The sequence below is a fragment of the Miscanthus floridulus genome, chromosome 16 (assembly GCF_019320115.1).
Source record: "Miscanthus floridulus cultivar M001 chromosome 16, ASM1932011v1, whole genome shotgun sequence".
NCBI lineage: Eukaryota > Viridiplantae > Streptophyta > Magnoliopsida > Poales > Poaceae > Miscanthus > Miscanthus floridulus.
The window spans coordinates 29,733,721-29,802,245 of record NC_089595.1 but is presented as its reverse complement, the minus strand read 5'-3'; the positions used below and the strand labels follow the sequence as shown (position 1 = coordinate 29,802,245).

The 68,525-nt window shown below is 46.3% G+C and overlaps 1 protein-coding gene and 1 pseudogene across 1 annotated transcript; both read left to right on the top strand.

Annotated features, from left to right (window-relative positions):
- Positions 1-16,093: 16,093 nt before the first annotated feature.
- Positions 16,094-16,408, top strand: LOC136510499 (H/ACA ribonucleoprotein complex subunit GAR1-like). Its single transcript, XM_066504920.1, has one exon. It carries the CDS (start codon positions 16,094-16,096, stop codon positions 16,406-16,408), a length of 315 nt encoding a protein of 104 aa, XP_066361017.1.
- Positions 16,409-39,062: 22,654 nt separating this feature from the next.
- On the top strand, positions 39,063-47,811 carry LOC136511972 (putative disease resistance RPP13-like protein 3; annotated as a pseudogene).
- Positions 47,812-68,525: the final 20,714 nt, after the last annotated feature.

Sequence of the window (68,525 nt, the reverse complement as noted above, 5' to 3'; positions counted from 1 at the left end):
ATGGCCCACCTGTGCATGAAGATACCAGCACTCCATGGTATTATCACAGTTCGAGGCAGCCAGAAAGAAGCAAGAAACATAGAGAAAGCTATCTACATAGCCCAAAGAAATATTAATGCAGTCGAGTCAGCGAACAAAGAACTAGAGCCTCCGGACATGCCTAAAGGAGAAATAGATATGGCAGGTCAAGAAGAGACAAAACTGACCCCTCTAGAAAAAGAGTTACCGGATAGAAAAGTAACAATCAGCTCAAAATTGTGCAAGGCAGAAGAGGAAGAGCTCATGGCAACCCTAGTAAAAAACAAGGACATCTTCGCCTGGTCAGCCTCTGACCTCCAGGGAGTCAGCAGGGACATCATACAGCATGAACTGGATATCAACGAAAACATGAGACCAAGAAAGCAAAAACAGAGAAAAATGTCGGAGGATAGAATCCTGGCAGCAAAGGCGGAGGTGCAAAGATTGCTAGATGCAAAAGTGATCAGGGAAGTCAAGTACTCAGAATGGCTCGCAAACATAGTCTTGGTACCAAAGAAAAATGGCAAAATGAGAATGTGCATAGATTTCACAGATCTGAACAAAGCGTGCAAGAAAGACCCCTTCCCATTGCCAAGAATAGATGCCTCCGTCGACAAGGCAGCCAGATGCCAGAGGTTCTCCCTCCTCGACTGTTTCTCGGGGTATCACCAAATCTGGATGAAAAAAGAAGACGAAGACAAGACAAGTTTCACCACCCCATTCGGGACATACTGCTACACCAGAATGCCGGAGGGACTAAAGAACGCCGGAGCAACCTTCGCCAGAATGACAAAGGAGGTTCTGGGATCACAGCTAGATAGAAACATCATAGCCTATGTCGATGATATAGTCGTCATGAGCAAGAACAAGGATGATCATGTCTCCAACTTACAGGAAACCTTCGCCAACCTCAGGACAGCAGGCCTCCGCCTCAACCCAGAGAAATGTATATTCGGAGTTACAAAAGGGAAAATGCTCGGTTATATCATAAGCAGCGAAGGCATCAAAGCAAACCCGGACAAAACCAGAGCAATAATAGCAATGGCAGAGCCCAAAAACAAGAAGGAAGTACAAAAGCTAACGGGAAGAATAGCAGCGCTCAACAGATTCATCTCAAAATCAGCAGAACGCAGCCTACCCTTCTTCCAAGCACTGAAGGGCGGAGACAACTTTGAATGGGGGCCCAAGCAGTCGGAGGCATTTCATGACTTCAAAGAGTATCTGGCAAACTCACTGATGGTCTCCATCCCAGAATCGGACAGCCACCTATTGCTGTATGTGGCGGCCTCAGACCATGCAGTTAGTGCAGTTTTAGTCCACGAGATGGAAAAAGAATCAGGCAAAACTCAAAAAACAGTTTATTTCATCTCAGAAGCACTGTCTGGAGCCAAGCTAAACTATACAGAGGTAGAAAAAATCGCCTACGCAGTGCTGATGGCATCAAGAAAACTAAAGCATTACTTTCAAGCCCATGAAATCTCAGTTCCAACATCTCTGCCACTACAAGACTTGCTCAGAAACAAAGAAGCCTCCGACAGAATAGGCAAATGGGCTACAGAACTATCACAGTTTGGAGTCTCATATGTCCCCAGAACAGCAATCAAATCACAAGCATTAGCTGATTTTGTAGCAGATTGGACACCTCCGACAGAGCTCAAGATGCAACCTACAGCTCAAGGCTAGATAGCATTCATGGATGGAGCCTGGGGCCAGGCTGGAGCAGGAGCCTCCGCTGTCCTAACGGGACCTTCCGGCGTCAGACTAAAATACGCAATAAGGCTAGAATTCAAATCAACAAACAACATAGCAGAATACGAAGGCCTGATATTAGCGCTAAGCAAAGCAAAAGCCCTAGGGGCAAAAACATTGACAGTCAAAACAGATTCGCATGTAGTCACTGGCCAAGTAGAGAAAGAATACACAGCAAGAGAGCCAGAACTCATCAAATACCTATTCGTTGTTAGAAACATGGAGCGGAGATTCGAGGGTTTCACCCTAAAGCACATCCCAAGATCAGAAAATGCAGAGGCAGATGAATTGGCAAAGGCTGCGGCAAACAACCTGCCACTACCTCCAAACACCTTTTACCAGATCTTGAAGGCTCCGGCAACTGCGGAGACATCGAAACCACCAAAACCCATACTACACCTGCAAAATGAAGATTGGAGAAAGGTGATAACAGAATTCTTAGAAGGCAAGACAACCGAAGAAGATGAAGCAAAAGCAGCAAGAATACAGGCCAGGGCAAGAAATTACACAATTGTAGATGGCGCACTGTACAAGAAAGGAGTAGTCCAGCCTCTCCTCAAATGCATATCGCAGAGCGAAGGCATAGAACTGCTTCAAGAAATACACTCAGGAATCTACGGGTCGCACATTGGCTCCAGAGCTTTATCAGCAAAGGCAATAAGGCAAGGCTTTTATTGGCCAACACACATACAAGACGTAGAGCAAACAGTCAGAACATGCAAAGCATGCCAAACTTTCTCTCCAGGACAGTCAAAACCATCGGCGGAGACCCAGCTTATACCTCCGATATGGCCGCTGCAAAGATGGGGGATGGACCTGGTCGGCCCATTACCTCCATCCCAAGGAGGAAACAGATTCGCAGTAGTGGCAGTGGAATATTTCACAAGATGGATAGAGGCAAAGCCGCTGGTGAAGATAACCTCAGAAACTATCAGAAAATTCTTCTGGCAGAACATCGTTTGCAGATTCGGTGTACCAAGGATCTTGACAGTAGACAATGGAAAACAATTCGATTCAGAGAACTTCAAAGAATTATGCAAAAGCATAGGGACTAAATTAGCCTTCACCTCTGTATACCACCCAGAGTCCAATGGAGCAGTTGAAAGAGCAAACAGAATAGTCTTTTCAGCAATATCAAAGACACTGTTGGGCCTACGCAAAGGAAGATGGATAGATGAACTACCTAGAGTTATTTGGTCACACAACACATCCGTCTCAAGAACAACAAGATTCACACCATTCAAACTGCTCTACGGAGAAGAAGCCATGATGCTAGAAGAAATAAAGCACGAAAGCCTCCGCACAACAAGCCAGCTGATGTTGCAAGATGAAGAGTATGCAAAAGAAACAATAGAAGCCACCAGACTGGAAGCAGTCGACAACATTGCAAAATATCAGTCACAAACCAAGAAGTGGAGAGACTCTCAGGTGCTAAGGAAAAACATAAAACACGGAGACCTCGTACTCAGGAGAAAACCAAATGCACAACTTGTCGATAAGTTGCAACCGAAATGGGAAGGCCCATACACAGCAATGGCAGCAGGCCGACCTGGTTCTTTCCACTTGACCGACAGCGATGGTGTCACAATAACCCACACATGGAATATCGACAGCCTTCGGAGATACTACATCTAGGCAATGTACCAAAGGGCAACCTCCGCAAAATATAAGCGGAGGCCCCTATATGCAACTACCTTAGTTTTTTTACAGGGAAACAAAATGTAAAAGAGCCTGCACTCTTTTCCTCACAGGGGAACTCCAAACGGAGGTGAGGTTTTTAACAAGGCAAGCTCAATGTAAAAATCCTCTAAAAGTATAAAGAGGTAATTCCCCAAAAGAACACCACGCAGAACCCAAAACCAAAAGCGGCTAGCTCTGGCGCCGCAATATTCGGTAAACAAAAAATAGGTCCTTTCAAAACGCCAGCCATAGGCAAGGGCAATTTGAAACGACCTCTATGGCTAAAAAAGGCCTCTGACCCTTGACAAAGACCTGACCAAAGTCAGGCATCAAGGAAAAAATCCTCGGCCCTAGAAGGCCTCCGACCCTTGACAAAGACCTGATCAAAGTCAGGCATCAAGGAAAAAATCCTCGGCCCCAGAAGGCCTCCAACCCTTGACAAAGACCTGACCAAAGTCAGGCATCAAGGAAAAAATCCTCGGCCCAAGAAGGCCTCCGACCCTTGACAAAGACCTGACCAAAGTCAGGCATCAAGGAAAAAATCCTCGGCCCAAGAAGGCCTCCGACCCTTAACAAAGACCTAACCAAAGTCAGGCATCAAGGAAAAAATCCTCGGGCCAAGAAGACCTCCGATCCTTGATAAAGACCTGACCAAAGTCAGGCTTCAAGGCAAAAATCTTCGGCCAAAAAGACCTCCGGCCATTGACAAAGACCTGACCGAACTCAGGCATCAGGGCAACAACCTCGGTGGAACAGGCCTCCGACCTTTCAAAAAAAACCCTAGCGTTAGGGAAAACAAAATTGTGACGCAAGAACTAGGAAAAAGGTCTCCGCTATCCTAATAGGAAAACATAAAGTGCCTAGCAAAACATTGCCACCACTGCGGCGCCAGGCCTCTTTACTTCAAAGATCTCAAGAAGAACGATTAATTTAGGCAACATACAGGCCATTAAAGCCAAGATGCGTTCCACCTAACAATGTACAAAAATGTTAACGCCCGAAAGCCACCATCCCACTATAAAAATGGATCCCCCCCGCGCCCTTAAGAAACTCAGTCAGCATAAGGCGCAAGGGCGCAAGGGGGGAGCAAGGCATAGTGCAGGCAAAAGCCATAGCAATAGCCATGGAGGCAGGGGTCTCCTTAGATATTCAAGTCGGCCGTAGATATTGTACGAAAACTTGTAAAATCGGAGGCAACGGTAGACAGTCGGAGACAGTGGGAAAAGAGAGAGGGCCTACGGCACGGTGATGAACAGCAAAGGGCTACGGGAGCAGGGGGATATCGCACAAAAACTCGTAACATCCCCCTGACGCCGGAGACCTAACCTGCCATCTCCAAAGATCAACCATGTCCCACGGGTACGCGGCGTCGGAGCCCCACACCTCCAGACAACTAAAACACCCAGCTAAAGAAATATCTAGAGTCTCCGCCGTCTGCACAAGCTGCGCCATACCCCCAGCCGGATCAAACGACGAATCGGCGAGCCTCGCCAGGCGAACTTCGGGTACGCCTCCACCGGTCGAAAAGCTGCGGAGACTTCTACCCCGGCCATCAAGCAAACACAGAGAATGAGAAAAAATGGGCTGAAGGTCCTGGCCACCACCTCTGTATCGCGCTCGATCGCCCGAGCAAAGGACAACGGCGCGCGAGCTCGGGACTAGACGAGATATGTAAACTACCACGACGGGCTCAAAATACCGCACAAACAATCAAGAAAGTGAACCTATCTTGTATTCCATAAGGTGTCGACAAACATTCTTACAGAACACCAACTTAAAATAAAATCCTAACTATTGTGGCGGAGGTCCACGCCAAGCGAGCGCGTGAGTAAACCCCGCACGCTCGTCGTCTATGTCAAACCTAACCGACTCAAATACGTCGTGCACGATGCTGCGGGGGAAGGCCGAACGCCAATACTCCCAAAGCTCTCCGCTCACGTAAATACCATCGTTGTAGAGAGCCAAAGGAGCAACGTCTTGCGCAGGCTCCCGATTCGGAACCTACGCAAGGTTAAAATTTTGCACAAAACCATTCAGAACAAAATAAACTTTCTTCACAAAAGCACAGTTGGACTACGAGGTACACGCTAGAACAGCTAAATGCTACAAAGAGCCTAGACCTCCGGCGCATCAGCAGCGGCAGAAGTCCTTGGAGCGGAGCTCGCATCAGCGGTGGGCGGAGACAGAGCCTGCGGCATCCGACCACCGACCCCGCCGATGGTAGATCCCCCCGGAGCGCCACCAGCGGCGGAGGCACCAACCGCAGACACCGAGCGCGGAACCGACGGAGGCCTACCCGCAAGACCCTTCTGCGCATCCTGCAGCGTAGGCTGGAATGTCAGGACAAAAAGCAAAAAAAAAAGAGGACAAAAAGGGCGACTACAAAAACTGTAAGTACCTTCGCCCTCTTGTCCTCTGCTAGTTTCCGGGCAGCAAATCTCCCAAATGGAGCCCAAAAGTGCCCAATGAAATTTCTCAAGGTTTTTCGCAAGCCAAGAGAGGTCTCACCGAGCTCCTCCAGACTAGGCAGCGCCCCCTCTGGAATACTTTCGGTGTGCGTACACCCGCCGCGTGCCAAGAGTTTGGCATAGTTCGCCACTCCCGCTAGTGCCCCATAGTCCGTGCAACCGTTGATCAGACCAGGGAGCTTCGCAAGATGACGCTTTAGCCAGGAAGCGAGGGCGTACACGCTGTCTTTGTCCGGAGGAGCGGAGGTCTCACCTCCAAGCTCGGCGACGGTGGCCCGGTAGTGACCAACAGTCATAGCGAGGACCCCTTTGACCGAGTCCAAATGCCTCGTCGTCAGAGAAAGTTGCTCCCTCACCGCTGTTGCGGACTCCTTCTCGGAGGCAAGCTCTCGCCGGAGACCCTTGGCCAGCTCACTCGCCCTACGAGTCTGCCCGGCGGACAAAACCTCTACCTCCCGGGCCTTGGCAAGATCGACCCTCAAGCCATCCCTTTCTCGCTCTTTCTCCGCCAGAGACAGGCAGAGAGCTGTGAGAGAGTCCGACAGACTCCCTTTTTCACCTTCCAGGCGCTCGATTTCCACCTTGAGCGCTTCGATCGCGGCGTCACGATCGGAGACCTCCCGGGTGCAACGCTCTTCCATTACAACACCCGTGTGATACCCCTGCGACAAAAAAAACCCAAAGCGATCAACAGCGAGATCAAGAACAAGACTAGAAACGAGCATACGCAAAAAAACAATAAAACAACAAAAGGAGTAAAACCGCCGGAGGCGTACCAGGCTCTGGTGTTCCAGGTGAACGCGAAGAAGCTGGAAGAAATCCATATCCCTCAGACGCTGTTTGAAGCGATCTGTTCAAAGAGGAACAAACAAACAAGAAACAATGAGGTGAGAAAAGCAAATTTCACGTTAAACGCACTAACAGCCAAAGGCCACCTCCGACGTCTCCAAGAACGGCAAGATAACACTCCTCCCAACCTGAGATAGAAGTGTCGGAAGAGCCTACATAAAAAAGACACAACAGCAGCTTAGGTCAGAGGGCAGATCACAAACAAACCGGATGACGATCAAAATGAAAATATTTTTACTTACTCGGACCCGGCGCCGTCAGCCCCGGTTGCCCTGGACCGAACCTAGCACCAGCGGCAGCTGCTCGCTCCTCTGGGGTGAGCAGTCCAGCCATAACATCACCTGCAAAACAGCAGGTGCATAGTATTGGCACTTGGCGCAACACGCTAAGGGATGAACCGGGCGAAGACAATAAACATAAAGATGTCCACCAAACGAGCTTACTCATAAAGAGCCCGAGCAGAGCAGCTTGCCACGCCCTCTGAGCAGAAGTCTCCGCCGTATCGTGTGACGAAGGCCCAAGGGGACGGACTCCCCTAGCCAGCGGCCCGGTGGGTGGAGGGCTCGAAGGAGACCGAGCTACCGGAGCCTCCTCAGCAAGAGCGGCCTCCGGCCACCCTACGTCGGCTGCAGGTGTGGCCGAAAGCGCGACAGTGGCACACACCGCGGGACGGCCTCTGTGTCCTCTTCAGAGCTTGAGCACAGCCCCCCAAGAACGTCGGGCATAGGCTCGGCGGCGCTATCTTCTGGCCGATCGCCGACGCTCGTAGCACCATGCGAGGGGCGCGCCGGGATAACGCCGCTCTCCGGCCGCCCGGCGCCGCTCACCGCCACGCTCGTCGGGCACGTCGGAGCTACGGGAGAGCCGCGTTCCCCTCCGCTTGCAACTCGAGCATCCGCTGATGGGGCAGAGGAGCTCTCAACGTCTTTGCAGCCGGTGGAGGCAGCGCCCGCACTGCCAGCGGAAGACAAAGCCGGCGCGATCAGCGGGGCTCCATTTTTCTTTTTCTTTTTCATAGACGCCCGAGATACGGCGGCGCCCTTCCTCTTTTTGGATCCGGCCTCCGCTGTAACATTCTTTGCGTAGGCTTTCTTCTTCTTCTTTTCAATCGAGGCCAGGACCTCAGCAGGAACTTCGCGCTCCCGGTATATGATACCGACCTCCTCGAAAACTCTATTAAGCCATGGCATGGTGCCTGCCACGGCCATCTGAGACGTGTACTCACGCTCGGAAATCTTGCCAACCAGTCCTATGGCGGCTTCCTCGACCTCGGAGACAAAACCGTCCTTTGTCAACCCCTACCCCAAAGACTGACCAAAGCGGGGGAACGGAATCCTAGCCTCCGCCCTGAAGACGGGGACCTTGACCTGTTCCAGCTGAAAAGCTGGGTTGTTTTTGCCCAAGGGCTAGTAGTTGGAGGCCATGATCTCCTCCACCAGATCACGACCACCAGAGTAGCGGCACGTGGCCGCAAAAGCCCGATCACAGGCCTCCCGCATCGGAGACACCTCCTCCGGCGGATCCACGTGCATGTGTGGCGCCATCTCCTCCATCCAAGAAGTCAGTGGGTACTCCGAGACTTCCTCGCCATCCTCAGTTGTGCCACGGACCCCATAAGTCTTCACGTAGAACCATTGCTCGAGCCAGCCGCGGTCCCACTTGCCCTTCTGGCAAAAAGATATCTCCAGACGATCCATGCCTTGGTTCCTCTTGGACATGAAAGTGCAACTACCGTACTGATAGGTCACTTCCACCTCCTTGCCATCTCGCACCTCCTTCCTCTTCGGCTGCTTCTGCAGTTCATAGTACGTGCAAAAGGTGTCCACATCCAGCTCGGCACCATAAGAGACGCACGTCCAGCAAAACTTGCTAAGAGTCAAGAAAGCAGTGGGAGTCAAATGATGGAGCTAAACGTTGAAGGTCTCCAACACCCGGCGGAGGAAGGGAATGTAAGGAAATCGGAGGCCGCAGGTGAAGAAGTCCCGGAAGACCACCGCGTATCCTTCCTTCGGCTCCGGAACAGTCTGACCCGGCGGAGGGATCTTCACCCGGGAAGAAGGAAAACATGACTCCTTCAGCATCTCCGTGATTGCCTCCTCAGTAATAGAGGACGGGCCGAAGTCCCAAGATTTTATCGCCATGTCTCCGGAGTCCGCGGTGACTAGGTCTCCGATGGACGCAGAGACGCTCCCCAAATCCTCCTCCACTAGCTTCTCCAACTCCAACGCAGAGGTAGAGGCAAGCATGCACTCCTCAAAGCGTGCACCCCAGCCGACGGCCCTAACGCCAAGAAGGTGGCGGTAGGGTCCGGAGAAGGCGGGCCGGCGAGTTTGGGCGGAGGCGGAAAGGAGAGCCACCGCGACAGCAACCTAAGCGCAAGACGCGAACAGAAATACGGAGCGAGCAAGGGCAGCGAGAGGCGAAAGCGAAGAGGGCAGAGAACGTTTTCTCGGACGCAATGAAAGCGAGTGAGCGGTGTGTGGGGGGACCCCGCCACCAAGAGCACCCTTATATAGGCAGCGGGCACAACGGTCATCTCCGGAAGTTTCGCCCGCTGCACAACGGTCACCTCCGAAAAAATCGCGGGAAACAAAACGGACACTGACACAGCGGAAACGGCCGCGACGTGGGGCAACGGCTACATTTGCCACCCAACGGCTATTCTCGATGAGACCAACGGCTACGCTAGAGCGGGCCAGGGGGAAGTAGCGGGGCCTCGCTCAAAGACGCCGAAAGTGGCCTCCGCCCCCGCGGACGCCTTCGGCTAAGGCGTTTTGAGCTCACGGCACGCTCTGGTGAGCCATGGTCTCAAAAGGGGGGAACTGTTGTAGCATGGCTCTTGGCGGGTGGCGAAGGCCCCTGGCAGCGAGGTGTCGCCAAGGCGTCTTCGAGCGGGCGGAGACCGGGCGCTGACTAGGAGGTTCCTCGACCATACTCGAGGGGTCATCACAGACTCCGCCGAGGCTAGGCACGCACCCCGCCGACCGCTCAGGCGGGCGTCTCCGGTATTACGGGCGGAGGCAGCCATATCTCTAAACTAACCAAACGAACGATTTTGCCCAAGTGTGCGTAGGTACTCAAGCGTGGGCGCTCGCGGTGGGCGCACGCGGGCCAGCATGGCTCCTGCGCGGCCGGGCGGAGACCTACAGATGATGTCTCCGCCCGGACGGGCGGAGACCCACCGAGGCGACGGCGCGCCATTGATGGCGGAGGCTCCGAGGCCAGTGGCCGGGCGGAAACCAGCTGGTGATGTCTCCGCCCGGACCGGCGGGGACTCTCCGAGGCAACAGCGCGCCCCTGAACGCGAAGGCCAGTGGCGCGTGGAGAACGTCTCCGACCGTCCGGCGAAGGCCCGCCAAGGGAGCGGCGCGCCGTGGGGGATGGAGGCCGGCGCCGGGGAGCCAGGCCTTTGGGCCGAAGACCAGCTACAGTGGGCCGACCGCTCGTGGAGGCCCATTGCTTACAAACGGTGTGGCAGGACTGCCCCGCGAATAAAAGGCTAGCAGCAGAATATTCCAAGAATGTACTGTAGTAGTTGAGGGGCATTGTAATAAATTCTGTTATGTGGTAGTTGAGTCCTATAAATAGGGGACACTTGTAACCATGGAGGTGGGTTGGTGGATGAATTAATGAAACCTTAAACTTTTCGTGCCATTCCCTTACTCTCCACTATTCCCCCTATCGCTTGTACTCCGAGCCTCCGCCCGTGGCCGGCCGTCCGACGGGCGGAGGCCTTGGTCTTCGCCACGCAGGTTGAAACCCTTAGTTTCAACAGAAATTTTTTGGCTTTTTCTGAAATCTTTTTCCATTTTTCTGTAAGCATAATCTAATTTTTAGATGCTCCAAAATATCTTTTCATGAGCTTCAAATACCTTATTTGAGTTCATCATGTTTCAAAGTGTCTTTGGGAAATTTTCCTAAATTTTTGGAGGTTTCGGAGTATTTTTCGTGGCTTAAATATCAATTCTGGACTTTTCTAGAATTATTTTATTCGTGAAATTAATTAATTACGAAAATAAATAATATTTCTCATTTTCCAAGCAACCCTCAAAGCCCATGTGCAATAATCCTAATAAATCTTAAAGGCCCATGCATTTATTTACTAATAGGCTTTAATGATTATATAGGCACATTAGTAAATGTGGCGGGTGCAACATCAATTAGTATCATATTGCTAGTTGATGTAGATGTGGGGAGTTTTTCTCCCTTTATATATGCACCAACTCCTTTGGCAAAAGCACACCAGAACTAACGTAAGGGGAGCCAGTTTGGGAATTCCTAAGGTAGTAAATTATATTTGTTTTCCTCCTTTTTCTACTACATCATCTTCAACGTCTCGCCCGCTGCCCTAGCCCTAGCCGTCGAAGTTCCTATTCTCGGCGCCATCGATCTTTCATTCCAACGATGTTGAAGAGTCGGCACCAAGCAAAGCATGGAGAAAATGATCGAGTGCCACGAGCCCAGCCCCTAACCGAGCCGCTGCCGTTTGTTGCTGGCGAGGTGAGGCTAGTCCTGCTCAAAGTGATCCTATATTGCTGTTCGGCCCTGTAGTCATGTTTGCCTCCGTGTTCTCTTGTTGCTGACCGTGAACCTTGCTGCAGCAACGCCGAAACCCAAGCCTGAGAAAACCATGTCGAGAAGAAGCACCGTCAAGTTGTCGTTCTCATCTCCTGGCACCCGATCGAGTTCGTTGCCGACGTGGAGTCCGGCCGGCCTCCAATCAGAACGGTCACCATTGTTTCGTCTGCCGCACGTACATCTGCCTCCGGTGAGGACGCCTCTTCTTGACCCCCTCTTCTTTCTCTCAGGTCTTTGTGTGTTCTCTACAGTGCACTCATTTATTTCATCACGGTGTATCTGTCTGCTTGCAAGGAAATCAGCTTCTGCATGTCGCCGTTGCTTGCTATGCTGCACGCCGGCCATCCACCTCAAGGAACCAGCGTCCTTGCCAGCTACTGCCCCTCTTCCCAAGCAAGCTAGGCTCATGCCCCTATCCTCGCCATAGCAAGCAGCTCCTGCACGTTTCTTCACTGCCCGGGAGGTAATCAAGACACGCCTTCTGTACAACGTGCAAGGTTTGTGCAGTAAATGCACCAAGTGCATATGCATGCATCTGTACGTATCTCCTGCCCACTTGTACTTTTTGCACATTAATCGTCTAGAGAACACCGCTCGCCATGCAATGCAGAAGTGCAAAGCAAGGCAACCCTACGTGCACTTGTCCTTCACATCTTATCTGTTTTAGATCAGTTTCAGTTCCTTTGCCGCGTTAGTTTCAAATCAATGTGATCTACGACCTATCGGCAACGCTTATCATATCACATGTCTATATGTTCATAATTAGATATTAATTTTATTAATGTTCAATTAAACTAGTTTTATAATTAAAATTAATATAGGTTTTATTTTTGGAATTTTATACATAAATATTAATGTGACTAGTTACTAACATTAATATGCTTTGAAATTATAATTTACTTTGTTTAAACACGCTACATATAATAGACTCGTATAGATGCTCTCATATGTTACTTTGCTTTTGCAAGTTAAAGTTTAATTGGCATAAATGATATCAGGATATATGTAAATAAAATATGACTAGCTTAAACTCCGTTTCTAAACTAAATTATGATTTGTCTAATCTGAACTAATAACTTCTCTACGACTTTGTTTAATTAAAATAAATCAAGCTCGTAGTTGTCTCTTTTATAATATAGTAAAACTCCCGCTAGTCGTTTCTTTTTAACGAAAGTTTCGTTATCGGCGTTTCTTGCGTTCTCTCGACCGTAGTAACGAGCTCTCTTTAGTATGTTGTTTTGTCTCATGTGGTGTAATGTTCTTAGTTGCTTTTTATTTGTTTGCTTGTATGTTTGTCTATCTATGGTGTGTGCTACGAGTAGACGTGAAACGTTTGTGGGCGTTGATGATGAGAAGGTGATGACCGAAAGCTGATGGTGTGAGAGTTGAGCAAGTGTTGAAGACAAGTATAGCATGGGGTTATCCTTGTTACCTATTCACTTTTTAATCACTATTAATTCATGATGCATGTGTCTACCTTGTTACCTGTAAGGATATCCTAGCTATTTGATATCTTGTACCTTGACACCAGGGGTGATTTGCATTGGGTAGTATTATGCTAGTGCTCAAGATAAATAACCATGATCTTATACCGTGACTAATGGTATATGCAATAAACGTTAAAATATGCTTTTTAGCAACATGGAATCAGGGGTCTAGAGCATTGGGCTATTGTTATGGTGCTCTAGATTCCTCTCCCTAAGGACTTATCTGTAAGAGATCATCCGGGACTTATAGTGCAACCATGAGCGCTACATGGCTCTAGCTTTAGCCAAGTATGAGGACCTTTTCTAGCTTGTTAGAGGTTACCTTTATGGCGCAAATGGGGTGTGTTCCGGGTTGGGTATAGTGCGGCCTCTGTCCGTCAGTGTATAGGCTGCGCATTATTGTGCCTTTCGGAAGGGGTGTCCTACATCTGCAGGCCATAGAAACCTAGCAGCCCTAACTTGTTAGACGAACCTTTGAAAGACTTCATAGTGAACCCTGCCGACCTTCCTTGGAAGTGGGTCAAGAGGCTGATCACCTCGGGCGAAAGGGTAAATCAGGGCTCATGGGTAAAAATGTACAACATCTGCAGAGTGTTAAAAACTGTTATAACAACCATGCTCACGGACAAGAGCGGCCTGGACACCTTACTAAATAGATGATGAACACTAATGATACTGATGATAAATATGCTCACTAATGATTACTGTTTATGCTATACATTATTTATGTTTACATGATCATGCGGTTATTTGGGGCTTATGCTAAAATTGTTGCTACTCAATTGCTAAAACTTGTATCACTAAAATCTAGTTGCAGTAAACCCAGGAAAAACCTTTTGAGCCTCATGAACCCCTTGTTATATTTGCTAAGTACGACATGTGCTCACCCTTGCTATTTCCCCACACCCCTAGATTATAGTAAAGTTGCTCAGAAGACTGATGAGGACGCACATGAGTTCCTAGAAGGCTGATAGAAGCGCTTGTCATACGGAGCCCCTAGTTAGCCCTCCCTGAGAAGAATGGAGCCTGAATATTAGTTACCGTTCTATGATACTTTGATGTAAGTGTTAATATAGCTATATATAACATTGTTTCTGATTTTTTCTATTCTGTTGTTGTATGTGTGGACTTCCTAGACACACATATGGCGAGCTTGGTTTTCTTTGGAAAACTGGGAATGACACTTTCTGTCATTCAGTAAGCGGATGACACTATTATCTTTATGGACAATGATCTAGAGAGGGCCAAAAACATGAAGCTCTTACTTTGTGCTTTTGAACAGTTATCATGACTCAAGATCAATTTCCGTAAGAGTGAAATGTTTTGCTACAGAGCAGCCAAAGCCAATCAAAACGAGTATGCACAAATTTTTGGGTGTAATGTGGGGTCGTTCCGTTTAGATACCTAGGAATTCCTATGCACCATAGAAAACTCATGAATAAGGACCGGAAACATGTTGAAGAACGATTTCCAAAGAGACTGAACCATTGGAGTAAGATGTTGTCGGTAGGAGGGAGGCTTGTTCTAATTAAGTCTGTTTTGAGTAGTCCTTCCAAGTTTATGATGTCCTTTTTTGAAATACCTAGAGAGGTTTTGAAGAAGTTGGATTATTTTAGATTACGGTTTTTTGGCAGAGTGATGAACAAAAGAAAAAATATAGATTGACTAAGTGGGAGGTAGTATGTACACCGAAAGACCAAGGAGGGTTGGGAGTCCTAAATTTAGATGTTCACAATAAATGTCTCTTAAGCAAATGGCTTTTTAAATTGATGAATAGAGACGGAGTTCAGAAACAATTGCTTAGGAATAAATATCTTAGGGACAAAACTTTGACATAGGTTCAATATAGGCTCGGGGACTCAGTTTTGGGCATGTTTGATCTAGGTAATGGGTCTCAAGTGCAATTTTGGGAGGATTCGTGGATAAGACCGTGCCCACTAAAATTGCTCTTTCCTGCACTATATAATACTGTGAGGAGAAAAAGTGCGTCCGTAAAATCAGTGTTGTCTATGACACCATTAAATAATGTAGCTTTCAGGAGATCTCTGATGTATGTTAACTTGCAAGCGTGGCACGATGTGGTGTCTATGGTTGCAGATGTATAACTAACAAACTACAGAGACCGCTTTGTGTGGGGGCTACATTAGAATGGGCTGTTTTCAGTCAAATCCATATACAAAGCCTTATTAGGAGCAGAAGCTATACCATATAACACATTAATTTGGAAACTTAAACTCCCTCTCAAAATCAAAGTCTTTATGTGGTATTTGTACAAGGGAGTAATCTTAACAAAGGATAATTTAGTACGACGGCAATGGCAAGGAGATAGGAAGTGTTGTTTTTGTTCTTCAAACGAGTCTATACAACATTTACTCCTTGACTGTCATTTTGCTAAATTTATGTGGAGAACTATTCATGTTTCCTTTAATCTAATACCTCCAACTACACTACTGGATACAGGATCTTTGCCAAGTGGCCACAAAAACACTCGGCAAAGCGTTTGCCGAGTGTTACACTCGGCAAACGACACTCGGCGTAGGTTTTAACGGCAAAGAGCTGTTTGCCAAGTGTCAATCGTCGGGCACTCGGCAAAGACTATGCCGAGTCCCAAAAAAAACAATTGGCAAACATTTTTCGGGAAAAACTAAAACAAAACAAGTTGCCGGCGGCACCACCACCACAGCCGTCGGCCACCACCGCCACCACCACACCCGCTGGCCACCACCACCACAACCACACCCGCCGCCGCCACCACCCCCCCCCCCCCCCCCCCGACGCCGGCCACCAACACCACCACCACCAAAGCACCACCACCACCACCAAAGCCGCCGCCGCCACCACCACACCACACCGCCCGCCGCCAGATCCGGCCGCCACCGATCGGATCCGGGAGAGGGAGGGCCGGATTCGACCGGGAGAAGAAGAAAGGGAGGGGAGGGGCTGTCGCCATGGAGCCCGCCGCTGCTGCGTTGCTCGCCGTGGAGCCTGCCACCGGAGGGCTCCTAACCGTTAGATCCACGGATCCACCGCCACCGGGATCCAACCCACCAGATCCGCCGTCGGAGGACACCTCTCCGCCGGATCCACGCCGTGGTGTCTCCATCCCACCGGATCCGCGATGCCACGCGTTGGTGGAGCCATGGAGGGAGGGGAGGAGGGCGGATCTGCACCGCCACCTACTGCTGCTGCTGCTCCGCATCGTCGGGAGGGGCCGAGCCGCCCTGCGCCATAGACAGGAGGGGCTAGGCTGCCTCGCGCGCGGCCATGAAGGCCCCTCCGGAGGGAGGGGAGCGGCGCGGCGGCGCCAGAGAGAGGGCGCGGGCGGGCGGATCTGAGGAGGAGGGGAGGGAGGGGAGGGGGCGCGCCAGAGTGGGAGGGGAGGGGCGCGTCGGCGCCAGAAATGGAGGAGGGGAGGAAGGGTGGGGGCGGCCGCGGGGGAAGAAGAAGGGGGAGGGGAGGGACGCCCACGGGAAGAAGAAGGGGGAGGGGAGGGGCACCGTCGGGGGAAGAAGAATGGGGAGGGGAGGGGCGCCCGCGGGAAGAAGAAGTGGGAGGGGTGGGGAGCCGGCGGGGAATTAAGTAGGATTTCGTCATTTGCCTAGTGTCCTAGATCTGGGCACTCGGCAAAGTTTTTTTTCCTTCTCCTTCTTGTCCAGAAAAAATATTATTTATTTCTTTGCCGAGTGTTGCAGATCTGAGCACTCGGCAAAGTTTTTTTTATTTTTTTCCTCCTTCTTTTTTTAAAAAAAAGATTTAATTTCTTTGCCGAGTGTTCTAGATCTGAGCACTCGGCAAAGTTTTTTTTATTTTTTTTCTTCTCCTTCTTTTCCAAAAAATGATTTTATTTCTTTGCCGAGTGTTTTTTTTACACTCGGCAAACCACATCTTTGCTGAGTGTTTTTTTACACTCGGCAAACCCCTCTTTGCTAAGTGTTTTTTTTACCGAATGTTTTTAGCTTAGCACTTGGCAAAGAGCTTGTGTGTCGAGTGCCCGAGGAAATACACTCGGCAAACATAAAAACACTCGGCAAATTTGAGAATTCCGGTAGTGCTAGTGTAAACAATTTGTTTACAGGCTGGTTGAAAGGGATAAATAGGAAACTGAAATCTCATATTCTTGTGGGTGTAAGTGTAATTTGTTGGGCGATATGACTAACTCGGAATGACATCGTGTTTGACAAGGTCCTAGCACCATCTTATTTGCAGGTTATCTTTAGGGGGCTTACTGGACCACGTCCTAGTCCCTGCTACAGAAGGAGGAGGATCGCCATATGATGAAGATGGGATGTAGGGCTATTGAGATAATCGCGATGGAGGTGTTTGCAAAACACGGCTGCCGATTTAGCAATAGACTTGCTTTTTAGTTGTGGTTTTTGGAAACGTTATTTGTTTTCACTATGCTTCAAAACTTTATTTTTGAGATTTCCTGGACCGTTTACTCTTGTTTGTAATAAGGAACAATCATATGCATTGGTCGATGCAGAAGCTGGGATATTAATATATTCCCTTTTCTAAAAGGGCTGCCGTCAGTTTCTACTGTTCCATTGTCTGCGTCGGTTCAGATTGCCGGGGGTGGTATCCTTCAGTGCTCCCAATTGCTTCGTCAGGTCAGTTGGTCTGTAGGACCGTGCTCTTTTCAGTCGGATTTCAAGGTGCTGCCACTCGAAGTATTTGATGTGGTGGCATGGACTGGTTCGAGCCTTCCAGCTCCATGCATGTACACTGGGGACAGAAGTGGTTGTCCATTCCGTTTGAAGGCCAGACTCAAGTACTGCAGGGTCTTACTGAAGACGCTCCTGAACATATTTTGCTTCATGTTGACACGGCTGCATCATCGGACGCATCACCTGCTGACAGTCTGCCCTTGCCACCTGAAATTCAGGGTCTGCTCCATGAGTTCGAGGACGTGTTCAAACTACCTACAGCCCTGCCTCCGTCCCGGGCATGTAACCATGAGATTCCCCTCATTCCAGGAGCACAACCCGTGTTCATCAGGCCGTATCGTTATACCCGCCTAAGTTGAAGGACGAAATCGAAAGGCAAGTACAAGAGATGCTGTCCCAGGGTCTGATTCGTCCCAGTTCCAGCTCCTTTTCTTCCCCTGTGTTGTTCATTCAGAAGAAAGACGGCACATACCGTTTCTGCGTCGACTTCCGTCACCTCAATGCATTGACAAGGAAGTCCAAGTTCCCTGTACCTGTCTTCGATCAGCTTATGGATGAACCCACCAATGCCAAGTGGTTCTCCACTCTTGATCTGCGGGCTGGATGTCATCAAATTCTGTTGAAGCCGGGCGAAGAGCAGAAAACGGCATTCCAGACTCACCTGGGCTAGTACGAGTTCACAATGATGGCGTTTGGCCTCACCGGCACGCCAGGCACATTTCAGGGGGCCATGAACATCGCGCTTGCACCCGGTCTGCGGAAATTCGTCATTGTGTTCTTTGACGACATTCTAGTGTACAGCGCTACCTTCGAGGAGCATATCGCTCACCTCAGTCAGGTTCTTCAGTGGTTGCCCAAAGAACCGTGGCTGCTGAAATTGTCGCGACAGTCCATTCACTACTTGGGGCATGTGATTAGTGGCAAGGGCCTGTCTACCGACCCAACAAAGATTCAAGCCGTCCGTGACTGGCCATTCCCTCCTCTGTCAAAGCACTTCGTGGTTTCTTGGGGGCTTGCTGGGTACTACAGGAAGTTCGTGCAGCACTTCGGCATTATTGCTAAGCCCTTAACTGACTTGCTCAAGAAGGACCAATGCTTCGTCTGGACCACTGAACACCAACATGCCTTCGATCTGCTCAAACAGGCGCTCTGCTCTGCACATGTGCTGGCTCTGCCTGACTTCTCATTGCCGTTCCATATTGAAACTGATGCCTCCCGAACCGACGTGGGAGCTGTCCTCCAACAGAATGGGCACCCTATCGTGTTTCTGAGTAAAGCTCTGAGCCCTCGGTACCAAGGCCTTTCAGTACATGAGAAAGAGTATTCGGCGATTCTCATGGCAGTCGATCATTGGCGGCATTACTTGTTGCAGGCTGAGTTCGTGATTCATACATACCACCACAGTTTGGTTCATCTTAACGAGCAGCGGCTGCACACAGCTTGGCAGCACAAAGTGTTCTCACGACTTCTCGGTTTGCAGTACAAAGTGGTTTACCACAAGGGCCCCGATAATGTGGCCGCTGATGCTCTCTCTAGGCGCAGTCACTCTGATGTGCTTGCAGCAGTTTCCACTATACAGCACCACTGGCTTTCATATGTGGTTGTCGGCTATGAATCCGATCCTGAAGCTATCGACCTCCTGTCTCAACTGGCCGCACAGCCTGATGCTCGCCCACCGTATACTCTAGTACAAGGGTCGCGTTGACGACAAAAAATGTTCATTTTGTGAAGTTGTCAAAATGTGAAACGGACTTCACCATTGCGTTCCTTTTGTCGAGACGGTCAAAAAACATATACAGAACGTCTAATTCGAAGTCCGGATGAAGAAGTTATGCCCTCGAAAAGATGTCTCGTTGTCGGGAGTTCCGACCCAAGTCAGGACATCCGACTGTCGGAAGTTCCGACGGGTGTCGGGACTTCCGGGAAGCCTGAAGAAATATGCTCGGGTGTCTGGGGTTATCCCTACGTCGGGAGTTCCGACAAAAGTTGGAAGTTCCGACTGTCAGGAGTTCCGACCCAAGTCGGGACTTCTGACATACCTAACAGAAAATCCTGTTCAGATCTGGCCTTGTGGATTCCGATCCGAACTGTTCCAAACTCGTGGGAAACGTGGAAAATAAGGCTTGGAGAGGTTTCCTACTGGGATAAGACCACCCCCTCTATATATATGAGATGATCATGACCGATTGAGTTCCCATCTATCAATCGTCATACAAACCAATCTATCAACTCCTTATGCCCTAATTCCCCTCTCTCAACCCCTCTTGCTGTTCGTTGAGTTTCTCGGCGAGATTCAGCGGCATACTAGGCGGCCTTGCTGGTCCTAGGAGATCCTCCACGTGCTCCTCCCTGACGGGTCTTCCCGGTAGAAGTTTGTGAGCTTTTCCGGCCAAGAACAGGCTCTACATCAGTCTTTAGATTGGTTTGATCGATTACGCCGCGTTCTTGCGGCGTTGCAGGTTGTGTGCAACCTTTTTGGGCGTCCAAGGCCCTGCTGGTGTGTTGGTTTGGGGTCATCCTTAACGTCGACATACTTTTTGGCGACTCCGCTGGGGAAAGCGAAGCGAATCAAGAATCAATCTACTAGCAACATGGGAGGCAACGATGGTGCTGCCACCGACAAGGGTGACAAGACTAGCCCCTTCAATGAGGCTAACATGATCTTTCCTCAATCCATGGACGAGCTTCCGGATGAGTTGAGCTAGAAGCTTCAGGCCAAGCTCGATGCCGATGTCAAGGCTTTCTTGGAGAGTTACACCAAGAATTGGCACGACAAGGGCACTCAGTTCCGTGAACCCTCCTACGGCGATGCTACCGCTTCCGGATCTTCAGGCGCCAAGGAGAAGGGCAACGGAAAAGCTAAGTATGACGGGGAGGTAAATACTGATGCTTATCCTACTCATGCCAATTTTGCTCAGATGTTGATAGATGAAAGAAAATTGCATAGTAATAACCTTCAGCATCTTTCTAATCTACTTCAAGCACGTATGGATAAGTTAGAGGGCAAGACAACCGATTGTGATCAATCGGGTGCCGTGCAGCAACCTCAATTCGGTATGCCTTTGATTTTTTATGAAAATTAAACCTCTCATGCTTCCGCTAGCCAATTTCAATCGGCCCCTTCGGCATCTGAAACCGGTAAGGCCGGTCAACCTGGTGCTAGCACATCTACACGTACATGTGTTGGTGCACAAAGTTCAGGTCGAGCTCTTTGAACTGATTATGGAGCATCAACAAATATAGCTTCGGTGGGGCATAATGTTTTACCAAACCCACCGAAGCCACCTAGTCTAATTCCTACATTTAATGTTACTCCTAATGCTCCTACTACCGATTTTGATGATGCTTTGAATCGGTTTAAGGATGAATTGGCTAAATCTCTTGAGAGTAGTTTAGGAGTGCAACTTAAATCTGGTAGGAATACTTATCAAAAGTCGAACCCTTCTACTTATGATTTCATGAAAGCACCTGATAGGTGGAGGGTACTTGACTTTCAGAAATTTAGTGGTGATGATAGTAAATCAACCATGGAGCATATTAGCATGTTTCTTGCACAATTGGGTGAAACTAGTGCTTATGATTTTATGAAAGTTCGTAATTTTCCTTTATCTCTTACTGGCACAGCTTTTGCATGGTTTAGTTCATTACCATCTTGTTCTATTGGTTCATGGGCTGAATTAGAAGAGAAATTTCATAATCACTTTTATAGTGGTGCTCATGAATCAAGATTGTCTCATCTTGCATCGGTTTGTCAAGGGCGTGATGAGTCCGTCCATGATTTTTTCAAACGATTTAGAGAGATTAAGAATGGATGTTTCCATTTAAATATTTCTAAAAGATATTTAACTGATTTATGCTTTGTTGGTTTACATTCTAGTATTAGAGAAAAGCTTGAGCATTATGAGTTTCACAATGTTAATCAACTTATGCAAAAGGCCGTTTCAATTGAATCGCGCTTTAAAGAGTCTCGTGATGCTTATAAATCTCATCGTCAGAATATGCATTTTGTTGGTGATTGTTCCGATGATTCTGATGATGATAATAAAGAATGTTTAGCAGCTGAAATTAAATGGCCAACAGAGAATAAATTGGTTACTTGTCCTTCTCTCAAGCCGATTCATAAGAATCGGAATGAGGAAATGAAATTTACTTTTGATTTCTCTAAATGTGACCGAATCTCTGATGAATTGTTGAAATTCGGTTATATTAGAATCAATTATACATTATCTTCAGCTGATGAGTTAAAGAGAAGGGCTTATTGCAAATATCATAATTTTTTTCTCATGCCACTAATGATTGCAATGTTTTTCGTCGGTAGGTCCAATCGACCCTTAATGAGGGACGATTGAGTCTTACTAAAATGCAAGTTGATAAGACCCATTTTCCCATGCACATGGTTGAAGCAAGGGTGCCCGCTGTTTTGATTCGTCTAGAGCAAGCCAAGAAAGCCCAAGGCAAGAACGTGATTATCGGCGAACCACGTGTAGCCCCGAATGTCGAAACGAATTCGGGGCGCAAAGTGGTGCTTGAGAAGGATGATGAAGGCAAGAACAAGTTGAAGATCACCGCTGGATCAACGCAATATTTGAAAAGGCAACGGTGGTATGAAACAACGGTGGCATGGCAGAGGTCGGCTAGGCCAACTCCACCAGTTGGCCAAGCCGACTCAGTACATAGCAGCGCCAGTTGGCTCAACCGACTCAAGGAGTCGTCTTAGCTGACTCTGCCACCACCTCAGCCAAGTCAGCTGAGCCGACTACGCCAGTTGGCTTAGCCAACTCCCCTGGTTCCAACAGCTCCAGCGCCTCCGGTGTTAGTGTTTTGCGCACATTTGTTCCATAGCGACCGGAGATTGGCACCTAGAAGACCAATGAGAAGAAGAACCAGGGAGAGTTTGTGAAGAAGCAATGCACCTTCGATAGGCTCATAACCAAGTATAAGCAACAAAAGGCCAATTCCCAGAATCATCCATTTAAAAAAAGAGAGTCTACTCCGCCTAAGCGGGAAGATGACCAGATCAAGCAATTGGCGGTGGTGCAACCAACAGCTCCGTCTCAGAGAGTTGTTCCTCGTGTTTCTCGTTGGGGTCCCCCAATTCTGCCTCCGATTACACCACAATGGGGTCCTTATGGAGTTTGGGTGCCATATCCTCCGACAGCACCCGTGCATAGCCAACAAAGGTGGGGAGATCCTGCTGGTTCAGTTCCAAGACCCTCAGTCTTTAGCCGATTGCACAATTGTCAATTGAGCTCTAGCGGTACAAGTTAAGATTGTGTGATTACCTCTAGGACTTTGACTCCACAAGAGTCAGGAAAGGCACCAATGCAGCAAGTTTATGTGCCTAAGAAGGTTGAGATACCCATCGTTCCCCCACCAAGAGCTAGGCCTCAATCGGTTATCACAATCGGCTCCATGGAAGCTCCCGTCACTAATCATGATGGGCCGATTGTAATCGAAGAAATTCCATCATCTAAGCAAGATGAAGGTCCTAAAGATGTTGTTGGAGTTGAAGAGAAGAAACGCGTCGAAGGAGATTCCAAGTGCCGGCAACCCGTATGGTGTCCTCGTGGGTTGAATAAAACTCAACGGCGCAAATTGCAGCATGCCCGATATAAGCAACAGAAGAGGGAGAAGCTTGCCAAGACGGAGAATGAAATCCTCAACCCCGTACATGTTGAAATCCCTCCGGAAGGTTGAAACGCCGCTACTGCTGCTGGCCAGTCGGCTATGTCAACTCTAGAGTCGGTTAAGCAGATTCCTATGTTGAGCCAGTCAGCTAAGCCGACTCCTGAGTTGGCTAAGCCGACTTCGCTTGCCCTTACTGCTTTGGAAGCTCTAGAGTCAGCTAAGTCGACTTCTGAGTCAGCTAAGCTGGCTCCTGCTGTCCTAGGTGCTTCTAAGGTGTGCTCCGATGATTTCGCTACTACCGTTGCTGCTTTGGTTGGCATGGAGGTTCCTGAGGTTCCCGACGAGGAGATGGTGGACTATGAGGCTACTCCGGAGAGAGTGGAGGTCAATGTGGTTGTTTTATCTGCTAATTACTACATCGTGGCAGATGACTCCATGGCGGTAGAATTTAATTTTGCAACGGAGAACACTATATTTCAGAAACTAGATGACTCCGTCAACCATCTCAAGCCTCTACATGTGAAGGGCCATATCAATGGCACACTGGTCCATAGCATGTTAGTGGACAGTGGGGCGATAGTGAACTTGATGCTGTATCCGCTTTACAAGAAGCTCGGTGGCACTGATGAGGAGCTGATCAAGACTAACATGACGATCAGCGGTGTTGGAGGAGGTGCTCCTATTATGGCCAGAGGAGTTGCTAACATGGAGCTCACCATTGGAAGCAAGACTTTGGCCACGGCGTTCTTCGTCGCCGACGTGCAAGGTAGCTATAACTTGATACTTGGGCGTGATTGGATCCATGCCAATCGTTGCGTGCCATCTAGCTTGCACCAATTTCTCATCCAATGGGTGGGAGATGCTGTTGAGGTCGTGCATTTAGATTCATCAGCTAATGTTGCTACAACTGATGCTCCTACACTCGGGGGGCATGATGCTATTGCTTGCTTATCTGGTAGAGATCTTTCTAGTTTGAATTTGTTAGTGTTACCAGGCAAGGTTTTGTTTCTATGTCCTTGAAGCCGATTGATAATCGGCTCAATATCATCATGTAATCATTATTATAATGGATGCGAATGTTGAATGGTTAAAACATCGTGTTGAACATTATTGGGCTAATAAGACCGATGCCTGTGAGGCTATTAATGATTTTGATGAGCTCGATAAGTTGGGCCAAGGTTTTACGTCGGCCGACCCTTTGGAAGAAGTTGATATTGGGGATGGCTCTGTGCCTCGTCCGACGTTTATTAATCAAAATTTGGAAGCCAATTACAAAGTTGAGTTAATCGCGCTTCTCAAGGAATATGTTGATTGTTTTGCATGGGATTATACAGAGATGCCTGGACTGAGCCGAGAGCTTGTTGAGCATCGGCTCCCTATTAAGAAAGGATTCAGGCCTTTCAAGCAAAAACCCCATCGATTTAATTCTATAATTTATGATAGGATTAAAGAAGAGATTAATCGGTTGTTGCAAGCGGGGTTTATCCAGCCATGCAGGTATGCGGAGTGGGTCTCTAATATTGTGCCTATTGAGAAGAAGGATTCTAGGAAGATCAGAGTATGTATTGATTTTAGAGATCTGAATAGAGTTACTCCGAAAGATGAGTATCCTATGCCTATAGCCGATATGCTTATCAATGATGCTTTAGGACACCGGGTTATTAGTTTTCTTGATGATAATGCCGGTTATAATCAGATTTTCATGGCCGAGGAAGATATGTCTAAGACGGCCTTCATATGTCTTGGGTTTGTTGGTCTTTTTGAGTGGGTTGTGATGATATTTGGGCTGAAGAATGCAGGTGCTACTTATCAAAGAGCTATGAATTTGATTTTCCATGATTTAATTGAGGTGTACATTGATGATATTGTGATCAAATCGGCCACCCATAAATCTCATTTGGCCGATTTGCGTCTTGCTTTTGAGAGGATGCACCGCTATGGATTGAAGATGAACCCACTCAAATGTGCTTTTGGAGTATCGGCTGGAAAGTTTTTAGGCTTCATAATTCATGATAAGGGCATAGAGGTTGATCCCAAGGGGATAGAGAAGATCAAGAAAGTTCAGGCACCTATGTGCAAGAAGGACTTGCAAAAGTTCTTGGGAAAAGTGAACTACTTGAGGAGATTTATTGCTAACTTGTTCGGGGAAATTATTCCTTTCACCCCTATATTGAAGCTGAAGGATGAATCTGAATTCACTTGGGGGGGCTAAACAACAAGAGGCATTCGAAAAGATAAAGGAATATTTGTCAACACCACTGGTTCTTCGTGCACCTAGGAGAGGAGTTCCTTTCAAGTTATATATTGTTGCCGAAGAGAAGGTAATCGGGGCCGTTTTGACTCAAGAAGACGAAGGTAAAGAATATGTGATTGCTTATCTTGGTCGCCGTCTTTTTGATACCGAGACAAGGTCTACCCATATAGAAAAATTATGCTTGTCACTGTACTATGCTTGTGCTAAGATGAGACATTATCTTTTGTCTAGTACATGTGTTGTTGCTTGCCAGGCCGATGTGATAAAGCACATGTTATATCGGCCAATTCTTCGTGGAAGGATAGGCAAATGGGCATACACACTAATAGAATATGACTTGACTTTTGAACCATTAAAAACAGTAAGAGGTCAAGTTCTTGCTAATTTTATTGTTGATCATGGTATTGATTTAGATGATGAAGTCAATTACCTTACTTTTACTCCATGAAAATTATACTTTGATGGATCGGTTTGTAAAGATGGCCAATGTGTTGGTATTATTCTTATTTCTCCTAATGGTGCTGAAATTGGAATGTCAAGCCGATTAGATTTCTCTTGTACCAACAATCAAACCGAATACGAAGCTCTATTATTCGGGTTGATCATGTTGCGGTCTATGGAAGTAAAACATGTTGAAGCTTATGGTGATTCTTTGCTGGTAGTACAGCAAGTTGCTGGTGAATTTCAATGTTTAGAAGGATCACTAAGAGCTTGTCTTGATGCTTGCCTTGATGTTATTGATTATTTTGCTGAATTTTGAATTCGGCATATTCTGAGGCATGAAAATGAAAAGGCTAACATGTTAGCTCAACAAGCATCTGGCTATGATGTCAGTGGACATAATTTTCATATTCAAGAACAGCCGATGCATGAAGATTTCAATTTTTCATGTGTAGGTACAGACCAGTCGGCTATGCCGACTGACCAAGTCGGCTCAGCCGACTACTCTTCTGTTGTGCCAAGTCGGCTAAGCCGACTTCCCTAGTCGGCCAAGCCAATACCTCCAAATTGGCTAAGCCTACCGGCCCTATTGGCTCAGCTGACTCCCCTGTGACCAGCCCGGTCAATTCGCCCGAGAAGCTATCAAATTGGCCCGATATAACTTCCAGTGATGTTGGGGCCAATTTAGAAGATTGGAGGACTCCCTTGTTGAGATATCTACGTGATCCAAGTGCCAAAATAGATAAAAGTGTTCGGCGGAGTGCTTTCAAATATGTATTGCATAATGAAGAGCTCTATTGAAGAACCGCCGAAGATTTGCTGCTTAAGTGCTTGGGATCAGATTAGGCTAGAGTGACTATGGGAGAAGTCCATGAAGGCATCTGTGGTACGCATCAATCGGCCCCGAAGATGAAGTGGTTATTGCATAGTGCCAGTTTCTATTGGCCTACTATGATGGTCGATTGTTTTCGCTACTACAAAGGTTACGAAGAGTGCCAGAAGTTTGAAAATATTCAGCTTGTGCCTGCTGCTGTGCTTCATCCTATCATCAAACCATGAACTTTTCATGGTTGGGGGCTAGACTTCATTGGCCAAATATATCCCCCATCTTCGAAGGGACACCGATTTGTGTTAGTTGCTATGGATTACTTTACTAAGTGGACCGAGGGAGTTCCTTCGAAGAATATGACACACAAGAAAGTAATTGAGTTCATCACTAAGCATATTATTCATAGATTCGACATCCCTCAAACGTTAACTACAGATCAAGGGATATCGTTTGTGTCCAAAGAGGTGAGGGAATTTGCCGAATTATATAAGATCAAGTTGCTCAATTCATCTCCATACTATGCTAAAGCCAATGGCCAAGCTGAGTCTAGTAATAAGACTTTGATCAAGTTCATCAAAAAGAAAATTGAGGAGAATCCAAGGAGATGGCATGAAGTTTTGCCTGAGGCTCTATGGGCACATCGCATTTCAAGGCATGGTGCTACAAAGGTTACTCCTTTTGAGTTAGTATATGGTCAAGAGGCCGTGTTGCTTGTCGAAGTGAATTTGGATGCATACAGGCTTGCTAAACAAAATGATTTATCAGCTGTTGTGTATCATGATTTGATGATGGATAACATCGATGAGGTGACTGATGTGAGATTAAAAGCTCTTAAGGAAATAGAGAAAGATAAAGCTCGAGTTGCCAGAGCATACAACAAGAAAGTCAGGAGCAAATCCTTCCAAGTGGGAGAATTGGTGTGGAAAACCATACTTCCAATTAGATCGAAGAGCAATCAGTTTGGCAAGTGGTCACGAATTGGGAAGGTCCTTACAAAGTGGTCAAAGTTATATTCGGAAATTCATATGTGCTAGAGACATTGCAAGGTGAACGTCTCACGAGAGCATTCAATGGAAGGTACTTGAAAGGGTACTTTCCAAGTGTTTGGCAAGAAGCCTAAGTACTCTCCAAACAATGGCTGATACATGTATCGCCCTTAGAAAAAATGGCCGATGTATACATCGCCCTTAGCCACTGAGCAGCCGATGAGATGAGTATCGTCGCTGTTTGGTTTTAATTTATTTGATTAAGTGTTTTCAGGTTTATGCATCATTCACCTAAAAACAGGGGGACATATGTTGACAACCAAAAATATCCATTTTGTGAAGTTTCTCAAAATGTGAAACGGAATTCACCATTGCATTCCTCTCATCGAGACGGTCAAAAAACATATATGGAACGCCTAATTCGAAGTCCGGATGAAGAAGTTATGCCCTCGGAAAGATGTCTCGTTGTCGGGAGTTCCGACCCAAGTCAGGACTTCCGACTGTCGGAAGTTTCGACGGGTGTCGGGACTTCTGGGAAGCCTGAAGAAATCTGCTCGGGTGTCTGGGATTATCCCTACGTCGGGAGTTCCGACAAAAGTCGGAAGTTCCGACTGTCGGGAGTTTCGACCCAAGTCGGGACTTCCGAGATACCTAACAGAAAATCCTGTTCGGATCTGGCCTTGTGGATTCCGATCCGAACTATTTCAAATTCATGGGAAACTTAGAAAATAAGGCTTGGAGAGGTTTTTTACTGGGATAAGACCACCCCTCTATATATATGAGAGGATCATGGCCGATTGAATTCCCATCTATCCAATCGTCATACAAACCAATCTATCAACTCCTTATGCCCTAATTCCCCTCTCTCAACCCCCCTTGTTGTTCGTTGAGTTTTCCGGCAAGATTCAGCGGCATACTAGACGGCCTTGCTGGTCCTAGGAGATCCTCCACATGCTTCTCCCTGACGGGTCTTTCCGGGAGAAGTTCAGGAGCTTTTTCGGCCAAGAACAGGCTCTACATCGGTCTCATCGGTCTTTAGATTGGTTTGATCGATTACGCCGCGTTCTTGCTGCGTTGTAGGTTGTGTGCAACCTCTTTGGACGTCAAGGCTCTGCTGGTGTGTTAGTTTGGGGTCATCCTCAACGTCAAAGGTCGCATTTGATTGGGTTCGAAAAAACCAGTGCAAGCTCAAGTTCTCCAGGCTCTCCACGCTAGCTCTATTGGAGGTCACTCAGGGGCGCCTGTTACTTATGCCAGAATCAAACAGTTGTTCTTCTGGCCAGGAATGAAATCTGTAGTGTGGGAATTTGTTCAGAGTTGTGCTACCTGCCTTCAGGCTAAGCCGGACAGGGCTCGATCGCTACCCAGGTTTGCTCCAGCCTCTTCCCATTCCCGCTGCTTCGATTGAGGTGATCACCATGGATTTTATTGAGGGTCTCCCTCCATCGGGTTCCTTCAACGCTATCTGGGTTAACCAGTGCATCAAGACATTCTTGCGCCGCTTTGTTCATGCTTGCCCATCATCCTGGAGCAACTGGATAGCTGTCGCTTAGTTCTGGTACAACACGTCCACCCACTCAGCTCTCGGCCGCTCTCCTTTTGAAGTGTTGTATGGATTTCCTCCCCGCCATCTGGGTTATGATCTTGCCGAAGCTGCTCCGGTGCCTGAATTGCATCAGTGGCTAGAAGACCGGGAACTTATGCATCCTTTGGTCAAACAACACTTGGCTCCTCAAACCCGGATGAAGCGTCAGGCAGACAAGGGCCACTCTGAGCGTTCCTTTGCAGTGGGTGATCTGGTATTTCTCAAGCTGCAGCAATGCGTCCAAACTTCACTGGCTCGTCATGCAAACAACAAGTTGTCGTTCAAGTTCTTTGGCCAATTTAAAGTTTGGAAAAAGTCTACTTAACCCTCACATTTTATACTTAGTCTACTTCACCCCCAACTATAAAACCGTCTGTTTTACCCTCTGAATTTTTCCAAAACCGTCTATTTTACCCCCCGGGCGGTTTTTGACAGCGGTTTTGCCACAGTAACATCGGACTTGCTACAGTAATTGTTTGAATTTTCTTTTTTTATATTTTCGGTGAATCTTTGAAAAATCATAGAAAAATCATAAAATAAAAAATCTAATTTTGTTGAACTCCACATGAGTAGATCTATATAGTGAATATATAATACGGTATGCTTTAATACAAAATTTTTACTGTAGCCTTAGATTAATTAGAAAATCTAATTTTGTCTGTAATTAATTGGAATAATTCATAGCTGCAGCTTCTATGGTCCAATTATGGTGAAATTTTTATGGTATTGTATGCTTGAACTATAGTAAAAATTTCGTACTCATTGGACTATGTATAACTTAGTTATAGATAAATTCTAATTAATTACAGACAAAATTGGATTTTTCAATTAATCTAAAGCTACAAAAAAAAAATTTATATTAAAGCATACCGTATTATATATTCACTGTGTAGATCTACTCATGTGGAGTCCAATAAAATTAGATTTTTTATTTTATGATTTTTCTATGATTTACTATGATTTTTCAAAAATTCACCGAAAATAAATAAATAAAAAAAGAAAATTCATAGCAAACCGCCGCTGAAAACCGCCCAGGGGGTAAAATAGACGGTTTTAGAAAGTTCAGGGGGGTAAAACAGACGGTTTCATAGTTGGGGGGTGAAGTAGAAGTATGAAAGGTGGGGGGTTAAGTAGACTTTTTCCTTTAAAGTTTTGTAGAAAATCGGGCAAGTGGCCTACAAACTGGAGCTTCCCCCTCAGGCGGCCATTTGCATTGGTCTGAATCAGGAAACTGAGGTCGAAGTGGTGGTGCTTGGACTGATGAATGCAGGCCTCAGACTAATGATTATGCCCCACATGAAAATCTCATCGCAGAAGAAGTGCCACTGAATATGCTCATAGATTGGCAGATTGATCGGAGCTACCTGTACGTACTCCAGTAAATGCCGCTCGCGCTCGGCGTTTTGCTGGAAGGTGCTTGTGGAGAAGCGGACCGGAGATGCTGCATGCCCATGCCGGACCCAGTCACATGACCGCCCAACGACTGACCCAGGGCGGCGCTAGTGGTCACGAGCCGAAACGCGAAGCCACCGAGGGAGGCCTCCGGTGGTGGAGCACGGTGCTCTTTGGCACGTATACACGGGGTGCAATAAGACCATATTTTCATGACGAGTAGTAATAACTAAAAAGCTAGAATCATATTTACCACACGTGACACGTTTCTAAATTTCAATTACTCCCCGTCGTGTTAACCTTTTTGTATATTATTTTGCTATGTGTTTAGATAGAACGTATGCCTATATATATATATATACACACACACTAGGATCATGCCCATGCATTGCAACGGGAACAAAATAATATCACAGTAATTTTAAGTTTAATCATGCATATTAGTCTGTGAGTGTTATTTCTTTATGTGATTGCAGCATTTCACCAGATTTCTCAGCTTTTCTTCAACAGTCTTCGTAAGGGAACCATCAATCACCTTAACAAAACACCTTAAACCATTGAAATATATACTCATCTCTTCTATACCATAACCAGTAAAAAAAATCTATAAGCCAATACCCAATAAAAGGGCAGCACTCTCAATGTAGCTTTCCTATATTATATTCCAGTAAAGTTAGAGAAGATGGTATTACAAGAAATTCATCTCATACAAAGGACAGTATTAATCTATCCTTCACATTATTTTATTCATCTTCCACTTCGTATTGGTACGGCGATGCCCGACCAATATGTAATGGCAGGAGTGGTAACATCCAGTGATTGTGGTGAGTGGTAACATCCTGAAAACTCTTCCTGATCCAATTGGCAAACATGTTTTACTTCTATTTTATGATCTCAGCTGCAAAATTGCAGCCACAGCTAGCAAGAAAGCCACCACCGACAAGAAACACGTTTGAGATGTGCTTGCAGCAGTTTCCACTATACAGCACCACTGGCTTTGAGATGTGATTGTCGGCTATGAATCCGATCCTGATGCTATCGACCTCCTGTCTCAACTGGCCGCACAGCCTGATGCTCGCCCACCGTATACGCTAGTGCAGGGTGTCATCCGCTACAAGGGTCGCATTTGATTGGGTTCGAAAAAACCGGTGCAAGCTCAAGTTCTCCAGGCTCTCCACGCTAGCTCTATTGGAGGTCACTCAGGGGCGCCTGTTACTTATGCCAGAATCAAACAGTTGTTCTTCTGGCCAGGAATGAAATCTGTAGTGTAGGAATTTGTTCAGAGTTGTGCTACCTGCCTTCAGGCTAAGCCGGACAGGGCTCGATCGCTACCCAGGTTTGCTCCAGCCTCTTCACATTCCCGCTGCTTCGTTTGAGGTGATCACCATGGATTTTATTGAGGGTCTCCCTCCATCGGGTTCCTTCAACGCTATCTGGGTTAACCAGTGCATCGAGACATTCTTGCGCTGCTTTGTTCATGCTTGCCCATCGTCCTGGAGCAACTGGATAGCTGTCGCTTAGTTCTGGTACAACACGTCCGCCCACTCAGCTCTCGGCCGCTCTCCTTTTGAAGTGTTGTATGGATTTCCTCCCCGCCATCTGGGTTATGATCTTGCCGAAGCTGCTCCTGTGCCTGAATCGCATCAGTGGCTAGAAGACCGGGAACTTATGCATCCTTTGGTCAAACAACACTTGGCTCCTCAAACCCAGATGAAGCGTCAGGCAGACAAGGGCCGCTCTGAGCGTTCCTTTGCAGTGGGTGGTGGAGCACGGGCCACCGGACCTCGCTCTTTGGCACGCGTATACACGGGGTGCAATAAGACCACATCTTCATGACGAGTAGTAATAACTAAAAAGCTAGAATCATATTTACCACACGTGACATGTTTCTAAATTTCAATTACTCCCCGTCGTGTTAACTTTTTTGTAGATTATTTTGCTATGTGTTTAGACAGAACGTATATATATATATATATATATATATATATATATATATATATATATATATATATATATATATATATAGATATATATATATATATATATATATATATATATATATATATATATATATATATATATATATATATATATACCAAAATATGTACCAAAAATTCAAAGTAACCTGTAATTTGGAATAGAGAAACTAGAATAGATTGTTCGAAAAGTTGATGCCGAATATACAATACTATTTTTTCTTTTGCATGCGAGACGTCACATGTATAAAATAAATTTAGGTGTTGGTTCAGCATTTTCACGACATGTTCACCGACTGGTTTTTTTTTTTTGGACATTGATTTTTGAATCACCATTTTGATAGAAAAGTTTATACAACATTCCTTTATTTATTTTGTTGATTCAACGTTTTACAAGAAAATTGATGCTGCATTCTTTTATTATTAGTTTTCGTTTATCGAATATTTTTGTCAGAGCTGATTCAACATTTTCACGAGACTAGCAAATATGTCCGTGTGTTGCAACACAAAAAAAATACTATAAAATATTAATGAAAAACAATGACAGAAATGGTACATATCTATTTATGTTTTACCTTTTTATAAAAATTAAAAACTATAATTTATTTTATGATGGTAAGGACCGTGACGCCTAAGAAGGCGAGTGAATCAGGCAACTTAAAACTCTATTTCTAACTATGGCCTCTAATTTTCAACCTTAGCAGAACCTATGCAATTAAGTAAACTATCTAAATGTGCAACTATAGTTTTGCTAGGTGTGTTGCTATCTCTATCGTAAAAGAGTTATGCAAACTAGGTTCCAATCCTATCAACTGGCCTATCAACTAAGCTATAAAAGGTAAAACACACGACCAAGGTAGCATGTAAATGCGAAAGATAAAGATGAGGTGGAGATGCAAACACTCGGCAATGACTCCGATATTTTTACCGAGGTATCGAGAAGTGCGCAAGCTTTACTCTAGTCCTCGTTGGAGCCCCTTGCAAGGAAGCCCTCGCAAGGGCCAAGCTCCCAGTCGGGTAACTCTGTGGATAGCCTCAGACCTTCCCCACACGCAAGTGAGTCTCCGATGTGCCTTCCGGTAAGTCTCTCCCGGACCGCTCCCCCGCCGTCTCCACTATCAAGCTTCTGACCGAAATGCCACGGGCCTTGTTCCCTCAGGTACACGGTGTCGGCCACACCACAAACACGGCTGATGTGGTCTTGCAAGACTATAAGCCCTGGTGAGTACAAACATGATGCGCGCAAAGCACGTAAAGGCAAGAGTTATATGCAAACCTTACTAAACACCAGGCCTAAACCTAGAGCAAGCACATATGAGCGGTGGTCTAACTAACCTAAGCACTTCGCAAACACCTACGCTAATCACAAAGTGTATCACTAAGCACTATGCATATGGAGAGCACCAAAGTGGTGTATCAACACCCCTAGTATCTTCCGTCAGCTCTTTCACACTTGTTTTGTTCGGTTGGAGTCATATTTATAAGCCCCAAGTCCACACTACGCGAGGTGGAGGGTGCTCTGCGAGCACTGTCGAAGCACCAATGCGCGCATGACTTGCTCGAGGAGTTCATGTGCGCAGAGGTGGGTACGCTACGAGCTAGCCAGGAGTGGTTCACAGTGTTAGAGGAGAAGTACAAGGGCTTAGAGTGCTCGGATATTGAACTGAAGGAGCGGTGGGAAAGGGTATTGTTGAAGGCCAAGAGACGAAAGTGGGGCGTGAAGAGGGTGGTGAATCTGGTGCAGCAGACCACGTCGGAGATAGCTTGAGACATGACCACTGCAGAGGTGCACAGCGTTTGGGAACCCTTCTCGACCGTCAAAGGTTGAACTGGATGTTTGGTCTTCTCAGTGTGGAATATTCGGATATATTGGCCAGTAGAAAACATCGAGAAACCATATTTGGAAACATATTTGCTAGTAAAGCCTCCTAGAGCATCTACGAAGCTCATTGAGAAAAACGCAGAACAACAAGTAATTGGGGTTGGAGAAGTTTAGAGTTTGAAGAAGTAAAAAGTAAGGTAAATTGATTTATTTTAATTGATTGGAGACCTCAATTACCCATGAGTCTCTTGTATATATAGAGAGGTGGTTGTCTTAAGCCACTAGGAAACATATTCATATTAAAATGTACATGTTTTATAGTTTTTTATTCATATGGGGAAACATGACTTAAGGCAGGTTTATGTTTTGTACAATGAAATAGGAGAACCTGGCCTTGCCGACTTTCAAAGCCGGCCTAACCGTAGGGAGGGTGTCTGACTGAGCCATGTTTTCTCGTTCTTTTAAAAGTTTCGAATTTAGTTTTGAATTGGCATGTTAGAATTTGTTGATGTGAATTAGTCTTCTATATGAAGTCATAATTACTTTGTTTCTATTTCTAATGTGGCAAATAGATAGGACATAGAATGAAAATAAGAAAAGAGAGAAGAATAGGAGCTGATTTAGGGGCTCCTATTGGAATTGAGCCATGAAAACTAGAAAAATAGGACTCTAAAATGTAAAGGAAAGACACTAAATCAAGCATAAACACCATAATTTAGATGGGTGGTAGAGATGCTGTAACAAAGTGACAATGCCCACCCCAGCACCTCCCTAGAGTGAGAACGCAGGACGAAACTGGCCATGACTCGAGAGAGAACGGATGGGCACAGCACAGTCCAGGTCCATGCATGCATGGATGGAAATGAGGAGGTTGCTTCCTTGCTGGTACAGTGATATCAAGCACTGTGCACGTCATCATCAAATCAAATTCATCCACCAAAAACCAAACCAAACCAAAAGGAGCGAGACGCATGTGGTGACTTTATCAATCTCGAGGATTTTCTGGCTCAGTCTTTGAAGATGATCATAAGGGTAGGGTTTACGTGCGTACGTTCATAGGGGTAGATGTGCGTGCGTTGTGAGTGTCTGTGTTGCACTGTTTAATTCGAAAAAGAAAAGCAGAAGAGCTAATAGTTAGGCTAATCTTTTAGCCAAAAAACACGCACAAAAATAAAAGAAAGCTAGAATTTTGTATTTTTTCCGTTTTAAAGGTCTTTAACTGATTGTTATAACTAACCGTAGCCAAGCTCCAAACAAGAAGATCGAAGTCTAAGGTGGTGCACGCTGGCTGCACAACACAGCTCAATGCCGCCGCTATTACGAGCTCTCCATGAGAACCCAATCCACCACCACATTTGCGGCACATCATCAATTCATCCAAAAAAAGGCTGTCCGCCATGGGCCATGGGCCATGGCCCCATGTGCTCTGTGGTACGGCCTAGCGTGGCGAGTCCAGTGAGGACTGCTTTATCACGAGTCACTGTCTATCCTGGTGCTCCTACCCCTACTGAACGCACCAGTCTAATAGCAGCAAAAAATCAGAGTGTGGCACAAAGGGGCACTGGTTCAGTGGTAGAGTTGTCCAATAAAACGCTACTTAAAACATAGTGATTGCATCTTTTTCTATAAATTTTTTAGAATTTTCAAGGTACACGCACACGTACGTGTTTTCCGCGCACCGGAGGCGTCCTCTTCTTTGTGTGTCTATGAACGCGCACACATGAGTACGTGTGGTGTGAGTGTGGAGTATGTAGAGTGTGTGCGTTCAAGTTATACCGATAAAAAAATTAGAGTGTGAGCCCCACGGCCCACCGAAAGTGGGAAAGGGGCAGCCTTATGGCTGATTGCAATCAGATCATGTTTAGTACAATCAGATCATCGCTTCCTTGCTGTGACAGTGGGTGGGTTTTTGCCTTTGTCCACTCCTGGAGAGGTCATGGATCGGGGGTGAAGCGTGCGAGGTGGTGCTGCACACGCCATGTGCATGCCTAGTAGGAGTGCTTTTATCACGATAGGTTTCTTCAAAGCCACGTGTCGATAATTTTGGCTTGATTTATAAAAAAATATGTACAATATTTATATCTTTAAATATCTAGATTTAAATATCTATCCAATGATACTAATTATGTATCATAAATATTAATATTTTTAATATATATTTAATCAATGTTATTTTTTGGAAAATGAAAATGATAGACATTTAGGGACGGAGAGAGCACCACGCACAGGCTCCTCGATGACAAAAACCAGAGTGTGGTCCCCCGGGAGGGGAGTGAGGGCCACTGGAGCTCCGTGAACGGCACGCTGCAATCAGATAGTATTTAGGGAGTAGCATTTGATTGATGAGTACTAATAAAAACGAGATTCATCATACCTAACACAGGTGACATGTTTATCATCACTGGACCAAAAGTAAATTGATTGATTGCTCTAACGACCAAATTAAATACTAGATGTAACTGATTGCTAACGTACAAGTTAATAATTTAGAACCTGTTTGATACAAGAGGTAATTACTCAGGCGGGCGGGTGACCGGGGCCGCGGGCGTCTTAGGCAAGCGTGCGAGCGGGCCTCAGGCGGTGCACAGCTAGGAGATCACCCATGAGAAGCGGGGGCTCTGGGGTGCTAGGGTTAGGCCACCAGCGACTTGCTGTGGGGACCCAGAATCCCGGACGGCGTGGCCTCCAGGCGGGCGAGCGAGCGGGCCTCAGGCGGCGCGCCGCTAGCAGATCACCCCATGAGAAGACAACCGGGGATCGAGGGGGGGCTAGGGTTAGGCTACGGGTAAGGCTGGACGAAAAACTCGAAGCTGGTTAGCTCGCTCGGCTCGTGGCTGGCTCGGCTCGGCTCGTTATGATAACGAGCCGAGCCGAGCCAAGCTTTTAGCTCGTTAGCTATAACGAGCCAACTCGAGCCAGCTCGCGAGCTAAACGAGCCAAGCTTTTAAGAAAAAAGTATCAAAACTTATATTAGTTTTTGTATTACTTCATGTCTTGCACTTTACAATTGACTGGTAACTGGTCTAGACCCTATAAATTGACTGGTAACTGATCTAGATGCATTTGTTTTGTATTATTATTATTCTCAAACTTTAGATAAATATAAATATTATATTTTATGTATTTTTTTATACCTAGCTCGCGAGCTTAACGAGCCAGCTCGAGCTTTTAACGAGCCGAGCCGAGCTGGCTTTCTGGCTCGTTAGGATAACGAGCCGAGCCGAGCTAGCTCGTTATCTTAACGAGCCAGAACGAGCCGAGCCGACTCGTTATCTAGCCTTAGCTACGGGTGACCTGTTGGTAGGCCGTAGACGGCGACTTGTGGTGTCACCTCACTTGAAGCGTATAAAGATGGCAGCAGTAGAGGTTCGCAGCGTTAGTACACTAGGGGCGGCGGCGACTTGACGACTTTCACTTACCGAATCTGGCCGTTTGAGGATAGGATGTCGGAGAGTAGGGATGCGTCAAGGTCACAGTTTCTTTTTTCCTTTTGTGTTGTGTGTTCTCTTTGTTGAGACGTGAGACTAAGTGCTCTTGTATCCTTTTGGTTGGGTATATCCTTCGTGCATATAGAGGCCAGGTTATTGAATCCATTATCTAAAAAATATAGCTAAAATTATATCTACATCTCTAAATAGAAGAGCTAATAGGAATGTTAATATTTTATCTAAGTCTTTAACTAGTTATTAACCGATTATAACCAATCCCCATACAAAAGAGCTCAATGTCGCCACTGCTAGGAACTCTCCGTGAGAAACCAATCCACCACCACCACATTGCCCAAAGGCTGCCCCCCATGTGCCATGGGCCATAGCCCCATGTGCCCCGTGGTACGGCCTAGCGTGGCGTGTCCAGGGACGACTGCTTTTATCATGAGTCAATGTGATCCTGCAACGCACCAGTCTCATGGCCGACAGAAATCAGAGTGTGAGCCCCCACGGCCCACAGAAAGTGGAGCCCACAGAAAGTGGAGCGGCTGATTGAAATCAGATGGTATTTATATATACTACTATCATTTGACGAGTAATGAAAGCAAATTTATCACCATTCGACCAAAAATAAATTCGATCACAAGTTAATATAATACTAGTCACAAATTAACGTACAAGTTAATATAATACTGTTTGTTACAAAAAGTCACACGCGCTGTACATATATATGCTACCAACGTGGATAGATAGAGCCATATATATAGGGCATAGAGGTGATCAAAGTTATTTCACCGGATCAATTTGGAACGGAGGGAGTACAGGAGACCATGTATGCAAGGACCAAACAAAAAAAATGAGCGGACCAAAAAAAAGAACAGAAATTTTATCTTTTTATTATTAATTAGGTATACATATGTAGAGGCATAGAGTTAGTTTGAAGCGATTAAATTAAGTACTGCTCTCTCTCATCAAAATTATAAGACCTCTTGGCTTTTTTTAGGTACACAGTTTTTACTATACACTTAGATATACACCGTACGTAGATAAATAGCGAAAGTAACGTACATAGAAAAATCAAAATATCTAATAATTTAGAAAGGAGGAGTACATTTAGAATCTTTCTAGGGGGAATGACTCTTTTTAGTCCTAATTAAGCTCCACCACTGTACTTAAGATCAGCAGAATCATATTCCCGTCATGTCCAATGAGCTGGTCCGCAGAATCATATTCTCTTGTCGTCAATTGGAAAAGTTGTCTGCCACCTCTGGTTATTTTTAATTGTCTTGGCCCGCGGGCTCTTCAACTTGCTCCCATCTCTTTTAATTAATTGGGAGCCACCACTGCGAGGGGCGTGAAGATCCAGCTGCTGCGCGCGCAGCTTCCTCGGCGCCCTGTCTGGATTTCTCCTGCTACAGAGCTCAGACCAAGAACAGGCGGTGAATTTGGGTGAGCCCACCTTGCTTCCAACACAAAAATATCTGCCCCGCTTACTACTAATGCAAGCTGCTGCGTGCAGGCGCCACCCACACCCATCAAGATTGTAGGCATGGAGCTGGTGGCGGGGGCGATGGGGAGCCTGCTCCCGAAGCTGGGCGAGCTGCTCAAGGAGGAGTACGGCCTGCAAAAGGGCGTGAAGAAGAAGATCGAGTCTCTCTCACGGGAGCTCAGGGTGGTGCACGCCGTCCTCCGCAAGATCGGCGATGTTCCACCGGACCAGCTCGACGAGCTGGTCAGGCTCTGGGCGAGTGAAGTCAGGGAGGCATCCTACGATATGGAAGACATCGTCGACGCATTCCTGGTGCGCGTTGAAGACCCTAATGAGGCTACTGAGCCACACATGCTCCTGCGCCTCCTGAAAAGGGTGGGCAGGCTGGTCAAGAAGAGCAAGGCTCGCCACAAGATCTCTAGCCTAATAGATGACATCAAAGAGAAGCTTGAGGAGGTGGCAACAAGGCGAGGCAGGTACACACTTGACAGCATTGTCGCCAGCCCTGTAGCTGCAAACACCATCGACCCTCGCATCGTGAATCTATACAAAAGGGCGACCGAGCTTGTTGGCATTGAGGGACCAAGGGACGAGCTCATAAATATGCTGTCCCTAGGGGATGGCGACGTGGATCTGTCTTTCCCTACAAAGATGAAGATCCTCTCTGTCGTTGGATTTGGAGGGCTAGGCAAGACCACTCTTGCCAAAGCTGTCTATGACCACCTCAAACCGCGCTTCGAGTGCCGGGCTTTTGTTCCAGTGGGTCAGAATCCTGACATCAAGAAAGTCTTTAGAGACATTCTCATAGCCCTTGATGACCAAACTTACACTCATCCCAAATTAATGGGTTTGGATGAAAATCAGCTCATGGGCAAACTCAACGAATTCGTCAAGGAAAAGAGGTACGAGCTAATATGATCACCGATTCATTAATCATTGCTACTCATCACTGGCTCACTGCTAAAAAATAATTATAGCCGCTTTTAGATTATGTAGCTGCACAATTATTGGTTCTTTATATCTTATTTATTTTAATAAAGGAAAGTGATGAAAGGAACATAACGAAATGGTGATATACGAATAAAAAAACTATAAATGATGTCTTGTATATTTGTTTACCATTTGTTGTACTGTCTTGTGAATATGTAGGTGTTTGATTGTTATTGATGATATATGGGACAAGAAGACCTGGAAATTAGTCAGATGTGCTCTGCAAGAAAGTAATTGTGGAAGTAGACTTGTGATCACTACACGCATTTCTGAAGTTGCTGCATATGCTGATGAAGCTTACAAAATACAACCACTTTCTCATGATAACTCTGAAAAATTATTGTACGCAAGAATAGTTGACGGTGAAGGGAAGTATTTCGATAGTCTTTCGGCCGAGACATGTGAAAGAATTTTGAAGAAATGTGGCGGCGTGCCACTTGCTATCATTACAATAGCCAGTTTGTTGGCTAGTAAACCAGGAGAGGACTGGTCTGAGGTCTACAACTCAATTGGTTTTGGGCATAAAGGCAATGATGACGTAGATAATACCAGAAGGATATTGTCTTTTAGCTACTATGATCTGCCTTCACATCTGAAGGCTTGCTTATTGTATCTAAGCGTATTTCCGGAAGATAGTATCATAGAGAAAAATAGTTTGATATGGATGTGGATAGCTGAAGGTTTCATCTCTGAGGAACAAGGAGCAGATGCAGGGGTAAGATCATTATTTGAGCTCGGGGAGAGGTACTTTAATGAATTGATAAATAGAAACATGATCCAGGCACAGGAGAGAAGACATGAAGGGTACGTTGATGCCTGCTCGGTTCATGATATGGTTCTTGATCTGATACATCAATTGTCAAGTGAAGTAAATTTTGTTACTGTATTGAATGGTTGTGAGCGACAGAAACTTCAGCGGAGCATTTCTCGCAGGTTAGCCCTACAGTGTGTTGAAGAGCACAGCGTTAGTCAGCTGGCTAATGTAGCTGTGGAGAAAGTGAGATCCATCTTTGCCAGTGGGTGCAATTTTGGTGCATTATGTCCACGCCTCCCATATTTACGTCTAGTAGAGATGGTAGGATGTCCTTCTTACCCCTGCCATATTTACTACAAAAATGTGTTGGATCATCTTGGGAGTTTACTTCACTTGAGGTACCTCAGAGTAGAGAGTATGTCGTTTAAACACTGGATTTTCGGAAGACAGGATGTAAAGATTGAGCTTCCTAGGGAGGTAAGATATCTGAGGTTTCTGCAAACACTGGATTTACGGAACAGCTGGATGAAGGAGCTGCCCGAGGAGTTGGGACTTCTGACGCAACTTGTTTGCCTACGATGTGATTACAAGACAAGAGTGCCGGCTGGTTTGATCGGTAAGCTGACATCATTGCAAGAGCTGTGTGTATGGTGTGAAAAAGATGATAGAATGCAGTTGGTGAATGAGCTAGGTCTGCTGAGGGAACTGAGGGTGCTCCAGGCTACTATTCAGGATGGGATCAGTGAGAGCATCGGGAGTGCTTTGATGGACTCCCTGGGCCATCTGCACAATATCCAGGAACTTCAGATTTCGGGCATACCTACACTTAAGGACTGGCACTGGCAGAGCGTCAATGCAGGATCGGTCTCCTATCGGCATCTCCGTTTCCTGCATTTGGATGGCTTGGTGTTCTCTGCACTGCCGGCGTGGATTAACTCGTCGCTTGCTCCAAACCTATGCTATCTGGATCTGCTAGTGGTAGCTGTGGAAGACCAGGACATGGAAACCCTTGCCAAGTTGCCAGAGCTTAGTTGCCTCATACTGCATTTGACTGGCACCAAATTAGTTAGCATAAAGCTTCGTGCTGAAGGTGTTGGCTACTTCCGCAAGTTGAGATTCTTAAAGATACTCGGTTCATTTATCAGGTTTGATGTGCGCGGCAGCGAGTGCAACAGCAGCAGGGTAGCATCATCTAATACTATCATGCCACGTCTTGAATCCCTTGAGTTTGATGTCCATGTGCAGCTTGGTTTTGACAAGATGTTTGGCTTCCAGGACCTCGGAAGAAGTTCTCTCCAGGGAGTCGACGTCCAGGTGAACTGTGAAGGTATGGAGGAAGTGGCCGTGGCTGCGTTGGAACGACTTCAGCATCATAATTTTGACATTATGCTTCGCTACCCGAAACTCGGAACAAGTTCGCTCCAGCAAGTCAAAGCCGAAGTGAACTGTGAAGGTGCCAGTATTTGGGATGTGGAGGAAGCAGACTGTGAAGGTGCCAGTATTTGCGGATGTGGAGGAACTGCAAGCAGAGGCTGCGTTGGAGCACGCGGCCGCCAGTCCATCCAAAACATCCCACCCTTCTAACCAACAGGGAATCCCTTCAGTTTCGTGACCTTATGTGGTCCTTAAAACATGACGAGAACCGGCATCTTGGTTTTGACAAGCTGTTTGGCTTCCAGAACCTCGGAACATGTTCGCTCCAGAGAGTCAAAGTCCACGTGAAATGTAATGATGCCTTTATCTCCGAGGTGGAGGAAGTGGAGGCCGCATTGGAACATGTGGCCGCAGTCCATCCAAAACATCCCACCCTTCGAATCAACAGGGTAGGGGAAGAATATATGAAGTCACGCTACCAAGAGGTATGATGAACTGATCATGCATGCACATTTGAACTTGCTTTCAAAATTCAAATGCTACTGGCTCTGATTTACTATTGCTAGCTTCCTATCTATCCTGTCTTTCTATCTATATAATGGTCACAATAAAATGTTTATCTATTACATCCTCTCCTTTGAATTATTATTAGTCCTAGCTCAATCGGATTCTCCTACACAGTATTCCGGGCAAGGGCAACATAGATTATCTAAATAAATAGTTACTCCGTATTAAGTAAGGGTGGGTGGGCCGTGATAGTTAACGTAAAAATATCCCGATTGCCTTGTTCTCGCTTGCATGCATGTAGGGCCTATTTGTTTTTGGCTCAGATTCATTCTGAACACCAGCGGCTGGATCTGCTGCCTATAGCTCAGATTCCGATCCAAACACGCAGGATTGCATTGGCCATGCATGCATGTCACCGAGTTGGCCGTGTTGTCTCACAAATGCCATAGTCTGCCAACCGGTTGGCCATGTTTGCGTGGCTCAAGGCAGATTCATTCGTAACATTATGAATTGTGGTGTCTAACTACTGAAGGAACGTAATTAGAAATGCAAGGAAAAGCACTCAGTTTTGGAATGTGTATGTTGTACATGTTTCTATGATGATGACAGGGAATTCATGAGTGGCCAGCCGAGTGTGCACGTGCTTTTTTTTCTTTTTCCTCGCAGTTCAATATATTTGTATTTATTTGCTAACCGTATCGAACAAATGGTAGGCATGTATGGAAATGAGCAAAGCCCCTGAGTTAGTAACCAAGGCCTGGAAGTTGGAGGACATCGTTGGCTCAGGACAAATTCAAATACTGCGTATGCCAGATCCACCGCATCTTCAAGCAAAGTATGTTCAGCAACGTTTGCATGTACATCTTCCATTTAAATTAATGCAAGGAATATCACACATCAGTATCTGTTCGTGTGCTTATGATTTTCATGACATAGCACACACCGAACAATTCGGTAGAATTTAAGACTGTTATGGTCATATTCAGAGCAGTATATAATTCTGATATATAAGCATTGTGGTTTATTTGTTTTCTTTGTAGGTTATGCGCTTGTTGTACACACATAATGGGCTGGCACTTTTGGCTCTCAGCTCCAATGCTGCTCATAAGCTGTGGAAATGGGAGCACAGGGACAAGAATCCACGTGGCAAGGTTAGATAGGACCACTAGCTTAAGATTTCAACACTGTAGTTCTGTTTGTTGTTTTCTAAAAACCATCCATCATTACTTTTCGTTAGTCATCCAAATCTGTTGCACCTGTACTATGGCAACCGGAAAATGGCATTCCAATGACAAACGACACCGTTGATGGCAATGACCCTAAAGAAGCAACAGCCTGCACTGCACTATCCAAAAATAGCAGCTATCTAATTTCTGCTTCTGGTGGCAAAGTCTCATTGTTCAACATGATGACATTCAAGGTATGTCTTCTTCAGTTGTCTATAACAATAAGTAGTTAATTCCATGATTGATCTCTTACAAATCATGCATGACAACTTCCGTAAAAATAATTTTTATTTCGTAGTTGCACCATGGCCTTTTTTTGGCTTCACTGATCTTGTGAAATCTCTCATATATAGGTCATGACTACTTTCATGGCACCTCCACCTGCTGCAACTTTCCTTGCATTCTACCCGCTAGACAATAACATCATAGCTATTGGAAGGGAGGACTCTTCAATTCAAATCTACAATGTCCGTATAGACGAAGTGAGTATTAAACGTGAATCTATCATCCCCTGTTTCCATGAATCTCAGAGTATTGGCAAAACTCATTATATATGGTTCTCACTGGAAATGCAGTAATGTACCCATTGTAAAATAATGTGCTCTCGTTTCAGACTATATATCCCCTCATGTTTTACTTATGTATTAGGATCATGAAATTGTAAATGTTGTTTTACATATGATCTTTTTGACATAAGAAATTATGTACTTTTTGCGGGCTTTGAGCAGATACCACAAGGTACACATATTATAGCAACTTTGTGGTAGCTCCCATCAACAATATGAAGAGTAGTAAGTACCTTGTGGTATATGACCCAAAAAACCTTCATAAACCATACATATGTTGTTAGCTCGACATTTAAAAATTTGAGAACTTTTAACGATAATGGATTCTTCCTATGTGGAACATTATGCTTAGTGTACTAATTACTGTTTAGTTTATATTTAACATCGACGTGCCAAAATATCAACTTATCTTAATCGAATTGCACAGGTTAAAATTGTGCTCACGGGTCATCACAAAAAGATAACTGGACTAGCATTTTCGCAATCAATGGAGGTGCTTGTATCTTCAGGTGCTGATGCTCAGGTGTGAATTCTAATATATATCAAAATTAGGTCTAGCGATTATGTTTTTGCTTATAAATTTAAGGGATGCTGAATTAAATACAGTCAAATGTTATGTGTCGGTGTTTTGTGAACCGACCAGTAAATTTAGTGCCGCGCAGCTCTAGGAATCGATGGAAGCGCTCAAGACATGGGGAGATTATACTGTTTCAGGCCGGAGCCCTACGGTCTCAGAGGGGTTCGAGTTCGTGTTTCTCGGTTCAAGTGCTCAGTTGGCTTACAATGGGGGTGCTTGTAAGCGTGGGTTCAGAAGTGAGAGGACTCGAGAGAATACATCGATCCCTCTAGAGCCATAGAGTGTGTTTCCTTTTTTCCGTCCGCTAGAATGAAGGCCCGGTTCCCTTATGCTTCCAGGGGCCGAGTGACAATTGAAAGGAAAGGGTTCCCATGACCCGAGTGGTCGAGAGCTCAAGGGGAGGGCGGCGGTAGGCGAGCCCGGTCCGTGGGCCCTCTGCATCTTGTCCCAACTTCTGTTGCATGCTCGGATGTCATCACGGGTTCCTGTTCTCCACGCCGAGGTATGGTGCGCCATAGCGGCACAGTGCGGGTCGTGGCTGGTATGCTGCGCCATAGCGGCATAGTGCGGGTCATGGCTGTCCTCTTGTAGTCCTATGGGACGTGGGCGCATAGTGCGAGTCGTGGCCTTCGTCCTTACGCCTACTGCCCCCAGGGGGCGTCGTGCGCTAGTTTGAGTCTATGGCTGTCGTCCTCTGCTGACCGGCCGCCCTCCTGATCATGAAGGGGGCGGCAAGGCTTCATCCCACACATGGGTGGTCGGGGGTCAACTTGTTTGTCCGGTTCCGAGGAGTCAAGTCCTTGGACGTGAGACCCGTGCTCTGTGGCGAGCGTGGCCGTACACCTGCCCGTCGAGTCATACAGTGTTTGAGCGGTCCCGTGCCATATCCTGACATTGCCTGGCCACGGAGTGGCCTTTTGAATTGGTGGGGGGAGCAGTCCGAGGGGTGATGCCTCACCCCAAGACCCTGCGGTCCGAAGGGTGGTCGATGCATCCTAAGGCCCCACGGTCCGTTGGGTGGTCGTCGTCCTTTTGGTCTGAGTGGGTGTGCGGTGCGTGCACGTCTCGTTGTGGCAGGCGCATTGAATGCGCCAACCTCCCCTGGTCTTATCCGTTGACGGTCAGCCTAGGCCCGAGGTGGTCGAGGTCGTGCCTCGTATACCGACCCGACTGCGTGGTCGGGTGGAGCGAGTGGTCGAGGCACTACGCGGATGATGGGCTGTGGCCTACTGGGCCACGAAGTGCGCTTTCCTCCGACGTAAGCCTCGTTGTGGGGTAACCGGGGTATGCTCCCCCGACATTATGTTAGTCGCATTTCATACCATCCATTAGTTCATTTTCTAAAATATATAAAGATCTATAAATACACTCCACTTTCTAAAAGGTGTAAATATTTAAAAATACAGTATTGTTTCTTTCTGAATCATTCTTTTCTTGTTTTTTTGCAATGAAATGAAATTTGCAGCTATGTGTTTGGAGCATTGATGGTTGGGAGAAGAAGAAATCAAGATACATCAAACATCCATCTAACAGTTCCGGTGCTTTAGTTGGTGATACAGTGGTGCAGTTTCACTATGATGGAACACATCTTTTAGTAGTTCATGAGAGTCAGTTGGCGATCTATGATTGGCAATTGGAATGCTTGTGCTCGGTAAGTCATTCACAACATTTTCATAACAATATATTTGCATCTCTTAGTAATCATATGCAGTCTTGTCTATTGAGTCGGAGTACTAACATATTACATGATTTACATCATGTTTGTAGAATGGTCCTAATCGTATCGATGCATTATAATAAGCACATTACACACTGATATTTAACCTTCCATAACTTGACAATGCAGTGGTTCCCAAGAGATGCACCCCCTTCCCCAATTTTAAGTGCGGTATACTCACTTGGTTGTTTGTTGGTCTATGCTGGATTTCGTGATGGTGCAATTGGAATATTCGATGCAGAATCTCTTACGTTAAAGTGCAGGATAGCACCCTCTGCCTACATACCATCTTCAATATCCTGGTATGTGGAATTTCAAGCAGTTCCTATTTTTTTTGTGAGTGGTAGTTTCAATTCCGGTAACCAACGTCTTGTTTCTTTTACCTCTCTTGTTCCCAGGGATGGTGAAACTGTCTATCCCACAGTTGTCGCTACGCATCCGTGGAAGCCAAACCAGATTGCAGTGGGCATGAGCGATGGTGCAGTTCTTCTGCTGGAGCCGTTGGATACAGACGACGTACAAGTGGGGAGCGACGTCACCTCAGAACAACGTCCATCCCGTGATGTCAGCAGTTGCAGACTCAGTTAAATATTTTGGCTTGGCCGCTAGATACATATTCAGTCAAGTGGAACTGATTTTTTATGCACCCATCCAGTTATGTGTACACCATCCATCGTCAGATCTCCTCAAGATCTATATATCTAAGACTAGTGTTTTCATGTCGTTGAGGACTTCCTTATTTTGTAATAAATATGCACGTTGCTAGGCGGTGAGACATTTCCCTCCCCATCTCTCTTCTTCTTTTTTTTAAAAAAAAAACATAATTGGATAGTGGGCATTGTATTTTTTTATCTTATTATATACAACGACCTTGGGACAATGCGGAGTATCAGCCTACCCAATTCTCCAGTCAAGTTGGCTTAGGTTGAATTGCAATTGCAATACTCTCGTTTTGTGAATGATGTGAGATTTCGACATGCATTGTAAAAACTCGTTACTAGTGGAGAAAATTGTCCTTGGATACCGTGACGATATGCAGACTAACTCCACTTGTAACGAGTTAGTTTGCATATCATGACTTACTAAAATAATTATGAGAAAAGCATTCAGGTAAAGAAAAAATATAGAGGGAAATGAGAGTGACAAAATATTTTTTGTTACTAGGATCGTACCCATGCGTTGCTACGGGCAAAACAAACAGCGATAATGGTATACACTGTCTAACGCAGAAGTCAAATCATCATCAATAAAAAGAAACTGTTTATATTTCATTTCTAATTAATCCATCCCATCAAATTTTTTATTTGACCTAGATCCATTTGCAAAGGAAAATAAACATAACATATGCAGATAAGATGTCCTCGAAAAAATCTCTTGTATATTAACATGTCAATTGTCTTGCATAGCCATTTTCACGCTTGGCAGGGACATCGGACTCCATGGGGTGTAAGAAGACTATGCATAGCTTGTTTGCATAGCCATTTTCACGCTATTCAAATTTTTTACAAAGCCAACTGCATGCAGACCTCAAGTGAAAGAAACAAAGCACATAAAAGTGCTTCTGCAAAAAAGGGTGAATCAAACGTTGCCTATTATTATTTTTCCAAATGTAGACTTCATGTAAATATGGTGAAACGAAACACAACACATGTAAGTGCTACTGCTACTAAAGTATGATGATCAATAAATTACAATATCTGAAAAACCATTCTAGGCTTCTAGCAGTGTTATTGTGTCTACTGCATCAAAAGTCAAAGCTGTCTTCTGCTTCAAGACAAGTTTCAGATAAGTTCACCAAGTCATGATAGCACATCGACTTGCCTCAATGCCTCGTCATCATTGCACACATCCAGGGCATGCCGTGTCCTCGTCACACTTCTATATATGCATGCAGTTCAGCATGGCACCCTTGTGGCCTAGCATCCAAAGGCGCCATTGCCAAGCCACTCCCATGCCCATGGCCATCCAGCACACCAAGCAGTACACACCACCAGCTGGTGGTCACTATCCCTGTTGCCCATGGCCATCCAGATCCAGCACGCAGAGCAACATGATGGATGCCCATTTGTGCGTATCTTTAGCTTCAGGGCATTCCTTTGACCGGCTTACCTGCAAAGGTCAAGCGTATCAATTCAAGCCCAGGGATACAAGAATGAGACAAAGGAAAATGTCTAGTTATGCTTAAAGCCCAGATTTCCTAAACAGTTACATACACTAAACTGAAGGATCAGTCATTTTCTCAGAGAAATTGTGATTCAGCTTTGGTAATAGACTTCATAACTACAATTGTGCAAAATATAGATGTCACCTCATTTGTCGATCAGACATGTAACAAATTCAAAGTCTCTCTAAGAAAGATTAAGTCCACCCAACTCTCTTTCAAACAGACTTTGCCAATAAAGAATAATGTCTGCAGACACCGCTGAACCTCAGCAAAAGAGACTTTGCAATCATCTTCGATGCAGTCTACCTACCTACTACCTACTCTAATGGTACTCATTTGTCAATGCTCAATATAAAATGGTTTATTTAACTTGAAGGGGAAGGTGTCCGAGAGTAGCTAAGAAAGTTCAGAGTTCTGAAACTCTGCATCCAAACATTCTGCAGGCACCTAGGATGATTTGAACTCACCCAGGTAAGCATTCTTGATCTCTACTTGTTGACTGTAAACTAAAAATTATAGTTTAGAAGGAAAAAGATCCGCATGGTATGAGACGTTGTAGCATCATACTGAATATAATCCAAGGCTCAGCATTAATTAAAGGAAATAGCAACCAAAAGAAACTACTTCTGGTTAATAAAAAAGTAGCAAAAAGAAACTTGCCAGTGCTGGTTATATCTCTAAATGCACTGCACCCAATGGGAGCTGCCATCATACTACTGGAGGATTGTTGTTAACCAGAGGCAACCCCTAAAACCAGCATGTCATAGTTCAGGCATATTCCAGTATTGTAGATTTGTGGTCAGACATGTTTTCTCCAGAAAAAGAACATTGCATTACAGTGATTGAATTTTGCGAAGGAGGGTTGTCTTCCAAACATGACTCAGATCCTTCAACATCATATGAGAAGAATTAGGTGAAGGATATGCTAAAAGATAACTACCTCAAATATAGGACTCAGACTATATCTTCGATCACTAACGGATGAAAAAATTTCAAGGAAAGTTCCAAATGACCAAATGAGAATCGTATAAACATAAAGGCACGACAAAATAAAAACGCACAACAAGTATATATCGACTAATGAATGAAAGGATAAATATTTTAGAAGCTAAATACCACTGTAAAAGTTGGTGGCCTACTGATCTGTAATGCTTGCAAGTTACAGATTATGTGCACTGACCTGATACTTGCCTATGAAATAGTTCTATTCTAGATTGAGCTGCCCAATGTTCTATAGAAAAAAAAACTTAATTATTCTATTCCAATCAAATTGAACAGGCTAGTGATCCATGAATAAACATTTTTATATGTAGGAAAGTAAGTGATAAGCCTAGCCTAAGAAAATGTATAACATTGAGGAACAAGAGCAGTCTAGGAGAGCCATGAGTTCAGCGGTACAAATCCTTAGTGTGAATAGAGAAAGCTGTAAGAAAGCAATGGGTACCGATTACCTTTATATGGCCATCACAATTCAGAAAGAAAGCAATGGATCCTTGATGTTTTCAGTCATTGCAGCAAAATGATGTCACTATGAACAGGATAAAGTTAAATCCCATCTGCAACAAAGCTCAGCAATGTATGTCCTAGCCATGTCCTCGTCGAGGCAGCCGAGGTTCCTGAGGAGGGAGTAGAGATCTCCGCCATTGATGTACTCCATGAAGTCGTCTGCAGAAGCGGAGGGGGATCATCACGAGGATGAGATGAGGTTGGTTCGCGATGGCCTTGTCCTCCATCGCAGATCCTAGTCACATCTCCGCCTGGTCCAGGGCAGAGGAGGGAGGCGGCAGCGCGAAGGGAGAGTCACAGCAGCTTGATCCAATCGGCAGAGAGGGAGGGAGGCAAGCGCCGGTGCGGTGGACGCCCTCGAGGCCCACGTCCTCAGGAAATCACTGTGGAGGAGGCGGCGTCACGGCGATGGGCGAGGCGCAGCCGATAGTTGGAGGAGGCGCAGCCTGCTCGGTTCATGATATGGTGCTTGATTCGATACATCAATTGTCCAGCGAAGAAAATTTTGTCACTATATTGAATGGTGGTGAGCGACAGAAACTTCAGGGGAGCATTTCTCGCAGGTTAGCCCTACATTATTGTTTTGAAGAACACAACGTTGGTCAGCTGGCTAATATCGCTGTGGAGAAAGTGAGATCCGTCTTTGCCAATGAGTGTGATTTTTTGTGCATTATGTCCACGCCTCCCATTTTTACGTGTAGTAGGCATGGTAGGATGTTCTGTTTTCAACAAAGACTGCATCAAAGATGTGTCTGAGAATCATCTTGGGAGTTTACTTCACTTGAGGTACCTCAGAGTTGTGGGTATCATTTGTTAGATGATCTCCACCAATTGGCCCAACGGCTAATTGGGCCCTTGGATCCGCACCCTGATCGGGGGCGTCCAACCGTTTCATGGTTGGTGGGCCCCGTCGCATAGCGCCATAAAAAGGGAGGTGGGGGCTGAGGCACAAGGCACGAGGTTCACCTGAGCCGCCAGATGCTCCACCAACAGTCCCTAAACCCTAACCGATCTAAGAGGGGGTGCTGTCAGCGACGGGAAGACCGCCACCGGCCACCGCAGCCTCTGCACTGTCGCCACCGCGGCAGCGCCTTCCCCGCCGGGCTTCACCACGCCACTGATGAGCAACCTCATGGCCAGCTCGTCTTCTACGAAGGCGGCCGATGGTTGGCACCTCCGCAACCTCTCTCTCTCTCCCTCTTTCTCTCTGTTTCTCATTTTAGTTTATGTTCTAGGGTTTACACTTCATCAAATGTCAGTATGTATGCTAGATCTATGGCTAGTGATCCTATAATATTCTATCAATAGTATCAGTCGCCTAACTAGACGTAGATCTAGCTTATCGGGGTAGAAAACCGAGTAGTAGCAATTAGAAGGAGGTGAGAGATCCAATTCGGATCTAAGCAAAGGTTTCGATCTGAACCCTAAACCCTAATCCGGTGAAGAAAAAGGGAAGAAGAACAGTAGCCAACCCTAACCCTAACCCTAACCCTAGAAACGGATCGGACGAAGGAGAGGAGGACCTACCCGGACTCTCCGCCTTGCGCGCGAGCCTGGCCGAGGGCACCGTCATAGGACCACTCGACGGCGGCGCGCTCACCCACTGGGGACCTCCGGCGGCGCCGGTCAGATCTAGGGTTTAGGGAAAGTCTCCACCGCACGCGTGTGGGGCGCAAAGAGCACCACCACGGTGCCGCTCGACGGCACCGTGCGCGGTTCCAGCTGCACGCATGCACCGGCGAAGGGCGCCATGGCGGCGCCACCACGCTTTCTCTCTCGGGCCGTCGTGGTTCGAAGTGAGAGTGGGAGAGAGAGCCAACGCCGTGGCGAAGAGAGAGAAGAGAATGAGAAGAATGACCTAGGGTTCAGGTGCGCGGCCGTCGTCGTCGTTTTTATATCCGCCGAGAATAATGGACAATAGTCCGATCGCGACGAACGGCTGAGAGCCATCGAGCCAGATATAGCCTAGGTGGGGAAGGAGAATCCTAGCCCAGGCCCAGGTTGTGGCCTGGGCACGGGGAAGCGGGCGCGCGTGCTCTGTTGGGCCGCTACTGGGCCACGAGCGCCGGCGCGTGGGCAGAATTTCGCTGCTGGGCCGAGCACTTTTTCAACGGGCTGGGCTAAATGAACAATACAAACTAAGTTATTGTTTTATTCATTTTCAGAAGCAATTTTTAATGATTTTTTTTGTCTAGTTTCAATATATGTCAAAATTTGAGTCAACGGGATAATTTTTTCAGAGAGTAGATTAGCACACTAAAATGCTTCTGAAAAGTAGACTAATAATTTTTTCATGCTTCCGCTGTAATGTTAAAGTTTATTATCTTCTAATTAAATTCAAACCAATAGGAGAATTTAATTTGAAGGGCAGTTGAATTTTATTCAGTAAATTATAATGTTGTTTTTCTGACCAACGTTGATAATATCAATATTATAATGTTTATTAATAAGTTTTCCATGCATTAATTCTATTTCTGCCCAACGGTGATATAGAATTAGTGTATAAGAATGTTGTATGTTTTAATTTTGACCAACGTTAAATTAAAACATGCAATTATGATGTCATATTTTCTCACTATCTCTGACGGTGTTTTCTCACATATCGCCTCTTGAAGGGGGTAACTACAGGGTACGGCGAGAGAAGTATGAACTAGTACTTGCGCTGTCTGAAAATGACCTAGCGCTTACCTCCCTGTGTCCGACTGAGCCAGTGAACCCAGTGAGGGAAGATAATGAGACTGATGCTGATTTTTGTAGCATCCGATTTTAAGAACAAAACCAGATACACATCATATGTGAGCCCAAGAAGTCAAATCTCACATATAGCTACAAATAAGGGTAATATCAAAAGACAAATGTTCAATATATAACTACTTAGTATAAAGAATACAACATTAGATAGCAAATAGCGGAAAGACAACTCCGATCTTCGGGTGAAGACTCTAATCCACAGGGACAACTGACTGGTTGATCACAAGCCTAATTCCTCCAAACTCTAGCAATCTGGTACCCATCTGGGATTTTCCCAAAGATTAAAAAAATAAAGCAAGCGTAAGTACATGTCGTACTCAATAAATATAACATGGGGTTCATGAGGCTTAAAAGGCTGACATTGGTTTAACTGCGATTAGCTTTTAATTGTCACAATTTTAGCGTAGGAGTAGCAACAAGTTTATCATAAGCCCATATAAACACATGATCAGGTAAACATGAATAATGAATAGCATAAACAGTAATCATTAATGAGCAACTTCATCATCCGTATCATTAGTGTTCATCATCTATTCCGTAAATGTTCCAATGCCGCTCGTGACTGTGAGCACGACTGATATACCAGTTTTACACTCTGCAGATGTTGTACACTTTCACTGTGAGTCGTGATTTACCCTTTCGCCTGAGGTAGCTAATCTCTTGACCCACTTCCAAGGAAGGTCGGCAGGGTTCACTATGAAGCCTTTCAAAGGTTCGTCTAACAAGTTAGGTCCATTAGATTCACTCGACAAACAGATGTAGAGCCCTCCTTCCCGATGGCACAATGACGCGCAGCCTATACACAAGGAGACAGAGGCCACACTATACCCGATTCGTCAAGCTATTCTTACGCCAATAAAGGTAACCACTATCAAGCTAGAAAAAGGTCCTTATACTGAGCTAAAGCCAGAGCCATGTAGCCCTCATAGTTGTACTGTAAGTCCCGGATGATCACTTACAGATATGATCTTAGGGAGAGGAATCTAGAGCACTATAAAAACAACCCAATGCTCTAGCCCCCTTGTTCCATGTTGCTAAAAAACATCTTTTATTGTTTATTTCATATACCATTAGTCAAGTTACAAGATCATGGTCTTTAATTGAGCACTAGCATCATACTACCCAATGTAATACCCCATAGGTATCAAGGTACAAGGTAACAAAGTACTAGGAAATCCTTAGTGGTAGTCAAGGTAGACACATGCAGTATGATAAGTGATTAATGGTGAATAGGTAACAAGGATAATCCCATGCTATACTTACCTTAACACTTGCTCAAACTTCCTCGTACTTTGCTTTTGGTCATCATCAGCTTCTGATCTTCAGCGCTCACAAGCGGTTCTCGTTCTACTCATAGCAAGCACCACACATAGGCAAACATACAAGCAACAAATAAAAGCAACTAAGAACAGTACACCACTCAAGTTAAAATAACGTACTAAAAGAGAGCTAATTCTACTATCACAAGATCACAAGAAACGCCGATAACAGAACTATCGTTAAAAAGAAACGACTATCGAGAGTTTTATATATATTATAAAAAGAAAAGAAAAACCTACATGCTTCATTTATTTTAATTGAGTAAAACCATGAAAAAATTATTAAGAGCAGATTAGTCAAAACATAACTTAATTTAAAACTCGAGTTGAAACTACTCATATTTTATTTATAAACAATGCCATATAATTTAATCAAGTTAAACTTTTACTTTACAAAAAGAAAAGGATATGAGAGCATCTAAACATGTTTTTATATGATTGTGTTTGAGCCTAACAAATTATAATCAAAACATATTTAAGTTGATATTAATCAATCTAATATTCATTTATAAAAGGCTGACATGACAATCCTCGATTACTTTTAATTAATAAACTAGTTGCATGTATTAAATTAATATTTAGTTTATAAATCACTAGCATGTAAGTATGTAACACGTCAACGCCGCTGTTAGGACGGTAGAATAAATGGAGAAGAACTCGAACATGCAGATGCTCACCAGCAATAGAAACAGGACGACGACCATGGCAGGCTCGGCAGGAGTAGGATCAGAAGATGGCAGCACAGTTCAAACAGGGAATCAGGGTTCGTCTCGATGAAGATCCCCATGTCTACGAGTTCTCCGTCCATGCAAGCGGCGCACGCGATGATATGATTGGTGCTCAGCATCCAGCTGCAGGAGCGGGCGTCAGCGGCCTGCTACACAGGCCGAGCTACACATACGGCAGGAGCTCTGGTCGTCCGTTGCCTGAAGGTCATGGCAAGACGTACATACATAAACTGTATATGTACGTAGAGAGGTGATGAGGAACAGGCAACATCGATAGTGCTGTTACGAGTCATAGAAAGAAGAAAAAGGATTTCGAGAGATTGACCAAGAGCTGCTGCACACATGACCATGGCCTGACTGCTGCCCTGGTTGAGCCTTCGTGGCCGGCTCACATGCAGGACCGGACTCGACCAAGATGAGGTAGGGTCGATTGCAGTTTACAATGGTACGCTAGCTGAGGAGAAGGATCACGGGATGTCCAGAAGTCACACTACAGCAGACGTGTGCTTTGTCGAGTGCAATTGCACTCGGCAAAGAAGGCTTTGCACTCGGTAAAGCCTTTGCCGAGTGCTGCACTCGGCAAAGAGCTGTCGGCGTATCCCTTCATGGCAAAGGCTTCTTTACCGAGTGCCGTAGGATTTCCCGAGTGCCACGACGGCACTCGGCAAAGATTTACAATCGGCAAAATGAAAATACGAAAAAAACACAAAAATAATAGCAAAATTTTTCAAATTTTTTTTTCAGGGGAGGCCGCCACCGGCCAACGCCCGCCCGTCTCCATCGAAGTCGCTGCATTTTTTGCGCTAAATTCGCGGCTAATGCGGCCGGCGGGATTCGAACTCACGACCTCTCTCTCGCGTGTTTGCTGCACTACCACTGCACTACACTGTTACTTGTGTCTAGATTTCATTATATATCCTCATATATTATACTAAACCGAGAGTAAATTGCTTGTTTGAGGCCTTAAACGAATTCAAATAAACAAGTGGTCAACTAAAAAGTTTCATAACTTTTCGAGATCTACAATTTTCATTTTGGAAGTTTTTCCATCCGAGGTCGTTTGAAAAATTCGAATTTCAAATTTGAGAGATTCAAACGTAGTTTTGCACGATAAGATGATTTCAAATCAAAAAGTTATCAACTACATAGTTTCATAACTTTTGGAGATCTACAATTTTTATTTAGGAAGTTTTTCCATCCGAGCTCTTTTGAAAAATTCAAATTTTCAAAATTTCAAATTCAAACGTCGTTTTTGCATGACAAGATGATTTTAAATCAAAATGTTGCCAACTTCAAAATTTTATAACTTCTCAAGATCTACAAAGTTTATTTTGGTCATTTGTTCATCCGACATAGTGGTAGTAACATTGTTCACAAATCTTATATATCTCTTCTACTTTCATGAAACTAATATAAGAGATATGAGAGATGTAGATTTTATGAACAACGTTATTGTCGCTTTATCAAATGAAGAAATGACCAAATAAACTTTGTAGATCTTGAGAAGCTATACAACTTTGTAGTTGAAAAGTTTTTCATTTGAATTCATTTAGCGCCTTAAAAATTGCTTTGAAAAACTGATTTGCCGAGGGCCAAAAAAAATGCACACGGCAAAATGCCTCTTTGCCGAGTGCCAAAACAAAGGCACTCGGCAAAATACATCTTTGCCGAGTGCCAGAAAAAGGCACTCGGCAAAGACGCATTTTGCCGTGTGCCGAAAAATAGCACTCGGCAAAATACATCTTTGACGAGTGCCAGAAAAAAGGCACTCGGCAAAGACGCATGTTGCCGTGTGCCGAAAAATAGCACTTGGCAAAATACATCTTTGTCGAGTGCCAGAAATTTGGCACTCGGCAAAGACGGCCTTTGCCGAGTGCGGCACTCGGCAAACTGCCTCTTTGCCGAGTGCCTGTGTTTCGACACTCGGCAAAGCGCCGAGCACTCGGCAAAGAGCGCGTCTCCCGTAGTGTGATCATTCAACGATGCTGCTCCATGAATGTTTGCCAAAAAAGTGACCGGAAAAGAGAAAGAAGGGGACACGGTCAACCGCTGATGGATTGATGAAAAGAAAGATACTACAGCGTTGAGAGAGATCTACCTTGTGGCGACGGTTCTCGTCGGAGACGTCATCAGGGTTGGCTGGCGGCGACACGAGAAGGAGGAGAAAAATCTAATTTACAACACGAGGGATTTCCCAAACTAGGGGCTCCCCTTACGGTAGTTTTGGTGTGCTTTACCCAAGGGGTTGGTACATATATATTGGAAGAAAAACTCCCCACATCTACTTCAACTAGCAATAGGGTACTTGTAACAACCCAAAAATCCACACACCAAAAATCACAACTACAAAATTTTTGTTTAAAGCCCTATGCAATGTTGAGTGATATTTGTAGGAGCCAACCCTAGGTGTTGCATTAGTTGTAACCCAACTAGATAATTCCATGAGCATAGCATGTCATTTGCTAATTATGTTTATTTAAATTCTAAACAAATAAAGTATTGCATACATTGTTAACTCAAATTGTGATTTGGATTTCCATTTGTTTTATGTAATGCTTAACAACTCCTTTAAAGAAATAAACCATAAAGTAATTATTAGTCAAACCAAAGAATAAATGCTTAAAGAGAAAACTATTTCTATTTTTGTATAACAAAACTACACCTAATTTTTGTTATACAAAATAGCTAAATAAAGTACCTAAAACTCCAATGAATAAGATACACCAATTTTAAATTCAATTCCAAACCAAATTTGAATTCAAACAAAGGAGAAGAAAAGAAAAATAGAAAAGGAGAAAAGGGAAAGAAAAGCAGAAGGCCCGCAGCTGGCTCGGTCAGCCAGCCTAGCTTGCGCGCGCAGCAGCAGGCCGGCCCAACTCGCGCGGCCAGCCCAGCAAGCCAGCTAGCGCGCTGCTCACGCCCGCGTGCCCCCCCCCGCTTCGCTTGCCGCCACTGCCACCGGACCCCATGCGCCAACACGCCGCCCACGCCCGCACGCCCCTTTCACCTCGCCAGTTGCAGCTGCCAAACAGGCCCCGCACGTCAGCCACCCCCAGCCATAGTGCTTTCTTCCTCCCCACGCCGATCCCTCCTCCGACCAAGCCCCGACTGGCGTGGCAGGTGCGGGCCAGGGGGTCACGCAAGGAGCATGACCCTGTCTCCTTACGCTGCGCCTACGCAACCGCACGCGAGCCATTAGATGCCACTGCACGCGCCTCCACCGCTCGATCGCCGTCCGCCATTGGAGCTTGGAGCTCGGCTATAAAAGCCTCGGCCAGGGAGCCCTAGCGCTCTCCCATCGCCCCGCCGCCACTTTGTGGCCATCCACCGCACACCCGAGCCAAGAGAGGGAGGAGGAAGAAGCAAGGAGGAAGAAGGAGGAAGGAGGAGGGAGCCGCTGCGGAGGAGAACTTCGCCGGAGCCGGAGCCGGAGCGGGCGACACTGCACCGCACTGCTTCTGGAGCTACACGGCCAACACCGACGGTGAGCCACTCGCCGCTGAGACTCCTCCTAGCCCATGGACGCCGTAGCAGAGCACACGCACGCCGTGCTCACGACGCCGCCGTCATGGCGCGGCCACCAGTCGGGCACCCGGCCGCCTCGCTGGACCAAGATGTAGCTGTAGCACCACCGTGATGACCGGAGGGCAGCCGCGTAGACCGAGACCCCGTTAGCCGGCCGCAGTGCCCTGGCCATGAGCACCAGACCACCGGCCGGAGCTCTGCCGTGCACCACCACCGCGCGCGGACTCCGCCACGCCCTTTGGTCACCGTCGACGCTTTACCCTGTCGCCCGCTAGCCGTCTGAAAGAGAACGAGGCACCAGGACCCCTAGAATAGTCCCTAGCTGCCCCGCCGGCGAGCACCGCCACGACCAAGCCACCGTTCGCCGTGGCCAGACCCCTAGGAAGCCCTAGCCGTCGCCCCAACCCCACCGTCGTAGTCGCCACGACGTGGGGGAGCTTTTCTCCTCCTCAATTGGACACCAGCGCCGCCGCAGGGGCTCACCAACGAGCTCGCCGCCGACAAGAGCACGGCCGCGGGAGAAACAGGGGACTCCCCTCGTCGGCCGCACGCGCCTGCACCCGGTGCACGTGAACCACAGAGAGAGAGGAGAAGGGTGGACGCGGTTCACCGGAAGGAGAAGCAGTCCACCGTAGACCGGCGCTTGCGTTCACTGTGGACCGCGAGCCGTGGACCACGGTCCAGTAGAGGCCCAAGGCCATAACGTGGCCGCACCGACGCACGACACGTGGTGGGCCAAGCTTGGCCCAAATCCAGCCCAGTCCAGGCCCACCAAAGCCCAGTCGAGACCCAACCTGGTTGACCGTTGATCGGTCAATGTTGACCTTTGACCAGGGCCCACATGTTAGCGACACAGAGTCGCTGGACCCACTTGTCAGTGGGTGACGTCATGCTGGCGTCGTGATGACGTCACACGGGACCCACACGTCAGAAGCCAACACAGCCGTGGTGACATCATGATGATGTCACGGTGACGTCAGCTGCTGACGTCTGCAACTCTGGCCCCACCTATCAGTGACCATGACCCATTGACCGTTGACTCGCCCGTTGACTTTGACCGGACCCACATGTCAGTGACCCAAGAGCCCCTGGTCCCACCTGGCGGAACTGATGACGTCATGCTGACATCAGCTAGACCCCACCTGTCAGTACCAGAACCGAGACGATGACATCATGCTGGCGTCAGCATGCCACGTGGACCAGTCACAGTGTGACACGTGTCAGCACGATATTAATTCAGCCTTTTCCCATTTTCAGAAATGATTTAAACTTCGGAAATTCATAACTAATTCATACGACCTCAGAAAAATATGAAACCAGGACCAAAATTCATCTAAAATCGAGCTCTACGCAATGAACCCCTATTTGAGTGCATTTGGCTCTTTTGAATTTTCATTGCTTCTTTGTGCTATTCTATAGACGTCGCTAACGCGATTATAATTCGATCGTATGCAGACTCAGAGGGGAACCAGACGGACGAGGATCGTGAGTACCGTGAGGAGTACGGAGACGACTACACTGAAGGTGCCACATCCCACCCAACCTCGTAGCACCAATTACGCATGGCTAATATAGGACTGCTATTGCTTTACTTTATTGTTATATTCACACTAAGATAGGACTTGCATGGTAGTATGCTTACTTGATGGCCTTTACCTTGATGCAACCTTACCCCTGCTCACCCTACTATTAGGCTAGACACACGCTTGCTGCTATATTTCATTGCTTATTACTTCTACTACGCTTGAACTACATTAATGCGTGGTGGAGACTGGTGCTAACTGGACTATGGGGAGAGTGCTGCGTGTGTGACTTGGGTGCGTGGAGGGTGAGGGTTGTGTCAACCAATTTGGAGTATACGATGAGCCTGGGGCAAGTCTTGTCGTGGGGTGCTACCTGGGCACCCCTGGAATGGATACCTGTGGTGGGTAAAATGTATATGAGGTGGCCCTGGGTGTTAACCTGTAATGGGAGGAGCCCAGGGTGGAGGTGCTGTGGTGGCACGGTAAAATGGAAACCCTGATGAAGACATTCTGGCTTGGTCATCCCTAAGGACTTACTAGTACTCAGATTCACCGGGAAGCCTTACGTACCACTCGCCCTATATGGTGCGGGATGGCCAGACTACTTGGTAGGATATTGCCACTACTGCTAGGTTGATAGCGGACAGTGCGAGGGAGGTACGGGGCGCAGAGGATTCCCCCACACCCTTCCGAGACTTCATAGAGACCTTGTGGACCCGGCTCATGACTCACAGTTTCAGCCACCCCAGACTAGACTTGGGGTGTACCAGGGCTGAATGGTAGAGTGGCAGTATCCTAGGCTAGCAAGCGGCCGGAATCAGCCCAGTTGACGACGGTCAGCGAGGAAGGCGGATCTTGTCGTTATGTAAAACCTCTGCAGAGTGTATGGTTGATCGATCGATACATATGCCGACTTGTCAGCTATGGACCTTTCCTGGGTTTCGCTTAAACTAGATAATGAGATGAGTCCTTCTCTTTCTCCCCCCGTGGGAGAGTGTCGGTCGTAGCCTGGGGCTACGGGCCTTGAGACAGTGCCGAGAGGGAGTTGGCCTGTCGACTGAGGGAGGGTATGGTTGTGATGTGGTGATGGTGTGGAGATGGTGGTATATCGATCCCAGGATCGAAACTTGGCTCTGGACGGAAATGGGGTGGAATGGGTGTGGGAATGGTGTTAAAACTTAACCAACTATTATTATACTTGATATGCTATTACATAGAAAACCCCAGCCTTATAGGTTCCTTTTGATTATATCCAACTTGCATCCAATTTCCACAAAGCAATGCTCATAGGGTGGGAGTGGCCAGTACAAATCGTACTGATAAATTTTGGCACACAGGTTCTGCTGAGGAGTATAGCTCTGAGGAGTTTGACGGTTGAGGGGTTCGTTCCTACACTCGAGTTTGGCAATCTTATCTTCAAGCTATTCTAGATGAATGCTACTTTTGATTCCGCCAATGCGGCAATGTAATAATTTATGTAATTCCACACTATTTGTACTCTGATATTATCGTTGTATGAATGTGGTATGCCACTGGAATTTGGGTAATATGATCTACACCGGTCATAATATACTCCAACTCTGTGGATTTCCCTTCACAGAAATCGAGGTTGTTTCAGTTAGTATCAGAGCCATACTTAACCTTAGGACGAAACCCTTAGAAATGGACGATAGAATAGGACATGAACAACCCTTCTTTCGGTTATATACCGACCCTACATTAACTTTTATGCAAGGCTTATCTATTTGTTGACCTGCTAACACATGTTTCCTTAAAACATGCAGATGGCAACGAACGTCGAATGGCCGCCTCTAGGGCCGCTACCTATGGACCACGCCAAGCTTACCTTCGACCTACGTGAGCTCGGGGGTTTTGCACAGACCCTCTGCCGAGTTCTCGTCACATTAGGAGTCCCTGACGAGCTTGTCAAGGTCACTTGCACCGGGAAGTCAGCTCAGGAAGGAGGAATCGAAGGACTGATTGTCACCTCAGTCGAGTTCCTAGCTAGCTCTACCTTACCTTCTGTCCCAGCTTTCACCGAGTTGACTATAGAGGACACAGTTGAGGAGGGACTACGAGCTGTCTCACACAAGGCACTTTGCAGGGTAATGAGGGACCACTACGAGCACCTGAAGACGATAGAGTTCTGTCTACTTCCCCAGGCCCTCGACATTAGCCTTACCCCTAGTGAGCAGAGTTTTGCAGCCGGCAGAGTTATCCTTGCCGAGGAGGACCGATGCCTTCGCGTCTCAGCTATCCACCTACTAGAGCAAGATAGGTACGTGACCCAGCTTGAGCAGAAGAGACGTCAGAACCAGGCCCTTCTGTGGGAGTACTAGGAGTGAGACTCGCAGGGAGCACAGGAGCGAGCTAGTCTGCTTGAGACAGTTGCCAAGCTATAGGACGAGCTCAACCGTCGTGAAGAAGTCCACAGAGCTGAGGTCGCTGACTTACAGGACAAAGCCGCCGACCTAGGCAATAGCAACTGCTACCTCGACAGCAAGGTCTTGGAGTTGCAGAGAGAGTTGGACAACAAGAAGGCCGAGTTCAACCACAGAGGAGACAGAGAGAGGTCCAAGGGGATTGATATGCTGAAAATCCAATCCAAGAACAAGACCATGACTCAAGAGCTAGAGGAGTTCAGGAAGAAGGCCGTTCGCAACCAGGGTCACTTGATCGAGGCACTCAGATAGAACGAGTACCTACAGGACAAGTGTGAGAGGACTTGGCAGGCTTGGCAGAAGTCTGACAAGAAGCGCCTCAGGGAGATGAAGGGTATGTGGGATCAGCTACCCAAGGAGATTCACGGCAGGACGAAGCCTAGGATAGAGGAGTTTGAGCTAGCCCTGACTCGCCTCAACCTAGATGCCTGCCCTACCCTACCTGGAGCCAAGCCTACTGAGGAGCTCGCCAAAGCCTTGAAGTACGTGTCCCAACTTCACAAGTCTGACGAGGAGATCGAGATCGAGAACAGTCGTATCCCAGCTGCGGTGTACGAGTTAGAGTAGATGACCCTGCGTGGTCATGAGTCATGTCAGTAGCTTCCATAAGTGTACCCCATGATGTACCCCTTATGAGATGTAATATGAGACTCTATGCATAGTACGATTCTTGCACGTCTTCAAGTGTAGCTACTGGAGATAATGCTATGTAATAAAACCCATGTAATGAATGTTTTGGATCTTATTGCATCTTATGGATCTTATTGCTTCTTTGTAATGAGTGTTGGATAGTATAAATGCTTTTCTTTAAATCGTCAAAATCATGTAATTATACTAAAGTATAAGCACTTATGGCACAAACACTAAAATTACTATGAACCGTGTTGCAGATGCTGAACCGCCGATCTGCTCGCCTAATGAACCGTGAGCGTGCGCCCACCCCCAAACCAGTTGAGCCAAACAGGGGGCGTGGTGGCAACAACCGTGGCCGTGGCTGTGGACATGGTGGGATACCCTTCAACCTGGAGAATACCCCGCCGCCTATTGAGGAGAACATTCCACCACCACCACCACCGAACCTGGCAGAAGTGATGGCACAACAGACCCAGCTTCTTGCAGCTCTTGTCGAAGGAGCAAACCGTCGCCAGGGAGGTTAGCAGAATGACTTCCAAAGAAAGCTGGAGGGATTTCTAAAGCTGAGGCCACCTACCTATGATGGCACCGACCCTGACCTGCTTGTAGCCGATGACTGGCTCAAGGAGGTGGAAAAGAAGCTCGACCTCACCACCTTCACCGACGATGAGTGTGTTGGAGCTGCCACACACCAGCTCATAGGTGCAGCACATGCCTGGTGGGACAGTTTCAGTGATTCCCATGAGGACCCTGCCAACATCTCGTGGGATGAGTTCGCTGAAGCATTCACTGAGTATCACATTCCCAAGGGTATCATGGAGGCCAAAGCCGAGGAGTTCCGCAACATCAAGATGGGAAAGGACAGGGTGACTGAGTACACTACTCGTTTCACCAACCTTCTACGCTATGCACCTTCCTATGTTGTGAACTCTGAGAAGGAGAAGCTATACTATTACCACAAGGGACTTAACCCGCACATCAAGCTGAAGTTTGGCGGTATTGAGAGTAACACGTTGCGTGCTCTGGTGGATCGCTGCATCCAGATTGAGAAGGACCGTGCTGAAGCTGGAGAGGAGCATAGGGAGAGGAAGCGTAAGCCTGAGGAGTCCTTCTGTGGCCATGATCGCAAGAGGTTCCACAGAGATGCACCATCCAGGGAACGCTATCGCCACAACAGGGATGACAACCCTGGATCAAGTAGGGGTAGTGGAGGCTACACCACCAAATACTCCCGCTCTGCTCAGGATCGTTACATCCGGGACCGTTATGCTCAGGACCACAACACCCAGGACCGTTCCAACCGTCCCCGCTCAGCAAATGAACGCCCAGCACAGAACTGCTCCGCACCAAGCATAGGAAACTAGAAGGCACCCACACCAACCCCTACAGGTGGTGCGCCTTTCACCTGCTTCGCTTGTGGCCAACCGGGTCACAAAGCCACTGAGTGCCCTCAGAACTTAGCCGCTCAGAAGTCTCAGTTCAAGGGATCTGCTACTCGTGGATGTCTCAACCATCTGGACGCCGAGGAAGCACAGGCTACCCCTGATGTTGTGTACAGTATGTTTTTAGTTAATGGCAATACCGCATCAGTTCTATTTGACTCTGGAGCAACTTGTTCATACATATCATCCAAGTTTGCACGAGAGCATGACCTGCCTGTAACCCCATGTGGAAAGCCTATCATCACCAGCTCACCTTTAGGAGACCTAAAGTGCACCCACATCTGTACGGGAGTGAGTCTTACCATTGAAGGTCTTATCTTTAGAGCCGACCTAACCCTATTACCTTCCACAAACCTAGATGTCATCTTAGGTATGGATTGGCTGACCATTCACCGAGGTATCATATCATGTTCACCTAGGTACGTCCAAGTGACCCACCCATCAGGCCAAGTTATTAGGTGTGAACCCCAGTCCAGAAAGTCCACTTCTATCCTATGTGCCCTTAAAGCAAGTTCAGAATCACAAAAAGAGGAGAAGACAGTTCATGATGTGCCTGTGGTCAGAGACTATCCCGATGTATTCCCTAAAGAATTACTGGGTATGCCACCAGACCGTGATGTAGAGTTCATCATTGATCTTTTGCCGGGAACAGGACCCATTGCCAAGAGACCCTATCGCATGTCAGTTGACGAACTGGCCGAGCTCAAGAAACAGCTTGATGAGCTCATCTCAAAAGGATATATCAGACCCAGTGCTTCACTCTGGGGATCCCCTGTTCTATTTGTTAAGAAGAAGGATGGCTCAATGAGAATGTGCATTGATTTCTGGAACTTGAACGCAGTCACCATCAAGAACAAGTACCCCCTGCCAAGAATCGATGATCTGCTTGATCAGCTTCGAGGTGCCAAGTATTTCTCAAAAATTGATCTCAGATCTGGCTATCATCAGATGAAGATTCGAGAGAGTGACATCTTGAAGACAACTTTTATGACTAGGTATGGGCAGTTTGAGTTCACTGTGGTGTCCTTTGGACTCACGAATGCTCCCGCCTACTTCATGAACATGATGAATAAGGTTTTCATGGATGAACTGGATAAGTTCGTGGTAGTATTCATTGATGACATCCTTGTCTATTCACCCACCGCTGAAGAACATGAACATCATCTAAGAACTGTGCTTGAGAAATTAGCCCAACATCAGCTCTACGCAAAGTTTAGCAAATGTGAATTTTGGCTACAGAAAGTTGCCTTCCTAGGCCATGTACTATCAGCTGAAGGTGTTGTAGTTGACCCAGCTAAGATTGAAGCTGTGAAAGAATGGGAACAACCCCGTAATGTGATAGAAGTCAGAAGTTTCTTGGGATTGGCTGGATATTACCGCCGATTCATCGAGAACTTTTCCAAGATAGCCCGTCCGATGACCAACCTTCTGAAGAAGACTAAGGAGTTTGAATGGACGCCTAGGTGCGAGCAAAGCTTCCAGGAATTGAAACTGAAGCTTACCACAACTCCTGTGCTAGCATTGCCTGATATCAGCAAGGATTTTGTGGTCTATTGTGATGCATCCCGTCAAGGACTTGGCTGTGTATTGATGCAAGATGAAAAAGTGATAGCTTATGCTTCTCGACAATTGAAAGAACACGAGAACCGTTACCCTACTCATGATCTTGAGTTAGCAGCAGTTGTGCATGCCTTGAAGATCTGGAGGCACTACTTGATAGGCAACAAGTGTGATATCTACACTGATCACAAGAGCTTGAAGTACTTTTTCACTCAAGAAGATTTGAATATGAGGCAACGCCATTGGCTAGAGTTGATCAAGGACTATGACCTGGAAATTCACTATCATCTGGGAAAAGCTAATGTAGTCGCAGATGCTCTCAGTCGCAAGAGTTACTGTCACACTTTGATCACAGAATCCGTACCACCTGAACTCAAGGAAGAGATTGATGATTTCCAACTTGAGATACTACCGCATAGCTTATTGAATGAGCTCCGCATATAGTATGATCTTACAGATCGCATCCGTCAAGCTTAGAAAAATTGTGAAGAAATTGGGTATCTCCGTGGTCTGATGAGACTAGGCTACAAGACCAACCACCATGAAGATGAACAAGGAACCATCTGGTTCAAGGATAGAATCTATGTACCTTCTGATCCAGCACTACGAGAGGAAATTCTGTCAGAAGCTCATGATTCTAAGTACTGTATTCACCCTGGAGGTTCAAAGACGTATCAAGACTTGAAGAAACACTTTTGGGTGGAAAGGCATGAAGACAGACATTGCGGGACATGTGGCATGATGTGACACCTGTAATAGAGTCAAGGCTGAACATCAAAGACCTGCAGGATTGTTAAAGCCTCTTGACGTTCCCGAGTGGAAATGAGAGAGCATATCCATGGACTTCATAGTTGGATTGCCCCGTTCACAGAGAGGCAATGATTCCATCTAGGTGATTATCGATTGTTTGACCAAGATTGCTCACTTTGTACCAGTTAAGACCAAGACCAATGTAGAAATATTAGCAGATCTATATGTTGAGCATATTCTCAGACTGCATGGAGCTCCCTCTAGTATTGTATCTGATCGTGGTCCTCAGTTTGTGTCCTGATTCTAGGAAGCTCTGCACAAGTCTGTTGGAACCAAACTTGATTTCAGTACCCGCTTATCACCCACAGACAGATGGACAGACTAAATGAGTAAATCAGATCTTAGAAGACATGCTTCGCGCTAGTGTACTGAATTATGGCTCTGATTGGGAGAAATGCCTACCCTATGTAGAGTTCTCTTACAACAACAGCTACCAAGCCAGTATCAAGATGACGCCGTTTGAAGCTCTGTATGGTAGACCTTGTAAGACACCCTTGATGTGGTCTCAACCGGGGGAAAGATCGTTCTTTGACTCCGCTAAGATTCAAGATGCCGAAGAAGGAGTTGCCCAAGTAAGAGAGAATTTGAGAATTGCTCAAAGTCGATACAAGAGCTATGCTGACAAAAGAAGAAGAGAACTTGAGTATAATGTGGGAGATTTTGTCTATCTCAAGGTATCCCCGCTACATGGAACTGTCAGATTCCATGTGAAAGGAAAGCTTGCCCCTAGATTTGTTGGCCCATACAAGATTTGCAAGAGGATCGGAAAGCTCGCCTACAAACTTGAGCTACCTGAGGAATTGGCGGGTGTACATCCCGTATTCCATGTCTCACAGCTATGCAAGTGTTTGAGAGTGCTCGATGAAGCAGTTCCAGCTGATACACTTGACATTCAAGATACACTTGAGTATAAAGAACATCCTATCAGAATTTTGGGCAGAGACACCAAGAGACCCGAAGCAAGACTATTCCTATGTGCAAGATCCAATGGAGCAACCACACTGTGAGAGAAGCAACATAGGAGAAAGAGTCTGACCTCCGGCTACGATATCCTTACCTCTTCGAAGAGTACGTTACGCTTTAATCTCG

What these genes read in the sequence shown, in the direction of transcription:
- LOC136510499 (XM_066504920.1), top strand. Translation starts at nt 16,094, where the DNA reads ATGAAGGCCCCTCCGGAGGGAGGGGAGCGGCGCGGCGGCGCCAGAGAG.